Source organism: Vicia villosa, linkage group LG2 (genome assembly GCF_029867415.1).
Source record: "Vicia villosa cultivar HV-30 ecotype Madison, WI linkage group LG2, Vvil1.0, whole genome shotgun sequence".
In the NCBI taxonomy this organism is placed as follows: domain Eukaryota; kingdom Viridiplantae; phylum Streptophyta; class Magnoliopsida; order Fabales; family Fabaceae; genus Vicia; species Vicia villosa.
In genome coordinates this window covers 210,952,858-211,024,946 of record NC_081181.1, presented here as the reverse complement: position 1 = coordinate 211,024,946, position 72,089 = coordinate 210,952,858, and the positions used below count along the sequence as shown (strand labels likewise).

Here is a 72,089-nt window from a genome sequence, read left to right as displayed (position 1 = left end):
GACCCGAGTGAGACGGTACTCCAGCGGTACCACATGATCCTCCCAATGCTCCCATATGGCAGTGAGCTGCACTCGGGTCACAGTGTCGGGAGCAGCCTCAAAGGGTGACCTGGGTATCCGCTGCACGAATCCGAACTGACGCATGCACCGCTCAGGGAGATATCGAACCATGATGCCGGTCCCGCATGCCAACCAGCCTGAATATAGAGCAATGCCGTCAAAGGGGACAATCTGAGCGTAGTCGACGAACGGCCTCCAGGTGACGTCGTCGTGCATCGTGCGGTCCAAGTACAGACGATATGGTCCCACCGCATCGTTCCCCCTCTGGAGAGCGTATCTGGCGGCCCTGGGCATGGCGTCCACGTACGCAGGATCGATGTGAAAGCCGTGGATGCGGGAGAAGTAGGAGATGATCCAGCTCTGAAACAGAAACAAGATAATGTATTAAAATTAAATACGAAACATATATAAATAAATAAATATGATAATGTATTAAAATAAAACGTACCGTAAGCAGTGTGCAGGATCCGACCAACTGCCTCGTCCTCCAGTTGGAGGCCTCATTCAGCTTCTGGTAGAGATATGCCAGAGTAGCTGACCCCTAGTTCCACTGGTGAACGGTATCCAGGTCCATGAAATAGCGGAGGTAGGCCACGTCGACGTACCTGGCACTCTTGTCCACAAAGCATGCAGCACCTACCACATGCATGTACCAGCACCGGAGAGCGCAGCCGCGGTGGTACTCCCTGAATAGGTCGTTATGCTCCTGCTCGGCCTCGGCCGCCGCGTCCAGGTGGAACTCAAAATAGATGCTCAGTGTAGTGAACCGGACATGAGGCCCACAAGTCGTGACGCACTCAAAGTGAGCAACCTCGTGCGGCAGGCCCAAATAGTGCATCATCCACTCAATGGCCTCGACCCTCTGGATCCTGGAGTGGTCCAACAGCGGCCCCCTAATAGGCAGGTGGAGAAGACACTGGACGTCATGCAAGGTGATCGTCAACTCCCCCACCGGCAAGTGGAAAGAAGACGTCTCCTTGTGCCAGCGCTCCACAAATGCCCCCTGCATGCCGGTGCTGATGGTGGTGTACCCGGTCATGCAGAGCCCGCAAAGCCCTGAACCTCGCACATGGTCGTTAAACCACTGAGCTGCTGGTTTAAACAGACCGAAAATCTTCCTGGAGTGGTTCACCATTTTCAATGGCTCTCTCTCCTGTTACAAAAAAAAAACAAATAAGCGATAAATAAACGGTAAAATTATAAAAAATGGTGACAAATAAACGGCTAAGTTAAAAAAAATACCTCTCCCTCCCAGATCCGCCGAGCGACGTGATCCTGGTAGTGAATCAGCAGGGAAGTGTCAAAAGGCCCTCCCGGATAGCTATCCACCTCCTGCTCCTCCTGCTCCTCCTCCCCGACTGGAGGGTCAACATCCGGTATGACCTCCTCCTCATCCTCATCCTCATCCTCCTCCTCTCGCTGGCGGGAAGAAGATACCCGAGCCAGCCTACTCCTAGAGCCTGAAGCAGATGAACTCTCCACCAAGTCCTGTGGAACGTGCACACGGCGTCCCCGGCCCCGCCCGCGTGTCGACGTCAGCTGCGCCGCCGCCCGCTCGCGTCTAGCCGACGCAGTCTGGGACTCCCTGCCCTGTCTGATGCGTGCTGACTGGTTGCCTGACATGTTCCTGTAAACAATCGAAATCGATTAATATGCGAGACAAATGAAAAAACAAAAAAAAATGCACTTCTGATACAGTTCGGAAGTTCATTTCCGAAACTGGGATGGAGGTGTTTTCGGAAATAAACTTCCGAAACACCCCTGCGCAGAGCTTTTCTGCAACCTACAATGGCAGACCCCAAAATCAAACTTTAAACCTATGTCTACACATTCTAAACATCCTAAATACCAGTACCAACCTAACCTAATACATATTTTCCTATTTGTAAACACCCTAATATCAATTTTAAGCATAGATCTAAAACTCATAATGCTTACCGATTGAAGAGGTTGGAGTGCTTTTTAATGTAGTATAGGAAGCTTGTTGGAGCCTTTGATGTTGCCTTGGAAGTCTTTTAACAAAATTTCGCCTTTGGTGTTGTTTGATGTTGGATTATGGTAAATGAATGGGGGAGGGGGAGTGTTCTGCTTAATCTGCAGAACGCGCATTGTTTCGGAAGTTCATTTCCGAAATGGTGTTTTCGGAAATGAACTTCCGGAATAAGACAATTTTTTAAAAAAAAAGGCGCTTTCGGAGATGAACTTCCGAAAACACCTTTGTCATGCAGTTCGGAAGTTTATTTCTGAAGTCAGGGGTAGTTTGGGTTTTTCACCAGAGGTTAACTAGAAGGTTGGGAGGTTGGCAAAGAAATTTTCTAAAACTAACTACACTAAACTAGTCTAATGAATAAGAAAAAAAAAACACAATGAACTAAATTACCAAAATAAAAGGAATTGCAACATTTATAATTTTTCTTTTGTAAATTAGGTAATAAAACTAAATAAAAATCTAATAAAAGAAAAGGCTTTTTTTCTTTAATAGTAACAAAATTAAATAATTTAATTCAATAATTAACCCTAATAATCTACATCAATTCAATTTTAGTTACTAACGAAACTAACTAAAAGAAAAAATCTAATGACTAACAAAACTAACTAAAAGAGAAAAAAATTTGGTGACTAATACATAATAAATAATAATAAGAAAAAAATAAAACTAAACCTAACAGGCCAAAAGAGGCGCCTAGCCTCCTCATTCTGCAGTAAACAAATTTTAAAATATTGACCTATCTAAAACCCCAATTAATTAACTCTAATTAAAAGTAAATTTTTAGTAACCGACGATAAATAGTTGGATATTGGTCTCTTTTGTACAATTAATTGAAAATTTTAATATATTTTAAAATAAAATAATTTAAAAGGTGATAAAGCAAAAAAATAATTTTATTTGATTGGATAAAGATACCAGAGAAAAGCTTGCATGTATACGAACATAAATTATTAGTGTTAGGAACAACCAATAAGAAAAGAGAAAATTTTAAATTTATTTAAAATTTAACTTTTTTTTAATTGGATTCATGGGGTGTTTGTGACTGAGTAGGAGAGAGAAAAAAATATTTTTGTTTTTTTAATTAATAAAAATTTGTGATTGGTTGTTTGTAAAGCCACTTGTTATGTTTGTGTTAATGCAAGTATTTTTCAAGATACCAATACCCAACAATAAATTCAAGGATGCTTGAATGTTTACCTTAAAATAATAATAATAAAAAAGTTAACAACATAATGCATATAGGGGTTCCTCCTCTCATCACGTTGGAATTTCTTTATTTTGACCTTTTCCAATTTAATTCGACCAATCACATAGTGTCACATTTTCTATTTTAATTAAAAATAATAAAAAGAAAAAAATTACAAACAAATATGGGCGGCTGTTTATTGGTGCATTTGGAAACAAAGAAGTGATATTGTCTTTAACAATGTAGTGGGAGATGTGGAAGAAATAGTGCATAATGTGAAGATGTTTACTTGGTGGTGGATGGCTAGTAAAGAGAAAATTGGATGTACCTTTTATGACTGGTATAATTTCCCTTTAGTTAGTTTGTATGCAATTGTAATAAGTAGTAACTTTGTGAATTGCCTGGGCATTTTGTAATGTTGTGATGAGCACCATTGGTGCTCTATGTTATAATATATCATTGCTTATTAAAAAAAAACACGAAGAGAGAGACACTGATACGCTCCTCTTAACACCTCCATCTCTCTTCTCTCATGGCATTTACAGTTTTTTCAATGAAAAAACAAAGCAGAACTTGAGAGTTTGAAGAAAAGTTAATAGCAACAGTTTGATTTAGGGTGCAATTCTTTAATTTGTTGTTACTTTATGTCACAGTCACAGGTTGGAGAATTGTGAAAAAAAACAAAAACAGTTTCATCAACTATACAGTGATTAGTGTTTTTAGGATTTTGTTATTGGTTTTGTGGCCATTGTTTTTGTTGGATTTGTAAGTGGTTCCATTATTGGTGATGTTGTTGTTTGTAGAGTGAGAGGCTATGTAAAATGAAGGGTTTGGTTTTTTTTATGTTGGTGAGAAAAAGTTTAATGGCAAGCTATATGAGATATATGCAATGGTGTGAAAGAGAGAATGTTGAGGGTTGACTTGATTTTGTGTATGTACAAAAAGTGTGCCAGTGCAAATTGTTACTTCAGGATTTTACATTGCTTATCCACCAAAAAATGCACAAAATAATAAATTAAAATTAAAAAAAAATTTGACTAAAAAATGTATAAAATGGTGAATTACATGAAAACAATCTTAAAAAATCTTTAAAAATTGCCTAAAATAAAAAACTAAAATTAAATTTAATCAATACAATTTTTTATATTGTGATTTATGTCAACGGTAAGATTCGAATCCAAGACATTGTGTTCATACTACCCATATTTTTACCAATTGTGTCATTCCCAAAGGTTCACCAAGCACAGATAATACTCAAGGAATGTGTTCCCCTTAAGTTTTATTGCAAGAGAAGACTGGTATATCTTCTTGGATACTGGCTGTTCCAGACACATGACTGGAGTAAATGAGTTATGGTGAACTCTATGTATCACTCTATCTTCCATGTCAATTTGGCAATGATACAAAAGTGGAGAGAATTGAGAAACTGGATGGAACAAGATTTCCTAGTCTTGATGAGGTTCTTCTTGCTAAAAGAACTAATGACTAGTTTAAGTCAACTGTTTGACCAAGGTATAAAGACAAGTTTTACTAATGAAGATTTTCTAGTCACTAATGAGATAAATGAAAACTGATAAGGAAGCTAAGTCCAATGACATTTATTATCCGTGTGGTACCTCAAGAAACCACTCGCTCATCCACATGCTTAATGATCAAAGCAAGATGAGATGTCATACCAAAATTGATATTATCAGACTGTTAACAAAGTTCTAGAACTTTCTATCATGGGACCAATAAGGTCCATATAAAGTGTAAGACTTGCCAAACAAAGGCCTATCTATAAGGCTATTGATGATTTTTTTTTTCTAAGATGATCTGGATGATCTATAACAAGGGAAAATAAAAAATCTTCATCATCTCCTTCAAAGATACCAGAGAGATTTACTCTACAGATAGAAAAAAATTTGTATACTCCAGAACCAAATTTAATAGTACAATCATGGAGAAAGGGAATGATGTCTAAACAGATGTTGGAACATCATCTCAGCAGATTGGCACTTTAAAAGACAAACTATGTGATGCTTTCCAAATGCGAAACCTAAAACTCTATCCTAACTTGTTATTTATTTATTCATAAGTAATGTCTGTTAGTACCATGGTTTTAGGATTGACAATAATTTTTCTAAAGCATGGTTCTTGTAAGATGTCCTAACATCTTGATCAAACAGATACAACAAGGGAATGGGCTTATATTGAAAAATCAAATGTTGTGACAGATGTTGTGATATGTTGAACCAGAACATCAATACAAGCTATTTTAAATCTTGAAAGATTTGATTTGATTTAATGATATTTCTTTTAGATATATCTCAATAATTTTCGCAGGTCAAGAATATATAATCTGGAACAAGTGATCAAATCTTCAGCTATACATACGTTTCTAAAATTGGATATTGAGATAATTTGGGAAACTTAATATTGTGTTGCAAGATTTAAGGAGATCTTCTGCATAATTTGTGCATCCCTTAGCTTGTGGATCAAGTAATATTTGGGTGAAGATTTCGAAGCCCATGGACTGTTGAGTAGTATTTAAAGAGAGACCTAGACCTAATGTAACCAACTCTTTTCACAATTGTAAAATTAGGGGAAGGTTAGAAGCCTCAGGTTTTGAGAGTCTCTCGTGTCTAAAGTCACCCATGTATCTTTTGATATCATGTGGTAGATTGATTATTACTTGACTGTTTGTCAATTTATTGTTCTCACTCTTGAAGCTTGTGATCCGTTGTTGCGCACGGATAAGAAACGAGTAATTTAGAAAATATAGTTAACGGTAACGACAACTTGAGTATCGTATCAAGAAGATTCTTGTGTTTTTATTAACAAATCAAAATTGAATTGAAGGGTTATGGTTTAAGGTTCGATTTAGCAAAAGAGTAAATAAGTGATTATCAAAATAAGCTGAAAAGTCAGTTTGTTGATTCGATTCCTATCTATCATCGACTATCGTGATTCCAATCTCCTAAGCGGATTATCTATTCCTATTCGATTACAAACTCATTGAAAAGAGTTATGAGTATCGTGTGATGTATGATCCTACTATCCGAATTAAGCAAACGGTATTAAGTTTCAGGAATTAAGCAAACATGATTTGATCGGACACGATAACAAATTAAGCAAACGCTAACGTGACTGTGGTTAGGATCATGCAAACAATCGAATTAAATCAATATACTGTAGGCAATTTGAATTAAGCATGCAAGAACATAGAATAATATTGAAAGGAATAAAAAAACTGAATTAAAATTATAATAACGTCAAGGTCGGAACCTGAATACAACAAATTGTCAGGATCGATTAGTTCTCCATGGACTTCGTACAGAAGACAAAGAAATTTTGATCGTGAATAATGTTGTGTTCCGAACAGTACACGACTGTCATAGGTATACGTGAAAACAATAAATTCAGGTCATAACCCTACTAGGTCAAAAACATGAAAACCCGGCCCAAAAAATCGGTCAAAAACTAAATGTTTCTAATGACTGAAACTTCAACAAATTTTCCGAGGCATCTACAGTCTGAATCAGTTTCTGGCTTCAACATGAAAGTTGTAGCTCTTTCTCTTATATTTCCAATGACTATTAGAACGTCTCAATTCGATTCCCATAGCTCCAGTTATGAATTTTTTTATTGAAAGCTCAAATGCTGAAAATAACATACGAAAATCAAATAAAGCTAGAAACAAACTTAAATATGTGAACACACTAAAGTGGTGAAACTAATGAAATAAACTAAGGAAATGGCTAAGTATAACAGGAGAAGAGTGTGCCTGAAGATCCACTAATCAAATTTCCCCACACTTAAACTTTTGCACTCCGAGCAAAATTAAAAAAAAACGAAAAAACTTCAAAACAAAAACAAAACAGAGCATGCAATCTCAAAGGTTCTCTGGATACATAGTGCAAGCTAACTTCTAATTCTAAGCTTCAAGAGTATGATATTAGTGAGAAATTCTTTTGTGACATTCAAGTAGATATGAAAAATAGATTACCTAAAAGTACATCACAAGCATCAAGAGTCTCACAAGATAAACTGTTTCCATTCAACTCTCAAGTGTTTAGGTTAACTGTTTACACCCAAAGAAAACATGAAAGTTAGTGCTACCATAAGCTTGAAAAGAGTGTTCTTAGAGAGATATTTTCCTACCTCCAGAGCTGCATCAATCAGAAAAGAGATACGTGGCATTAGACAGGACAATGAGTCATTAGATGAGTATTGAGAAAGATTCAAGAAACTAGTGTCCAATTGTCCTCAACATCAAGGATCAAAGAGTTATGGGGCTCCCTCACTGCTGTTGGGTGGGCTGTTGTTGTACCTGTTCCGATTGTTGCCTTGATTGTAAAGGTTTGCTGCATAAGCTTGAGGCAACTCAGTGATCGATTCATCTTGCAAACTGGGACAAAGACCTTTCGGTTGTTCATGAGAAGTACAAATACCACACAAGTTTGTTGTTGAGTCTTACTTACAGCCAACAGTTCACAACCACTACTCTAGTGGGGTGGGAATTGCTCATGTTTGCAAGTTGAATGATTAAACCTATATGCTGCAAAGGACCAAGACAAAGGTTATTATAAACAGAAGTAGGCATAACATTAATGTCCGCTCCTAAATCAAGCAGGATTGCCATCATTTTAGACAGACCGTTCTTGAAAACGGTAAAAATAAAAATTGATGTTGACGATGGAATCATGTCCATGGAATTTGGTGACATTATCACAAAATTTAACATTTTTGATGCCATGAAACAACTCCCTGAAAATCTGAAATATGCTTATTTAGAGAGTGCAGAATGTTATGCTGTCTCTGGTGTAATTCTTCGGGCAAATTTTGAGCACGCCGGGCGAGCCTGGCTGACCAAAAAAACGTGAAAAAGTTGTTGTGTTGAGCCGCCGGGCGAGCCGTTTATCCGCTGGGCGAAGCGGTCTGGACACAAACACGTTTTAAGGGCCAAAAACACAATTTTTAGGTTATGGTTTGGGTATTTTTTGCTCCCACTCCATCACCAAACATTTTTTAGATAGGTTAGCTTAGAAAAAAACTATGGAGCTTGCATTTGGATGATCAGAGGTGGATTGATCATCAATCGGTTCATTTCTCTTCTTCTTTGTGCATTTCTCTTTGGTTGGGTTTTGTATATGATTTTACTTTGAACTCATGTATATTTGTTAATCACAGTGTTGTACAAAGTTTGCTTTACAAATCATTATTGATGTCTTCCTTAATCTTTTTTATTTATGTTTGGATTTGGGTTGTTATAGACATATACAACACAAATCTTGATTAGGGATGGATATCTATTAGTTCTAGACTCTAGAGATAGTTTTTGGAGCTAATATTCGCCGTGGGTATCGAAGCTTAATGCCTCTGTGTAGTTTGTGTTGGTTGAGAGATCATCGACGCGAGCAATACGGTTGTCTACTATGTTGTTGAGGTTGGCTGAGAGATTGTAGCTGAGATGATATAGTAGTTCTCTCTACTTTGGGTTAGAAATGACTTAGGGTGTGAGCGATGCTTGATGATATTGATGAGTATTGTAGGTTGAGTATAACTGATCGATAAGTTTAAGTTTGTGAGAAGTAGATTATATGCAATGCCTGATAAGTCTCTTCTCTCTGAAAAATGTATTATTTTTGTGTTGATATTTAATTTTCTGTTTTAATGCTTTACCAATTCAATCGTAACTCATAATAGCAGAAACTGTTGAACGACAGTTCAATGCACTAGTCCCTGTCCCTGTGGAGACGATAATTTCCCAGATAAATACTTCAAAAACTTTTGTTGCTTTTCGCTTTACTGCTTCAACACACCTTTAACAAAATTGGTCGATGAGAAGGACTTTTTGTTTTGCATCACGACCATGAGAGATTTGAAATTCTAGTATTCATATCTCAGATGTCCTAAGAGATGTCAAGATACTGATCTCTAAAAAACACAAAATGACAAGGAAAATATAAATAAAATAATACTGAAAAGTAAATGAACACACATAATTGTTCACCTAATTCGGTGTACAAACTCTAGTGGCTACCAAGGTAGGGATAAGTCCACTATAATATTATCAATATTCAAAGTCCTATGTAAACAACCTCCAGTTTACTGTCTTCTCACTTAACCACTACCTGTACTATACTTCTACCTAAGACTCACCTAGGTATGAAACCCTTGTCAATCCCCCTCAATCGCAACCGTGATTATCAGTTCAAAACTTAATAAGACACACTTCAAGAATACACAATCACCCAATGCTTCAAAGCTTATGAATGATTAACTGAACTTACAACTCAAAAGAGACAGTCCTATTATTCTATCAAGATGATATTAGAGAGGCTCACAATTGACAAGAATGCACAAAACCTAAACAATGAACAATTAACACACTCTCAGTTCCACGCTTCAATTAGGTTTGTTTCTTTCTATTTAAAACAATCTTCTGGACTTGATTGAGCTTCAAAAACACAGCAGGGCACTGCTGAAAAAACCCCAAGATCTTCTCCACATCTATAGGGCTTCAATCATTAGTTGTTTCCTAAATAATCTCTATATTTAGAAATTAAGAATACATCATGAAAACAGATAAAATCTTCTACCCATAAATCGAGCGCAACATAGGATTGCATAATATTCTACATCTGTAACAAACTAACATATTCCAAAAGTCCATTTGTTTACAGACGCGATGTCGTATGATCCTGCATAGAAAATCTCGCTCGACATATTTCTTCAATTGATAGAACATCTTGTTTGACAAGAAGTTAAAAACCACATAACAAGAAGTTATTATATGCTAGATATATTATATAAGTTTTATTTGTCGTATATATGGATGGCAAAAAACTCATATCCATGTGTAATCGCGGTAAAATCTGTCACGGGTACAGGTTTGATAGCTTAATGGGTATCCATTGATAAAATAAATGGATATTTAGTTATCTATTTCCTTACGGACACGAATACGAATTTGACGTATCCGTACCCACGGATATCCGTATCCAATTATAATTAGCAAAATTACTTAAATATTAATTTGTTTAAGCTAAAATTATTATTATTATATTATTAGAATTATTTAGTTGAATATGTAATTATTATTATTTTGTTGAATTTATTTATTTTATAAAAGAAGAAAAAAAATGAATGTGATTCATTTTTGTTTAAATAAGTTTTTGGTTCCTCTAAATATCTCAAACTTCATTTTTAGTCTCTCAAAAAATTTCTTTCTGTAAATGATTTTCATAAAGTTTCCCGCCTACATTTTTGGTCCTTCATATCTAACACCGTTAACAGAAGCTAACGTGGCACGTCACGTGGCAATGCTAGGGTAGCAAGATGCTGACGTGGCGGATATATCTTTTTAGAAGAAAATTGAAATTCAAAAGAAAAGCTCATTAAGGTTGCTTTGTATACCCTCTTTACTAACCTGGTCTATCTTCACACACCATATCAAGTCTTATTTTATACCTCTTTTCTACAAAGGAAAAGTTGACAATTTTCAAATAGGAAGATAAATGGATCAAAAAGAGAACAATTGGATATAAAGTTCAGAAAACAGTTTTTTTTCTAGAATTAACGTCTTCATTAGTAATCAACACTTGCAAGAACCCAAAGGCAGAAGGGTGGAAAGAATTATGCATGTTACATGTACTTCCATCGGTTAATTTAATATAACTTTTACAATATAACTTTTAATTTTTTTCGTTCTCTTTCCTTATGAAACAACAAACAGAATTAGGAGGGAGACAGTTAACATTGACTATAACTTTAGGAAAGAGAAGAAGACCATTTTGATTTCCATAGCAGTTGTGACCCCCCTTGTGAATAATGTATTTGATTGCTTTGATTTTCTAGAGCCTCACCGACATGACCATACTTGCCCGCCAGATGCCCTATTGAGTATTTTTTAAAACCAACCCCCCTTGTGAATAATGTATTTGATTGCTTTAATTTTCTAGAGCCTCACCGACATGACCATATTTGCCCGCCAGATGCCCTATTGAGTATTTTTTAAAACCAAAATACTGCATTCTTTTGATTATCAACATGCATTCTTTTAAAACCAAAATTCCTGACATACAATTGTTACAGATTAGCTACGATTCTAGCTACCGATTAACTACGAAATTTTATGAATTCAAATGAGATATTGACCTTGACTACGTGACATGACATGTCAGCATCTTGCCACCCTGGCATTGCCACGTGACGTGCCACGTCAGCTTCTGTTAACAGCGTTAGACATAAGGGATCAAAAGTGTGAACGAAAAACTTTATGAGGACCATTATTTGAAGAAATTTTTTTGAGGAACTAAAAACGAAGTTTGAGATATTTTTCTGTGGAATTCTAGGAGGGTGGAAGTTGTGAGCAGTTTCAGGGGGGAAGGCTACATAGGAATTAAAGTTATTCATGAGGAAAAGGTGTTATACATTTGTAATGTGTATGCCCCGTGTTGTTTGAGGTTGAAGAGAGAGCTTTGGGTCAGACTGGTGGCTTTAAAAAACAAACATAAGGATGGCGACAAGCTGATAGCGGGCGACTTCAATTCGGTTAAAAATAGTAGGGAGAGAAGAGGAAGGACAGGAGGGGGTAATTTGCAAGAGTGGGAAGAATTTTCTGGATTTATCACTAAAATTGGTCTAGTGGACGTTCCGTGTAAGGGCAAGATATACAGTTGGTTTAGCGGAGACGGGAGGTCAAAAAGCCGATTGGATCGTTTTCTGGTTTCGGATAATATAGTGAATTGGTGGGGGGGTGGGACAGCGTATAGGTGATAGAGATATATCGGATCACTGTCCGGTGTGGCTTATGTCAGATAAGAAAGATTGGAGTCCGAAGCCTTTCAAATTCAATAACGAATGGTTTTCGAACAAAGATTTCTTGGGTTTTGTTGAAAAAGAATGGAGGGAGATGGAAGTACATGGTCGTGGAGATTTTGTTTTGAAGGAAAATTTGAGACTTCTTAAACCTAGACTTAAATGGTGGAACTTGAATGTTTTTGGTGTTATAGACTTGTCTATGGAGGAAGAGGTCAAGGAGCTGAATGAGTTAGATGAGATTAACTCGGAAGGGGAAGAGGATAAGTTTGCAAGGAGGTGCGCGAATAGGAAGTTTTGGACGAACTTAAGAATTAGGGAGAATATGCTAATTCAAAAATCTAGAATGAAGTGGCTTAATGATGGGGATTGCAATAGTAAGTTTTTTCATGCGGTTATGAAGAGAGGTATGTCTCGTAACTTTCTTGGGTCTCTTCCAAGTTCTAGGGGAGAGCTTTGTTCGGTGGAAGAAGTGAGAGAGGAGGTTTTTGACCATTTTGCGAATAAATTCAAGGAGAGGGATGTGTTTCGGCCGGAGTTAGTTGGAGACCATTTTAAAGTTTTAACCGATGAAAGTAGATTTGCTTTAACTGCCATTTTTTAGGAAAAGGAGATTAAAGAGGCCGTTTGGGATTGCGACAGTGCTAAGAGTCCGGGACCGGACGGGTATTCCATTCTTTTCTTCAAGAAATGTTGGAACTTTATCAAAAATGAAGTGGTGGCGTGTTTTAGGGACTTTCATTCGGGAGCAGTTCTTTCCAAGTCGGTTTCTTCCTCTTTCTTAGCTTTAATTCCTAAATCGGACAACCCGTTATGTTTGGACGATTATCGTCCTATTTGCTTGATCGGTTGTATTCATAAAATCATTTCTAAAGCTTTAGCGGGGAGATTAAAGAAGGTCATAGGAAGCGTTATATCTAAGAATCAAAGCGCTTTTGTTCACGGGAGACAATTAGTGGATGGAGTTTTAGTCGCGAACGAGGTAGTTGATTTTTCTGTAAAAGAGAAGAAGGGTTGCTTACTTTTCAAAGTAGACTTTGAAAAGGCTTATGACAAAGTCAATTGGAATTTTCTTCGTAATATGTTGGTTAGGATGGGTTTTGGTGAGAAGTGGATTCGGTGGATGAATGCGTTGGTGTTTTGTAGTAATATGTCGGTGATGGTGAATGGAAGTCCAACTAAGGAGTTCAAGGTAGAGAAAGGATTAAGACAAGGTGATCTGATTTCTCCGTTCTTGTTTGTGATTGTTACCGAAGCTTTGAGAGCTTTGGTGAATATTGCGGTTTTAAATGGAGACTATGCGGGTGTTTCTTTGAATGGTAGGAGCTTCATAGATGTATTACAATTCGCGGATGACACTTTACTTTTTGGGGATGGTTCTTGGTCTCATATATGGGCCATAAAGTCGGTTCTTAGAGCTTTCGAGATGGTGTCGGGTTTGGGAATTAATTTTCATAAAAGCAAGCTTATCGGTATTAACATATCTTCTAATTTCATGGATGTGGCGACTAGTTTTCTTGGGTGCAGGAGGGAGGATAAGGAGTTTATTTTTTTAGGCTTGCCTATCGGTTGTAATCCTAGAAGACAATCCACTTGGAATCCGTTATTGAACAAAATTAGAAAGAGATTGGCTAGTTGGAAAGGGAAACTCCTTAGTTTTGGGGGAAGACTCACTCTTGTCAAGGCGGTTCTTAGTAGTCTCGCAATTTTCATGTTGTCCTTCTATAAGGCTCCTAAGAAACTTGTTAGAGATATTTGCAAACTCCAAAGCAATTTCCTTTGGGGAGGATCGGAAAGTAAGAGGTGTGTTCATTGGACGAGGTGGGAGGTTGTATGCCTTCCGATGGAGAAGGGAGGGTTGGGTGTAAAACATATCGAGGAATTTAATTTGGCTCTTCTTTGCAAATGGAAGTGGAGGATTATCAATCGGCCGGATTCTCTTTGGTACGGGGTGTTGAAAGCGAGATATGGAGATGTTCGCCTTTGTATGTTACATGGTGGAGAAAATATCAAGGGTAATAAACATGGGTCGGCTTGGTGGGGGGACTTGTTGTCTTTGGAGTCTATCTATCCGTTGGATTTCTTCAATGGTAACTGCATTTGTGAGGTGGGAAATGGATTGGCTTCTTCCTTTTGGCTCTCTAATTGGACGGGTCGGGGAGCGCTTAAGGAGCTTTTCCCGCTTCTGTATTCTGAATCTTTTTTGCAGGTGGTAACTGTAGCTCTCATGGGTGGTTTTAAAGATGGAGCTTGGGAGTGGGGGGACTTTGGGATTCATTCGCTGAAGCGTCAGAATGGAGTTTTGCGGTATCAGCCGGCTGTGGTGGCGGGTCAGAACTCTACCGCGCAGCATTCTGGGACTGTAAATAACTCGTTGCTTGTTGGTGGTGCAGTACCTGTTCAGCGGTTCAGTCCTGAGGCGGATAGCTTCGCCATGGTTGATTGGAGCGACTCGGTTCAGCATACGTCTAATGCTTGTGAGGTGCAGGATTTGGGGAGGAAGTTGTATGCAATTGTCTCTGAGTTTTCATGCAATATTAATAAGAAGGATAGATACAGTTGGCAAGCGGATTCGGAAGGTTTTTTTTATGTAAAAAGCTGCTACAATGTTATTAACGCTAGGAATTTACCATTTGGCCCGGAAGGTGAATTTGATAAAGCGTTTGGCTTAGTTTGGAAGATGGATGTGCCGATGAAGATTCGGGCTTTTGGTTGGAGAGGCTTTTTGGATAGGATTCCGACTAAAGGGGCTCTTGTTAAAAGAGGTATTATTTCTAGTGACATCTCTTCTTCTTCTTGTGTTTTCTGTAAGAATTGTGTCGAATCGGCGGAACATTTGTTCATGTTTTGTCACATAGCGGAGTTAGTGTGGAGGGACATAGCGGATTGGTTTGGTTTTGTCATTCTAAAGGCTAGGAAATTAAAGGAAAGCTTTCTTGATTGGTATTATTTTGGTAGGAAGGTTAAAGTTCGAAAGGGTAAGGAGAATGTGGTTTGGTTGGCGGTTATTTGGACTTTGTGGACGGTTAGGAATGGAATTGTTTTTCGTGGAGACTCGTGGAGTATTTACGACATAGTATGGGGGATTAAAGATTGGTTTGGCGGTGGGCGTATGTGGGAAATTACATTCTTCTCAATTGCAATTTTTACGAGTTTAGTAGGAACCCTCTTTTCTATTTGTCGTAAAGTGGCTGGGTTGTTTATGTGTGTTTCTGTTTTTGTGTTTCTGTAAAGTAGCTGTGCTATTTTTGTGTCTTGGGTTGTCTGCTTGGTTTCTGTATTGTGACTGGTAGTGAGAACTTTGGTTCTCCTCATTAATATATATATCTCTTGCTTTTAAAAAAAAATACATCTATGTCTATCGTTCAAATTAAGATACATATATACCAATTTTATTATTACAATTCACAAAGCCCAAACTAAAAAATTTGAGGCCCCTATAATTTTGAGGCCCTGGGCTGTGGGCCTGCTTGCCCTTACCCAGGGCCGACCCTGGTAAGGCCATGAAACAGAGACAAATATTGGATCTTAAAAGTAGATTAACCATATAGGTAATCTATACACTTTGCCGTTCATTGTCCCAATGATTAAGCTTCCCGTGAGGATGAGGAGGAGGTGGGAGTTGAGGAGGAGGAGATACCCAATGTTCACCCTGAGCACATCGAGGATGATGCGGAGGAGGGCTACACGGGAGAGCCTACATACACATTTGTGTTGATTTACTACCATGACCACGTCGCTCGACGTGTTTGGGAGGAAGAGGTCTTTTTTAATTACACTTAATAATTTAACCGTTTTTATTTAGGTTTTTATTCCACTTTCTCCTAACGGTCTAACTAACAATGTTTTTTGTTTTTGTTGTGACAGGAACGGGCGACCATAAAATTCGTGAACCATGTGCGGAAAATATTTGATCTGTTTAAACCATGGGTCAGTGGTTTAATAACGCTGTAGCTGGAAGCGGACTTGGCGGGTTATGCATGACCATATATAGTACCATCAGCCACGGCAGGGGGATTTTTTCGAACGGTGGCATATGGAGATGTCTTTTTGCCACTTTCAGGTTGGAGAGTTGACGATCACTTTACACGATGTGGCTTGTCTGCTCCACCTGCCGATCAGAGAGAGGTTACTGGACCATTCTCGGATACACAGGGTTGAGGCCATAGAGTGGATGGTGGACTATCTGGGTATGGACTGATCGGTAAAATAGAAAGTGTACTATTTTGCCTCTTGTAATAATACGGAAAATTCCCCGAATGTCGATCTCAGGGACTGCGTAGGAATAATGAGTTCAATGCAAGGTTCAATTAAACAAAAACTTCAATGGGGTTTTGTTTGGTAATTATAACTTAACGTAAAATAGAATAAGCAGTAAATGAAATTGACTTTGTAACAAATATGAGTAACATGCTAGGGATAGTGGATGATTGGCAATGTAACAACTCTGAAATTTCTACCGCAACAACTTATTTTAAATAATCAATTACCGGTTCTTAAGGTTGTTTGATCCTAAGTCCTTAGTGAAAAAACCTTTGATCTTTCATCCTAAACCCTAAGTCCTTAGAGGTTTACAATGAAATCAAGCAATTAAGTTATCAAGAATATCCGGTTACTATAAGGTATTCCTAGTCCTAGGTAATATCTAATATAGCATATTCTCATGAAAGCATTATCAATGGTGGTCCGCCTAAATGATAATCATAGATCAATTCCAATTTGTCCGAAAGGAAAAGCATTAGAAACATCAAGAGAATAAATCAACAATTAAAAACATGATTGTTATTGCAATTGCAAACTCAGAGTCATTACAAAGTTAAATCAGAGCCACCACCCTAGCATTGGGGGGTTTAGCTACTCATAGAATTCAAAGAAAACATAATAATGAATAAAGACATTACAAGAAATTGGAGGAGATTGAATCTTCAATTGCTTCCGTTCATGAAGATCTTCTTCTCTCCCAAGAAATTGGAGCATATTTCGGAGATGCATCTCCGAAACTAGTTAAAGGATATTTTCAGAGATGCATCTCTGAAATATGCTCTAAATATGAAAGAAAAAAATATGTTTTCAAAGATGCATCTCCGAAATAAAAATGTATTTTGGAGTTTTGAGCAGGGATCCTCACCCTTGGAAATCCCTAGTGTCTATAAAGAAATTGTCAACCTAAATATATATAAATATTACCCTCTCATACTAACTATACTATATTTTCGGAAAAAGAAGGATAATAGGACTCGTACGTTTTACATGCGATGATGAGCAGATATTGTTGAATTGAAGTAGAATACTATTTTCTTTTGTTGGAAAATGGTTTAGTCCGGTTCGGGGGAGAACTCCAAAAAAAAAAAAAAAAATTTTGAATTTTCAAAATTAAAGTACTTGAAGCCAAGTTATTAAAAGCCTAGCACTGTGGAGTCACACGCAGCTTGAATTGCATATATGTGAAACTGCGAAAGAATTAATAAGCCGCAAAAACAATACACAAATAATTGATTATTAATTAGTACTCATTAAAAGACAGTCTTGTCGATTATGAAGCAACCAAGAAAAAAAAGAGGGGAACCTTAGTCCAATAAGAATTTGTTTTATTGTCTTTTTCAGTTTAAATTATTTTAATTGTTTTTCAGTCACACATTAAAAAATATCTTTATTAAATTTTTATATTGGGCTCATCTATTCAAAAACAGTCTATTGTCTATTATGAAAGCAGCCAAAAATTTATTTTAGATTTTTTAAATTGTTTTTTCAAACAAATATTAAAAATATCTTTACTAAATTTTTATATTCGGCTCAGGAAAATACTTAGATGAACACAGCTATAACACCTGAATTTACACACAACCTATCATATTTTTTTATTAATTAGATAATAAAACTAAAATTATCTCTCTCCTCCATTATCACAACCACCCTCTTGGCAATTAAATTTTAAATAAATTTAAATTCTCTCTCGTCTTATTGGTTGTTCCTAAATATATGGATTTAGGTTCGTGTCCATGCAAGAATTGCTCGCTGGGTCATCTATGCAAAGACAGTCTATTGACTATTATGAAAGCAACCAAGAAAAACAATAGGGGAATCTCGATACAAGAAGCATTTGTTTTATTGTCTTTTTTATTTTAAAATTTTTAATTGTTTTTTTAAAACAAATATCAAAAAATATCTCGATTAAATTTTTATGTTCGGCTACATATATACAAAACCAAATTATTTATTCATATTTTTGGTATAAATCGAGTATTATTTTTCATAATTGCAAAGACTTGTTAGTGCACAAGGTGATGAGAGAAAGCAAAAGAAGTATTATATTTTCGGTAAATAACTGTAACAAAAATTGTGAAATGATTAAGTTTAAATGACAACTATTACTAGTGTATTTATACACAGAAAACTGGGGTTGCCACGTAGGCCCTAACAAAAGTAAACTTAATAAATAAGCAAACAAAATGAACTAGAACTCCAGAAACTGAACATAATAAGTTTTTGCTTTTGAGCAACACTGCTTCTAAATAATCACCTCAGAAGCTTCTGACTCTATCAACAGCTTCTGAGTATGAAATATTTTCAACACCATCCCTTAATTCATATTCAGCTAACCAAAACTACAACACCAATTTCATCCCTCAAATGGATAAAGTGTTCAGTCTTAACATCCTTCATCAGAACATCTGAAAGTTTCTTCTGGTTGCTACAGTGTGCAACTCCATTCAGAAAAGCAGATTTCTCCTTGAAAACCCATCTGACGCTGATGGTTTTCTTCTCCTTTGGAAGCTCAGTTAACTCCCAAGTCTTGTTTCTTTCTATAGCCTCAAGTTTTTCTGTCATGGCATTCAACCATACTTTCTTCTTAAGAGCTTCTTCAATACACACTTGTTTGAATATTCTTCTGATTCTACAACTGTATCTCCTTCTAAACATTCTTCAGAAGTACGACTACCACAAGAAGCTACACCTTTGTTAACTTTTGGACCTCGTCCAAAACCACTACCTTCAGAAGTACCGCCTTCCAAAGTTGGATTGCCTTAAGAAGTTTTTCCTTTAAGAGTTCCACGTTTCGAATCATGACCACCGTCAGAGGCTAGACTACCTTCAGAAGCTCTGCCTTCAAAAGTTCCACCTTCAATGTCATGATTATCACTAGAAACATGATCATCTCCAAAAGCTTGTCCTTTAGAACCTACGTCTTCAAAGTTTTCCCTTCCATAAACATGATCACCACCAGATTCTGAACCATCTTCAAAATCTGGATAAGAATCAGATTTACCATTTGACTCAAATTCAGAGTCTCTAGAGGATTCTTCAGCTTCTGACTCAGACTCACCTTCGAAACTTTCAAGTTCTGACTCATCTTCAGAAACTTCAGGTTTTGATTTATCTTCAGAAGCAAAATCTTCTTCATATTCTTACTCATCTTCTGATTCTCCTTCAGACTCATAATCACCTTCGGATTCTGACTTGTCTTTAGCTTCAGAGTCATCTTCTAACTTTGACTCATCTTCAGAATCTTCAAAGTCATCTTCTAATTTTAACTCATATAAAAACTCTCCTTCAGAATATTCAGAGTTATCTTCTTTCCCTTAAGAATTAGAAAACGACAATCTCACAGGTTCCTCATCAGATTCATAAGCCATTAATAGCACATGTTCATCATCAGAATCTCCTCTGGCTATTTTAGCTTCTTCTTTGTTTGACCAACATTCTTTAGCAAAGTGGTCAAACCTATTACAATAGTAACACTGAACCATTCTCTTGTCATACTTCTCCTTTCCCTTATGATGTTTCTCCTTATCAGAATAGAAGACTTCTGACTTCTGAGACCTACCATATCTTTTCTGCTTCTGGTCCTTCTAGAAAAAAGAAGCTTTCAGAGCTTGCTTAACCTCCCTCTCAGAGGTTTTTCCAGTCAGACGTAACTCTTGCGCCTCTAGATTGCTTTGCAACTCTTCTATTCTCATGGTGTCCAGATCTTCAAAATGTTCAATTCCTACAACAATGTAATCAAATTGAGGAGTAAGAGACCTCAATACCTTCTCTATAATTGTTTCTTCATAAATGGTTTTTCCATAAGCTTTCATCTCATTAGTGATCAGAATCACTCTGAAGAGGTACTCATAAACCTTCTCATTGTTCTTCATGTTGAGTTTCTCATACTCCTTTCATAGGTACTGAAGCTTCACCTTCTTCACTGATGCGTCACCACTATAACTCCTAACTAGTGTGTCCCATGCAGTCTTCGCTGTCGTTGAATCAACGATTTTCACAAACACGCTCTTATCTACACACTGATGGATGAAGAACAACGCTTTCTGATCTTTCTTCCTTGTTTTTCTCTTTGTTCCTCCGTCGCATCCGCTGCAATCGGAACAGAACCTTCAGCAACATGCTCAAGAACATCTTAAGCACCAAACAACACACGCATTTGAATCATCCACCTATTCCAGTTCTTTCCATCAAGCACCAGAATTTTTGTATTCAAATTACTTCCACTCATTTTAACCTTGTGCAAGTCACTCAGATCTCACCAAACACAATGTTTCTCAATCGTGCAAAATCAGAAAATATGATTATGTTCCAATTTTGTTCAATATTCAACACGAATACAAGAACCGAAATCAATCACACAACGCCTCGCCGTTTCACTCGTGTTTCCCCGAGGATCTGAACCGAAGCTCTAGATACCAATTATTAGTGCACAAGGTGATGAGAGACTGCAAAAGGAATATTATATTCTCTGTAAACTACGACTACCAAAGCTGTGAAATGATTAGGTTTAAATGACAACTACTACTAGTGTATTTATACAAATAAAACTAGGGTTGCCACGTAGGCCCTAACAAAAGGAAACTTAATAGCTAAGTAAACAAAATAAACTAGAACTCCAGAATCTGAACATACTTCTGGGACAGTCACCTCATAAGTTTCTGCTTCTAAGCAACACTGCTTCTAAGTAATCACCTCAGAAGCTTCTGACTCTAACAACAGCTTCTGAATATGAATTACTTCCAATAAAACTAACTTTCAAAATAGAGAGGATAATAATAGACGACAAAATTCTTATTCAAAAACCATCTCAGTATGATAAGCATTTGTTTTATAGTCTTTCTTATTTTAAAAAATTTCAACTATTTTCTAAAACAACTGTTCAAAACCATCTCTATTAAATTAAAAAATAAGGCTGATCCAACACATCTTGAAAGTTAAACCAAAAATTTAAATTAAATATTTTAATATATATGAGGCAGGATCCGTTGATACCGGGTGTAAGTTTAAAAGACTTACACCAAATCTCAACCGTTAAAATAATTGATCAAACGGTTATATTAAATGAAATTAAAAAATAAAAAAAATATGGCATATTCTTTCTCCTAAAAAATAGGCTATTTATAAGACTGTTTGATCGAATGCTATTAACGGTTAAGATTTGGTGTAAATCTTTTAGACTTACACCTAATGTCAATGGATTATGCCTCATATATATAGTCAAGATCAAATGACATCAAGGTGTCAAATTTAGTAACATGACACATTCGATAACTCTTCACTCCATGCTCGAATAAAATTTCACACCTATAAAATTTCACATCAATTAAAAATCATTTGACATCAATTAAAAATCATTTGACATCAATTAAAAATCATTTGATATGTTAAAGAGAATGATAAAAATTAACAGTTTTCATGAAGTTTTGTAAGACGTTAGTTTTTATTATCATGCATGATATTCACTTTTTTGCTCTTTCATATGTAAATGTTTAACGATGTAACCTCTTCCCCCATTAAGGACTTTGTTGATCTTCGTAAGCGGTGGGCGTATATCCACAATCTGTTTAAAGGTCATGCTATTTGATTTATTGAGATGTGCTAATGACTAATTTTCTATATATTATGATGTGAATACTACTTTTGACTTAAACATATTGTGTTTGATGTAAATATTAATTTTGGCTTTTGATGCACAATGTTAGCTGTTTTTTATGCTCTTTATGCATGGTTAACTAAAATACGAGTTGTTGTAAATTCTCTGATAAGGTTATAATAGTTACAGGATAAAAAATGGGAAGAATTTAAAAAGCAGAAAATTGCATATTTAAAATAGAGGAAGTTTTAACAGAGGTTATAAAACCTAACCGGGATTGTATATTGAACGGTGACCAGAATAATATAAATTACAAAATGTTGATGCTGAAAATCGAACCTGAGACCTTTAGTTATATCACAACGATTGGGTTAACGAACTGTTGTGATATGGAATGCACTTTCTAGAATGCAACAACAATTCCATGACCGTGATTGTAAGTACTGCATATATAACCACACGCTACATGACAACGTCTGGTCCCACGTGATTTAATATTTTTTTCCAACCGTTGTTAAATGGATTTTTCGTAGTAGTGTCATGAATTACAATATGCATGCAATTCAAAAAACATTGGATCGTTTAAGTTGTTTTTCAAGAATAATTTAATTTTTCAGATTATTTTCTTAAAAATCTATTTGAATTGTTGTATATGATTAATGAGGGGCAAGGAAAAATAAGCGATCCTATATTTTATAATAAACTCTTATATATACCACAACGATTATGATATATATCTGTGGTAAAATGTAATTTTTTCACCGTTTTGATTTTGGTTGCACTTGGATATCGAACTCACGACCCTACATTTTTGACAACGGTTGTTTAAGTTAATCATTGTGATAGATAGATAGCGCTACATAGTTTCTCACAACGGCCACGCAACATAGTACATACATTCACACATTATCTCATAACGATTGGTCAATCGTTATGATAAGACTTCTCCCACCGTTGTGGTATCACTTTTCTAAATAGTAGTGACTCCCATGAAATTGTCTTCATGATCTCTAACACCAATACTCTGTCTGGCCAGATCCGGTTGCACCATATTCTACCAAGAATTATTAAGGAAAATCAGATCCTGCTGAAGAACATGAAAAAAATTTAATAGAAGAGCAAAGTGAATATAGGGAATATATAATCATTTAAATCAATAATTTATGAAAATCTATAAGAAGAACAAAAAGACAAAGTAATAAAACAATTATACTCGGTTAGTTAGATAGGAAAATATATATATATATATATATATATATATATATATATATATATATATATATATATATATATATATATATATATATATATATATATATATATATATATATATATATATATATATATATATATATATATATGAGAAAAGTTGTCTTGAAGCTCTTTTTAGCATACATTTGTAATAACTGGAAGTGGAAATTGATGGAAATAGGTGTAAAGTGCATGGATAAAACAAATCTAACATGTATGTATGTTACTTTTTCATCAAACAGATATGAATTCGGTTTTAGTATTTAGCGGCAGATTCGATCCATATAGACGTGGACGCAAAAGTTGACAAACTGAGTGCCGAAATTGAGTGAAGACGCGTACAGGTGTGTATGCCTGGCCTTGCTTCTGTAAACTGTTCATTAAATCATATTATGATTATTATATATACATAAACACTTCACTTAACTTTCTCATCACAATCATATCAGAGTTGTTTTCCAATGGATCGCTATCAACAAGCCGGTCAACCTTCTTTTTCAACCAAAGTGGAAAGAAAGGTTGTTGAGAAAAATAGAAGAAATAAGATGAAGATTCTCTTTTCACACCTCAACTCTCTTTGCCCTAACTATAATTCCAAGGTGCTTCATCTCTTCTTGAAAATATTATTCCTAATGTGTTATACTAGTGTTGGATAATACTATATAATTTGGTGTTATTTTTCATTTCATGCAGGAAGCTTTACCATTACCTGATCAACTAGACGATGCTATAAACTACATTAAGAGTTTAGAGACAAATTTGAAGCTGGGGAAGGAGAAGAAAGAAAGATTAATGAGAAACAAGAGATCGCGTAGTGGCTGCTTGAATTCTTCTGGAGGAAATGGAAGCATAAAATCACCAAAAATAGAGATTCATGAAAATGGTTCTTCTCTACAAGTTATTGTAACATGTGGGGTTGATGAACAGTTTATTTTCTATGAAATTATAAGAATACTGCATGAAGAATACGTGGAGGTTATCTCTGCAAATTCTTCATTGGTTGGAGATTCGGTTATTCATGTTGTGCATGCAGAGGTATATATACACATTGATCTATTCTTTAATCTTAGATAAACTTATGACTGATTTGTTTTATTATTTTTGTGTAGAATCCACAATCTTTGTTTCAATTTGGAGCGACCAAAGTAGGCGAGAGATTGAAAAGGTATGTGAATGGATCTGTGGGAGAGGTGCAAATAGTACTGCCTCAATTATGGGATTTTGAAGTTGGAACTGAGAGTTGGGATCTAAATTCTATAGTAAACAAGTGTTTACGAAATTCTTAATGAAGAAGAAGAGATACAGCAAATGCAGTGCAGATACAACAAAACCTTTGAATATATCTTAAAAAAATTGAATTGAAATCGTTTTGAATATATGTATCATGGATGTTGAAAGTTGGCAAGAACTATCTATATTTGCCCTAATTTTTTTATTAGGTGTTTTATTTATCAGTTTAAGTGTCTTCATGTGTATGTTGTAGAGGTACATTGATTTAGTACTTCATGATATCAGTTATATATATCTTCTTTTTTTGCTTGGATTTTTAAATTAAATTAGTACTAATTCTGAATTCTAAAAAAAATCAATGGCTCTTTTATTCTTTGAAAGGCAATCAATCACTCTCGATTTGGATTGATTTATATAATCTTAATTATTTATATAAATATTTATAAGATTATATGATTTATATAATCACATAAAACTCATAATTTGTATGATTTATAAAACTTATAATTTATGTTTACATGTTCTTTAAGATACTTTATAAAAAGAAGGGTTAAATATGTTTTTCGATTCTAAAAAAAAAATAACATTCAATTTTAATCCTTCAAAAATTTTCCTTCAATGAATGGTTCTTTTAAAGTTTTTATGCATGCAGTTTTAGTCCATATTATTTTCTAAAATTTTAATTAAAAACTCTTTAATTATCCTTTAATTTTTAAATTTTTGAACAATTTTTTTTATACATGTTTAAAATACTGTAAAATATTTATTTATCAAACTTTAGAATTTTTTAAACTGAGAAAAATTAAACATGAATTTTTCAAATTTCAAAAAATAATAATAAAAGTTATAAAAATCTTGACTTAAAATTAAATTTTGAGTTTTTCTTTCAAGAAACTTTTTAAAATGTTTTAAATATGTATGTAAAATAATCATTCAAAAATACACATTGATTTAACAGTAGACACTAAAACAATGTGCATAATAATTTCGTAGCGACCAAAATATATCATTTTCTTTTATAAGACCAAAAACAAAATTAGATATTTTATAGTAACCGAAAATATATTTAACTCTAAGAATAATTTATAAATTTTTTTTTAAAAATATTGTATTTCATTTTTTATTATAAAAATAAATTATATAAAATATTTATAATGATCAATATTTATGATTTAAGTTACAAATTAAATTGTCTACCCATGTAACTACATTTTGATGATTGAAAATTGACAAATTCATTCTTGAAATTGAGAAAAAAGAAAAGACCATTTAATCTCTTAAACTAAAGACTGATATTCAATTTTATTAATCATTTTTCAATTTTTCACAATAATTTTAAAGATAATATGTTTAAAGAAAACTTGTGATCAAAAGAATGACCACAAGAAGATATTACCAGCTTGCATGATTAATTTAAAAAAACTGGTTCATGAGAAGAGCATTTTTCATACATCACCACCATGCGAGATTATTGGAGAAAAAAGAGAGGGGGTGACGTGAGTGAGGGCAAATATCAAAACTAACATGGAGAGAGAGTATGGCAAGAAGTTAAGAACAGTAGAACAAGAAGGCTGTCGGGTTACTGGGGTAAATAAAGTCAGAAGATTGACATTGCAACAGAAGACTTTGAAAGGAAGAAGCAGCACCTTTCAACCTATTTTTTCAATGTAAAACCGGATAACTTCTATGACTTTAAGGATGATTTTGTCAAATGTTGATTGTTTGTGAATAGTGAAATAAGGAAAAGTAAAATAACAAAAAATAAAATGTACTTTAGTGTTAAGAATTGAAAAAACTTATTGAGGTTATATTTCATTGATCTTTTCTCATGTATGATCGTGATCAGTAATATGTAATTATAATCACATGTTAATATTACTGTTTATCGCTCTCATCGCAGCTCATGTCTGATTCAACGGCGTGAGATCGATCGTATCATCTAATAAATGATCTATCAACCTATTAACCAATACGATAATCATTAAGCTTCAATTGTTCATACAAATATTAGATCTAAATCTACCTTTAGTGTTTAGTTTATCCAGTAGATGAAAAGTTTAGGTCTAGTAATGACCATTACCTTTTGAATATCAAGTCACACCGTGAAAACATGTTTTAGGTAGGTAATCCAAAACAAAGCATTACGAACAAATAATTTATCAATATTAAAGCATAATAAGAATTACATAGAACACAATTATCACAATCGCTACATGAGCATTAGGACGACTTACATCTAACTCCAATAAAAGAGATATTAACTACACTTACTCATTGTAGCTTTACAGTTAAGCCCTGGATGAAAGACGTTGAAAAACATATGTTGTTGATTTCTCTGACAGTGCTTCCACCCTTAATCTTTCTCTATTTTTCGTCTCCTATTGTGTTTTTGGTATATGAAATTTTGTTTTCCCTCTAAAAAGATGTCAAACATAATGTGCCAGATAATGTGTATGATAAGAAGGATGCAATAACAATTAAAATGTAGATTGTGAGATATTGGATCGAACTCTAGTATTGTCGAAGGGTAGCTTCTTGGTTCGACAGTTCGACAGAGTTAAGCATTAAGTCGAAGGATTGTTCACATGCTGGTGTCGAAGTGTGCATGTTGTAGTCGAAGATGGGTCTAGCATGCAGATGTCGAAGATGCTAGGGTTGTTAGCATGTTAAATTAGGTTTTAGTGTTTAAACCCTAATTTGTTAAGTTAGCTTGTTTATTAAGTTGGCTTGTGTAATGGGCCTTGCTGAAAAAGCCCATTAGTTAGTATGTTAGGTTTTATTATAAATAGCATACTAGTCTCTCATCATTGCTAAGCTGCAAATCCTAATTTAGGGTGAGAGAGGTTATTTGTTATTCTTGTAAACTTGTAATCTTGTTTTAAGAGAAAGTAAAAGAATAGCAGTTATAACCAATTCTTGTGTTCCTCTTCTTCCTTGTCCTTTATTCTTCCTTGTTTTATACTTTGTTCTTGGCATTGAATTCACAACAAATTGGTGCGGTGATCGTGGAGAAGATGCCTTCAACAAAGTATGAGATTGAAAAGTTCACCGGAGTGAATGATTTCGGCCTGTGGCGCTTGAAGATGAAAGCCCTACTGGTTCAGCAGGGTTGTTTGGAAGCGTTGAAGGGAGAGGCAGCCATGAATGCAGAATTGACGGCAGCGGAGAAGACAAATATGATCGAGAAAGCACACAGCGCAATTTTGTTGAGCCTTGGTGATAAGGTTCTCCGGCAGGTATCAAAGGAGACGACGGCATCAGGGTTATGGGTGAAACTTGAAAGTTTGTATATGACCAAATCGCTGGTAAATCGACTCTACCTGAAGCAAGCTTTGTATTCATTCAAGATGATTGAAGACAAAGTATTGGCTGAGCAGTTGGATATGTTCAACAAGCTGATTCTTGATCTTGAAAATATTGATGTGAAGATCGATGATGAAGATCAAGCGCTGTTACTATTGTGTTCTTTGCCTCGATCACATGCTCACTTCAAAGAAACTCTCTTGTATGGAAGGGAGTCCCTGACGTTTGAAGAAGTTCAATCAGCCTTGTACTCTAAGGACTTGAATGAACGAAAGGAGCATAAACCTTCGACTGTTGGCGAAGGTTTGGCCGTTAAAGGAAAACTCTTACGAAAGGATGGTAAGTTCGACAAGAAGAAAGGCAAAAGCCAGTCGAAGACTTACAGTGGCGAAGCATCTGGCATTCGATGCTACCATTGTAAGAAGGAGGGTCACACAAGAAAGGTGTGTCCTGAACGCTTGAAATATCATGGAGGTAAGGATAATGGCAACGCTGCCATTGTTCAAGATGATTTCGAATCATCTGATGTTCTTGTGGTTTCAAGCAGTGACTCTAAGAAGGAGTGGATTATGGATTCAGGTTGCACTTGGCACATGACTCCAAACAAAGACTTGTTCGAGGAATTATGTGATCAAGATGGTGGATCAGTATTGCTGGGAAACAACAAGGCTTGCAAGATTGCAGGTGTTGGATCTGTGAGATTCAAGCTCCATGATGAGTCAATAAGGTTGTTGACTGAAGTCAGATATGTTCCTGATTTGAAGAGAAATCTGCTTTCTCTTGGTGAATTCGACAAGAAAGGATATGTTTTCCAAGGAGAGAAAAGTATCCTAAGAGTCATGAAGGGTTCGAAGGAAGTCTTGAGAGGCGTGAAGAAACAAGGCTTGTATACCCTTGAGGCTGAAGTTGTAAGTGGTTCGACAAATGTTGCATCCACGAAACCTTTGTCGAAAACAGAAATCTGGCACATGAGATTGGGCCATGTCAGTGAAAGGGGTCTGGTCGAATTAGGGAAACAAAATCTGCTTGGTGGAGACAAAGTCGAAAAGCTGAAGTTTTGTGAACCCTGTGTACTTGGAAAATCTTGCAGAGTGAAGTTCAACAAAGGCAAACAAAGAACACATGGATCCCTTGATTACATCCACGCTGATCTTTGGGGGCCTGCAAGGTGTCCATCACATTCAGGAGCAAGGTATTTTCTATCCATAGTAGATGATTATTCCAGAAAATTATGGGTATTCATCCAGAAGACTAAGGATGAAACTTTTGAGAATTTCAAAAGTTGGAAGACTCTGGTTGAAAATCAGACTGGCAGAAAGGTCAAGAGGTTGAGAACCGACAATGGCCTTGAATTTTGCAATGAGGCATTCGACAGTTTTTGTGCTGCCTCTGGTATTGCAAGGCATAGAACTACTGCAGGTACTCCACAGCAAAATGGTTTGGCTGAAAGGTTTAATCGAACTATTTTGGAGAGAGTCAGATGCATGTTGACTAGTGCGGGGTTAACAAAGGTGTTCTGGGCTGAGGCTGTTGCGACAGCAACATATCTGATAAACAGATGTCCTTCGACAGCGTTAGATATGAAGACACCTGAAGAAGTTTGGTCGGGACATCCACCAGATCTCGACAAACTGAGAGTATTTGGCTGCATAGCCTATGCTCACATTAGGCAAGACAAGGTCGAACCTAGAGCTCTGAAATGCATGTTCATGGGATACCCAGAAGGAGTCAAAGCTTATAGGCTATGGTGCCTAGAGCCAGGTCACAGGAGGTGTATCACCAGTCGAGATGTTGTTTTCAATGAAGCTGAAATGGCTTTTAAGAAAACTGATGATGTTGGTCGAAGTACAGAAACATCTGACGAAGAGCTGGAACAGGTAGAGATTCCTGTTGAGGTGGAGCATGTTGATGCTGAATTGCATGTCCCTGATGAAGTCGAAGAAGAAGCAGAAGATGCTGAGGAAGTTGAGGAAACTGACGATGACTACCTATTGTCGAGAGATAGGTCGAGAAGAGTCATCAAACCACCTCAGAGACTTGGGTATGCAGATCTTATAGCTTATGCCTTAATCTCTGCAAGTGAGGTTCTAGACGAAGAACCTAGAGACTATAAGGAAGTTATGAGGAGTCGAAATAAGACTGAATGGCTGAAGGCCATGGATGATGAGATGAAATCTCTTCATGATAATCATACTTGGGAACTGATCAAGAAACCTGTTGGGGCAAGGTTAGTCAGCTGTAAATGGATTTTCAAAGTTAAGGAAGGAATTGAAGGAGTGACGTCGAAAAGATACAAGGCAAGGTTAGTTGCAAGGGGTTTCACTCAGAAAGAAGGTGTCGACTTCAATGATGTGTTTTCTCCTGTTGTGAAGCATAGGTCCATTCGAATGTTGCTTGCCATGGTGGCACAGTTCGATCTTGAACTGGAACAGATGGATGTGAAGACTGCGTTCTTGTATGGTGATCTAGATGAAACGATCCTGATGAGGCAACCTGAAGGGTATGTCGAAAAGGGGAAGGAAGATTATGTGTGCAAGTTAAAGAGATCTTTGTATGGGCTGAAACAATCTCCTCGACAGTGGAATAGGAGATTCGACAAGTTCATGGCACGCATAAGTTTCATTAGAAGTCAGTTCGACCACTGCGTTTACTTCAGATTTCGACCTGGTAATTCATTTGTTATTTTGTTGCTTTATGTGGATGATATTCTCATAGCAAGCAACAATGTTGAAGATGTGATGAGGGTGAAGGCTGAACTCAATAAGGAGTTCGATATGAAGGATCTGGGAGCTGCTTCCAGGATTCTTGGAATTGACATTCGAAGAGATAGAAAGAAGTCGAAGTTATGTCTATCTCAAGAGGCATATCTACGGAAGATTCTTGAAAAGTTTGGTATGTCGAATTCGAAGCCAGTTGTGACTCCAACAAACCCTCAATTCAAGCTGAGTATTGATCAGTGTCCCAGTACTGATGTCGAAAGAGCCTATATGAATAGCATTCCGTATGCTAATATAGTTGGTTCTTTGATGTATGCTATGGTTTGTACTAGACCCGACATAGCTTACGCAGTCAGTCTTGTAAGCAGGTACATGGCGAATCCTGGAAAGGCTCACTGGCAAGCATTGAAGTGGATTTTAAGGTACATAAATGGGTCTCTGAATAGAGTCCTAATTTATGGTGGAGCCTTGGGTGAAGATAGTAAAGCAGCAATAGAAGGATATGTCGACTCTGATTATGCAGGTTGTATGGATTCTAGAAAGTCTATTTCTGGATATGTTTTCACTATGTTTGGCACAGCAATTAGTTGGAAAGCAACTCTTCAGAAGGTTGTTGCTCTATCAACCACTGAAGCGGAATATATTGCTCTCACTGAAGCTGTGAAAGAAGCATTGTGGCTTGAAGGTTTTGCGAAGGAGCTGAAACTTCAAGGTCGAGGTATCACTGTTAAATGTGATAGTCAAAGTGCAATACACCTGTCGAAGAATTCAACCTATCATGAGCGAACTAAGCACATTGATGTGAGACTGCATTTCGTCAGAGGAGTAATCGAGCGTGGAGAAGTCCAAGTGCTGAAGGTTTCGACTGAAGACAATGCTGCTGATATGATCACCAAGACATTGCCGAGTTGCAAGTTTTTCCACTGTATGCAGTTGATAAAGCTGCATGAAGAAAGCTAGTTTGTTCCTTGACGTTGTAGAGTTAGGTCCAAGGTGGAGATTTGTGAGATATTGGATCGAACTCTAGTATTGTCGAAGGGTAGCTTCTTGGTTCGACAGTTCGACAGAGTTAAGCATTAAGTCGAAGGATTGTTCACATGCTGGTGTCGAAGTGTGCATGTTGTAGTCGAAGATGGGTCTAGCATGCAGATGTCGAAGATGCTAGGGTTGTTAGCATGTTAAATTAGGTTTTAGTGTTTAAACCCTAATTTGTTAAGTTAGCTTGTTTATTAAGTTGGCTTGTGTAATGGGCCTTGCTGAAAAAGCCCATTAGTTAGTATGTTAGGTTTTATTATAAATAGCATACTAGTCTCTCATCATTGCTAAGCTGCAAATCCTAATTTAGGGTGAGAGAGGTTATTTGTTATTCTTGTAAACTTGTAATCTTGTTTTAAGAGAAAGTAAAAGAATAGCAGTTATAACCAATTCTTGTGTTCCTCTTCTTCCTTGTCCTTTATTCTTCCTTGTTTTATACTTTGTTCTTGGCATTGAATTCACAACATAGATAAAGTAAATTGAAATGGTTCGAGCCTTATTTCATTGAAAATTGTCTTCGGATTTGCAAGGGGACCAAAATCCTCAAAAAAACTAAAATAAAGGGACTAAAATTCAAGATTTTAAAATTGGGGATCAAAATTTAAAAAAAAAAATGATAATAGGGGACCAAAATTGCAATTAAGCCAATAAATAAATAAAACATTTGAAGAAAGTATTTTTAAATATGTATATCAAAAACATCTTTAAAAGGTAAAAAATATATACGGAGTAGGATCAAATGACACCAAAGTGTCAAAGTTTAATTTGACACCAAATCTCAACCGTTAAAATAATTGATCAAACGGTGATAGTAAATAGCCTATTTTTTAGGAGAAAAATATGCTAAATATTTATTTATTATTATTTTATTACATTTCCTATCACCGTTTGATCAATTATTTTAACAGTTGAGATTTGGTGTCAAATTAAACTTTGACACCGTGTCAATTGATCATATATATATATATATATATATATATATATATATATATATATATATATATATATATATATATATATGCAATAAAAAATTCCCTTTGAATTAACATACTTCAACAGAACCCGCCTGAAACCGATCCGTGTCCACCTTAGAAGAGGATAAGTAGTTGAGATATCTGGTGATTCTTTTCCAACTATTTCGAAAAGAACGGTTTGCATTTTCCCAACATGTAAACAACATTTCGGCCGGACTAAAATGCTGGAAAATCGCTTTTTAGTAGCCCCACCCCACTGTTGATTATGTTGCTCATGGTATGCCTATTGGGTGATCAAAAAGTGAGAATAAAACGTCATATCTGGGCCCTTTTAATAGTTGACTAAATGGTTTGTTTTTGAAGATTCAGGTTTTTCTATCTACACTAGCTGTACCACGTCATCAAGGAACCAGGAAGTTTACATTTGTCACCCCCTCACTTTACACATGTAATTTCATATTATCTATAGTATTCCCTCTCATCATTTATATTTCTTAATTTTTATAGCTTTTTAAAAAGTATTCCTAAAATGCAACTAAAAAAAATTGATAGTTATAATTAAAATTTTAATAAAAATACGTGAAATTTTGGTTGGAATTTATTTTATATTAAAAAAATTTGTGTGAGTTGTTTTTCCAAAATTTACATTGTCCAGACTTAAGAGTCTTATTTCTTCAGAGTCTGTTTTATTCAAATTTTGCTTTGTTGAGAGTCAGAGTCTATTTTCATAATCTGCACACTTAATAAAATGATTAGTGTAAAAAATTGTTATCATATTTAGTTATCATCAAAATTTAAGGATTGTAAATACATAACCAAACTGTTTTCAATCCTAATTGTTTTGCAGAGAATTTAAAGTAGAAGGTGGTATATGGATCACCTATCTCTTTTGGGGATAATCTGTAAGCGAGGCATGTCCCTCTTACAGTGACATTTCATAGGCTTTCTTCCATTTTGAATCGAAAAAGGGTGAAAGTAGATGAAATTTTCTTTTAGGAGGATGAGAATTTGGTTTCAAATTTGCGTTGGAGGAGGCTAATGTTTGATTATGAATGCGGTTGATTGCAGATCTTCTCCTGGCCATTTAAAGCACTCCTTGTCCTTGGATAGAGATTGTTGGTTATGGTGTCCAGAGGAGGAAGTTGTTTACTATGTTAGATCTGCGTACAAAACACTCTTTGAGGTGTACTCTAGTTCTATTACCCCCGCCCCTCTCTAGGAGTTTGGATCAGATTTTGCTTAGTAATTGAAATAGTTTCGAAAATCTTAAAACGGCTTTATTTTTCAAATACCTCAATGGGCATTTCCCTCGTTTGAAAATGACAGCTAGGCATGTCTGCGGTTTACTCATGTATTTTTTCTATTTGGCTGGAGAACCTATTCTCTATTTGACTCAAGAGCGGTTCGAATGTTTGTGATATGAATTCTTGTTGTTCTGTTTTTTCTAGTAGTTTTGGAGGATGGTGTTCTGGTGAAGGTGATTTTCATTTTTCTAGATTTAGGTTGGTTCTTATTGATGGAGTTTGTACTTTTTTTTCCCTTGTTTCTCTTTGCTTTTAGGTGTTATTCACTTTTTCTTTAGTTTTGTCTTCTTGGACACTCCTTGTGCTTTTCTTGTGATTTATTTATATATTCATATGTTTCTTTAGAAAAAACATGTGAATTGTGCTGGCATAATCTAAACTAAGAGACCAACTATAGATAGGTTGCAAAATCAACATTCGTAGTGTCAAAAGTCTAGCCTGTTTAAGACTTTCAGTTTCTTTAAATAATCTGTAAAGGTATAAGAGATGAAAGAAATTCTATATGTTGACAATTTTGGCGTGGGGTACAAGCAAGAAAATAAGTCCATAAAATCAATGATCCTTCATCAATCACCAAAGGTAAGCATCTTTTATGTGAGTAATATTGTTTTTGTTGACTATAGAATTCAACAATATATGTTGGTTTGACATCTAAGAAAAATAAATCAAACAAAAATGTTTTGCACACGTTCATTATGATTCATTTTTCTTACTAATTATGGCATTTGTTATGTCAACTTCAGAAGACTATTACATTACATTCAAATTCTGTTGATGACAATTCAAAGCATGTTTCAAAACATAGTCAACAATACTACTTTGTCAAGCTTTGGCCAACAGATCCCGATTCAATGTGTAAACTCAAAATTGACGATACCTACAAATTTAGAAGATAATTTCTATACTTTTTATAATTAATACTTTAAAGAGAATAAATGAGATGAAAAATTATATATAAATTTGTAAGTAAGGATCACTGATAATAAAAGATTTTGATTAAAAAAGATGAATGAATTTTTAATTTAAATAATTTTTTTATTTTAAACATTTAATAAAAATAAAATATATTCAGTGTTTTTAAATCTTGATTACATAGTTATTTCTTGTGACATATATTTAGTGTTTTGTTTAGTTTTTAGATTTTTAATCGTGGTTTTTCTAATAAATATATTATACTTTTTTAATGAACTATATAACAAAAAAAATTACTTGTAATAAAGCAAGTTTAAAGTAATTTTTTTGTAAAAAAATCTTATCAAAATTAGAATCCATTAGGTATGATTATTTGATTTTGTGTAACTTTATAGTCGGTAAAAACTTTGTTCAAATTTATCATTTTTTGGAGATCTATAAATTTAATATTTTAAAATGAGTGTTTTTATTTACATAAATATATTATTTAACTTCTGATTGGAGAAATATAAAATAAAATAAGAATTTATGAAACTTATATGATTTTATTAATAATATTTTTAGTAATTGATACATGTTTTACTTTTTAATTTCACAAGAAATTAACCATGATTATGGTATTAAATTATATAATTGATAATCTTTTACTTTATTTTTATTAGAATATACAATATATGCAGGAATTAAATTATATAATTTTATCAATATTTAAAAAAAATATACCCAATTATATTTTATAAATAACTTCAAAAATATTAAAAATAAATAGTAATTGCAAAAAAACATTTTTAATTGTATCATACATATAAATTACTCCCTCCGTCTCACAATAGGTGTCCTCTTTTCAATTTTTATTTGTTTCAAATTATTTGTTCATTTAGAATATCAATGTAATATTTATTATTTCTTTCCACTAACTTATCCTTATTTATTGTATTTTAATTCATTTAAGTACTCCACTACCTATTATTAATAAGGTTATTTTAGTAAATGAGACTCATTTTATCATTGAAATCAACATAATTAATCAATTTTTTAAAAAGTGTGAAAATCTCAAAGAGAACACCTATTGTGAGACGGAGCGAGTATTAAATATGAATGAAACGTAGGTAAGAAAATTTTCATATTTAAAGGTTAATTAAAATAAATTTTTGTTATGATTAAAGAAGTTAAATTTGATTTAATGCATATTTGTGAAATGAACTAAGAAATGAATGTAATGTGATAATAAATATTTAATGCAAAACTATTTTAGAATTTTAGGTATTTTGAATTTTAATAATAAGATTAAAATACAAAATCTTTAAATGACAAGGTTGGTTTTGCAACAAATAAAAAATACATGGGTAAATCAGAACTCGCCTATATGGCAGGGGACAAAATACCTATTAACCCAAAAAAATATTACAGGAGGGTAATCCAAAAAATATATATCGCAAAGAAAAAGCGAAAATCGCCTACATTACAGGGGTAAAGTGGTAAGTTAGACGTCTAATGTTTGATTCTAGAAATGATTCTATCAATCAATGGCTTGCACTGATGGATAGTTATCTTCCTGCATGATAACGACACACCCAAATATTTGAATGGGAGCTTTCCTATAGTGAACCCAGTCATGGAAGCTATTGTATCTAGTTTAACCTCTTTCACACCTTTAAAGTAAAACTTACATTTCGTAGGGTGAGCTATCAAACCTGTTGCTTCAGAAAAATATTCTAAATTCATCCATCAATATTCTCACAGACATTTCATCACCTCGAGAAAACAATATGAGGTCGTCCGCAAAGCTAATATTAGTTATCTACAGTCTCTCACGTTAATGATGGAAGTTGAAATTGTGATTATCCTTGAGTTTTCTAAGGCATCTGTGAAGATACTCCATAATCAGCACAAAGAGCATGGGGAAATAGGATCCTCTTGCCTGAGGCCACGTCTCACCTTCAACAAATCAATTGTTGTCCATTGATAGCATACTTGTAAGTAAAAGAACTCACACAAACCATAATCATACATATAAACTGATCAGGGAAATTCATTTCACACATTATACTTTCCAAGACCGACCACTCTATAAAATTGTACGCTTTTTTAATGTCTATTTGGATGACATAACGGGGGGATAGATGCTTCTTGCTATATCCTCTCATCAAATCATGCGCAAGTATAATGTTGTCATGGATTACTCTACCAGAGATGAACGCAGATTGGCTATCATCAATAATCTCATTAATGACCTTACTCAACCTTGTTGTCAAAAAATTTTAGATCACCTTGTATATTGTACTGCAGCAAGTTATAGGTCCTGTGTCCTTAATCAACTTTGCCTCTGATGGCTTGGGGATTAAAGTATCAAGTGCACAATTAGCAGCTGCAAATAGTATATTATGAACAAAGAAGTCTTTCACTGCCTCTATTACATATTTTTTTATTAATCTTCTATGTGCTTTTGAAGAACTTGGAAATATACCTATTCATTTCAGGCGCTTTAGTTTCACCTATGCTCTTGATAGCTTTCCAAATTTTGTTCTCAGTCACAGGGAAAGTAAGAATCTTTATAAGTCTCTTTGAGTTAGGGGCCTTTTCTTAATGTCCACATGTCTAAAATCCTTCCTCCTAGTCCTAACCAGGTTCTTATAGAACACCAAAATTTTCTTTTCAATATCTTTGAAATCCCTTAATTTGTTACCGTTATTGTCCTCCAAATTGTAGAGGCCCTTTTGTTTATTTTTTCCTCAAACAGTTGCGTGGAAGAAAGCATTATTGCCATTCCCGAGCTGCAGTCAATTAATTTCCGATATTTGCATCAATATCTTTTCCTCTTCTTTAGTAGCCTCAATTATATTATCAGACCATTTTTCACTTTTGTGTTATACTCCTTGTTAAAAAAATCCCGAGTCAATTTAGTTTGAGCTGGAGCCAGTTGCTATCTATACTTGTTAATGTTGTGGATGCCAACATTCACTCTTCTATTCAGGCCTCTTAAATATAGTTGCAACTTTTTAAGTTTCCTCCATAATACATACATGGGTTTGCATTTATCATTATAGTATTGTTCATGCAATGTTGCAAAATTCTAAGCCTTCATCATGAAGTTTTTCACCGCATTCATAGTCAGCTCTCCACCAATCACATACATTATGAGGGCATTCTTGTTGTTGATGAATGTTGTTAAGGTTTGTTTAGAAGAAGAGTTTATTATATCTTATGTGGTTTGAGTATTTTTTTTTCAACTCCTTACCAAATATATAACTTTGCGGATTTAATATGAGATATTAAGTTATATTAAATAAAAAATTAGACTTATAATGTTATATAAGATTTCTTCAGTCCAATGTTCGCATTTCGGTTAGAACTTGGTTTAATGCTTCTAGTTCTTCAACCACGCCGTCCTCCACCTCTAATTTTGTTTGCAAAGTAAATAACATTTTTCAAAATGAACTAGAGGTGAAGGAAGAGGAGGTAGAAGAACTTGGAGCATTGAAACAAAATCTAACCATTAAAGACGAAATGCGGACAACGAGCTGAAGAAATCTTGTATAATATTAATTTGTGTAATTTGTTATTCTAATATAACTTAATTTGTCATATTATTATTTTCTAGATCAAATTATTGTCATATTATTATTTTCTAGATCAAATTGAAAGGTTATAAGTTTAGTTAAGCACTGAAGAAATAAGCATTCCACATAATTTATATTAAACTTAGGTGTATATATCACAACGATTGTTTAGTACAACCGTTATTAAATGTTAACATTAATTCTTTTACTACGGTTGTTTAATGTAACTATTGTAATAGATAGTGCGCTATCTAGTTTATAATTACGGTCACACGGCTGTGGCGAATATCGTCATACTTACAATCACCCTCATTTCATTACAATTGTTCAACTGTGATAAAAAAAAATTCAACTGTGGTGATATTATGGTTTTGGTTTTAAAATATTTTGTGTAGTATTTGAATCCTTTGATGCTACATGGGAACAAAAATGACTAAGGAGAAAAGAATTCTCAAGGATATAGATTTGATACAAAAAGATGTTGATCCATTCAATTCACTATATGCGCATAAGAAAACGGTAATTTAATAAATTCATTCTTTTTCTTTGTTTGGAATTTTGTATTACTTATATAGTTCTTGTTGGAATGTTAAAAGCTTAGAACATATAAGATGGATTTATCATTTGAATAATGGGCAGAAGCTTCTAAAAGAAATTGAAATATTTCAAATTCAATCAATGAAAAGAGTTTCTGGTAATGCTAATATGAACGGAAATATTTGAAGAAAATTATGAAAGACCAAATCAAGGTAACTAATAGTTGGCTTTGTGACTTTATCACCGAGTTTACGAAATATAAATTGTGTAAGGTTCTACTTGACTATTTGATAAATTAAACAGGTGTGCTATATTTACACCAAGATTGCTACACCGTATAATTTCAATTTCAATTCAAGTGTGACTCAGAAATCAATACATATAATATAATAAATTAAAAAGAAAAGTATACTGCGTGGTATAGAATACGGTGTCGATGTCATAATTTGGTGTACCTATATCATTTCTGAAAATTAAAAGGGAATGGATAAAATCTGAGACCAGAAATAAAGATAAGGGTTAATACTACTTTACCCCCTGCCATATAGGCGAAATTCGGTTTACCCCCTTCTAAAAAAAACTTATTGGACAAACCTTGCAAAATAAAGATTCCATCAAATTTGATCCTGATCAATTTTTTTGACAAAGATTCTTAGAATCTTGCCTACATGGCATTTTTGGTAGTGCTGACTGTACAACACATAAGCAATGTGGCACAGTCAGCACTGCCACGTGGAATTTTATTTTTTTTAAAATTTTTTTAATGATTTTTTTTGTTGATTTTTTTAAAATTTTTTTATTATTATTATTTTTTAAAAAAAACTAATATTTTTTTGTTGATTTTTTTTTAAAAAAAAGTTTATTATTTTTTTAAAAAAATATTTGGCAGTATCTGCGGATTTACATACGAATTTGACAATACCCGCGGATTTAAAAATACCTGCGGATTCACCTACGGATTTGACAATACCTGCGGATTTACCTGCAAATTTGACAATACCTGCGGATTTACCTTTAAAAATACCTGCAAATTTGACAATATCTGCGGATTTACCTACAAATTTGACAATACCTGGGGATTTACCTTTAAAAATACCTGCGGATTTACCTACGGATTTAAAAATACCTGCGTATTTACCTACGGATTTGACAATATCTGCGGATTTACATACGGATTTACCTACAAATTTAAAATTACCTACGAATATACCTTTAAAAATACATGCGAATTTACCTGCGAATTTGACAATACTTGCGGATTTACCTACGAATTTACCTACGGATTTGACAATACCTGCGGATTTACCTACGGATTTGAAAATAACTGCGAATTTAAATATAATAAAAATAAATTTTAAATAATAATTAAAAAAATTGGAAAAAAAATATTAAATTTTAAAAATTGGAAAAATATTAATTTTTTTTAAAAAAAAAAATCAACAAAAAAATCAATAAAATTTTTTTATTTTTAAAAATCAATTAAAAAATTTTAAAAAAATTAAAGTCCACGTGGCAGTGCTGACTGTGCCACATTGCTAAATTTGATGGAATCTTTATTTTGTAAGGTTTGTCCAATAAATTTTTTTTTTAGAGGGGGGTAAACGGAGTCTCGCCTATATGGCAGGGGGATAAAGTAGTATTAACCCTAAAGATAATTATATCGAAACCAGAGCGCGAGGCGCTGATGCAAATTAATTTTAATATATATTTTGTGTTGGGTTTTAATTTTTTAAATATTTTTTTATAACCATAGAATGTATTTATAATATAATAAATTTTTTTGAATTTCTTTTAACAAACACAATCGATTTTTTTAGAACAACGATTGAAATTATCACGTATAAAAATAAAAAGGAATGACCAATTGATCAATTGATAGAGTACTCTTCTGTTTATTTGTTCACAGCATTTTGTTTCTATGTTTGAGTTTTAAAATTAATAAAGATTATTGTTTTTTTTAATAGACAATGGAATAATAATATAACAGAATACAAGAGGTATCTACTATCTACCCATTACTATAATGTTGCCCAAACTTCCTATTTTACCCTTCCATCCAAAAAATTTACACTGCAAAAAGGCTATCTATGTAATTAACAAAAGAAATATTCAACTATGCCAATTGTATTTTTCTCATTGGCCAATTCAAAAAAGTTATGTACTAACATTTGGATTATAGTGGAAAAGTCGTTTCCCTCCCAGAGTGTTGAGACCCCACTCCTCTGTATTCTCACCACCCATTTTCTCTCTTCTCTCCCTTTTCCCTCATAAACCCTAGCACAGCCGCCGCTTTCACCACCTTCTTCATGTTCTTTCTTCAACAATATTAGACGCTTCTTTCAGACCCATCTCTCGCTTTCTCTATCTCTCTCTCCCCCGTTTTCTCTCTTCCATTTCTTCAATTTCAGACTCATCTCTCGATTTCTCACTCTCCCTTTTTTCTCTGTTCATTCTATATCTTTTCCTTCCATTTTCGATTTCTTTTTGCAGTTGCCGCTTTGAAACCACACTTTCGATTTCATCTTCTTCATCAACATATGTTAATGTTTCTATATGTTACCGTTTCTATATTTTTAAGTTTATGTTAATGTTTAAAGATCTAAAATATTAATTTGTGTGAATCTTACAGATTTAAATCTTGGAAAATAAGACAAAGAGAGAGCGGGTGAAGAAGAAAGAGAGTTAACAGGTTTAGGTACTGGCTTTTTTATTTATTTCATTTTTTCTGTTTTAGCCAAGCTTCTTATTTTATGCTTTTATGTTTATCCTCCATATAATAATATTTAGAAAATCATTTACCAACAAATGATGCTTTGAAAGCTATAGGCTTTAGTTGTTTGTCATTGGAGTTATTGGCTCTATATAGTTTTCAGCGATTTACTGATAAGTGAGCTAATTTCTTATGATTGCTTTGTTTTTTTAGGATTTTCATTTGATTGTGGTGGTTGACTTTGCAATCTTTGGGTTGTATATGAGCGCATCATTAGTTTACATTTAACATTTTTCTGTGGTTTAGTTAGTTATATTCTTCCTTTTATAAATGTTCTGTTTAGGGGTTTGCGTGCTATTGGGAAAGGATGCTAGAAGTTAAAGAATTTGACTTTGAGTGAATGTTATTTCCTAAGTGACAAGGGCTTGGAAGCAATTGATATTGGGTGCAAGAAACTCACTCATCTCAAAGTCAATGGATGCCACAATATTGGAACCTTGGGACTTGAATCTGTTGGGAAATCATGCGAGTATGTTTTGTGGTTCTATGTTTGTATCAGCTTGTGGTATTGACATAATATTTGATGACACAATTTATTAAATGTTAAAATTTTCTATCAATGAGGATAATCTAAGCTCTTTGTTATACAGACATCTCTCAGAGTTAGCATTGCTTTACTGCCAAAGAACTGGTGATCTTGGGCTTCTTCAGGTTGGAAGGGGATGTCAATTCTTGCAAGCTCTTCACTTGGTAGATTGCTCAAGCATTGGAGATAAAGCCATCTATGTTCGTGTTTGATTTTCTATATGAAAATGTCATTTTGTATGTGTAGCTTCTTTTCTCTTTTGTTTGTGCTGTGAATCATTTTGAAATTTAGAGAAGTGGTTTTTGGTTGAACTCATTATTTCTTAAAATAGAGTACTATTCTTGTCCTCTTGTAGCATATAATGAGCTTTTTCTCAAGCATGTGCAGTTTATACTTTTATATATTATATACATCAACCATGGTGTTTTCTGGTATATGATTTTTGAGCTTTCTCATGCTCACATAATTTTAGTCTAAATAATTGATTACTTTTTGTTTTATAAATACGACTCTTTGAATGTTGATCTATTGTTATTTGAAATGCTGCTTATGCGATATATGACTTGAAATGAGTTGCAAAATTTTGTGTGTAGTTTACCTTTGTGTGCAAAATCTACTGTTTGCATTCTTTCCTGCACCAGCTGCCATATAAAGGATGTTTATCACCAATAAATGCATCTCAAACCTGTTACATTTCAATTATGTCCAAGAAACTAACAATTAAAATTTGACTTTTAGCTGATGTGTTTAGTTTCAAATTTTGTGTGTAAATTAAATTAAAAAATAGTTACACATTTTAATTGACTTTTTAAATTGAATGATAATTTAATTTATTTTATAGTGTTGATATTGAATTGTAAACTATCAAGTTTCATTGGCGTGTATTTCATGTCATGATTTAGATACTACTCTACTCTAAATCTCCTCATAGCTGGCCTCATCTGTTATCCAAGAAAATTCTGTTTTGAATGATAATGTCATGTTTGATTACCAAACTTTGAAATTTTAGCTAAATATTATAAATGCTTGAAGTTTGAATTTACGAAATTAACATTAGAGGTTTGTTTTCTCTATATTACTTGAATTCTACCTGCATTTGAAAACATAAATAATATTAAGTTAATTGAAATTCAAACATAACACATGAAAAAAACCAAGAACATTCCTATAATGGCTAACAAAATATGAAATATCATTACGAAGTGCCACGGAGAATACCTATTGAATCAGTTCCCAAACCTCCATTTGTACTTTGTACTTTTATATTCAATAGTTAAATATAAAATTAATGGTTGATTTGTAAAAATTAATATAACCCTTAGGAAGTAAAGATATTTGTATTTCACACAAAACTAAACCATTTCTTATTTTAGTTAATTTTATAATATAAAAATAGTTATGGTTTTTAAAACTTGAACATAGAGTTACATATGGGTGTTCAAATTAACCGGTTACATATTGACCAAATTCTCTAAATTGTTCTTTCCTCAAAAATAATTTACACGATAAAATAGACATTTTGGTAACTAACAAAATAACTCTTCACATTTTTATCTTTTGCACAAAGTGTTCTATTTCATTGGTCCACCAACTTTCTACAACATAATACACTACCTCATTTTTTCTCTCCTTATTAAGTACAATTTCAATTGAAATTGAGATTAATTGAAATACACTTTCAGTGTAAAACAACTTTACACCGTCAACCAATTAGAATGAGTGATTTTGACACGTAAATATGAAATTAAGACTAAAAATAAATAAATTATAATTAAATCATTTTAATAACTAAAAATAAATAAATAAATAAATTATATTTTTTCTTCTTTGTGTATGATTATTTAACATAATTAAATCTATATGATTACTGTTCATTTTAAAATAAGTAAATCATTTCAAATTTTGCATTTATATCTAAATTTTTACATTTGTATTTGATATTATCTAAGTGTTATTACATTAAGACTCATTCATGTGTTATCACATTAACAAATATTTTGTTGTTATTTTTTTTTTATTTCATGATTATTATTTGAAGATTCTAAATTACTACATATTTTTGTAGTTATTTACACAATATCATAATTAAATTACCCATCCTCAAAATATATGTGGTTGAAATTATCCATCCACAATATCATAATTAATTTCCATTTTATATATACAATTTTGTCAAATTTTTTTACTTCACATTTTTTTCGTATCATTCAAAAAATATTACACCATAAATAATGCACCCGTGCGGCAGCACGGGTCTCTGACTAGTTCGTCCGATTACAAATCAACAATGATCACACCAAATTTAACGGACTTTTGAAACAACGTAAAAATCCTTACATCTTTTGTTTTTTGATCCTAAAGAATGCCACTACCTTGATAACTCTAAGACTTTCTCTACTACACCACCCACCCTGAACCCTTTGTTATTAAAAGACTTTCTCTACTACACCACCCACGCTGCCAAACAAAACAACAATATCCTTCTCCGCTTTGCCTTGCCATTCAAAGAATCTTCAAACTTCAACAGATGTGAAACCACCGAAATTTCCGCAAACCCTCCAGCCCCAGCCATGAAAAAACCTTATCCCGTACCAACTTGGAGAACGGGCAATTTAACAACAAATGGTCCAGAGATTCAATCACATTTAAACAGAACACACAATTACCTTCCCCTCCGCCGTGAAAGACGCCTATGTGCATCAGCTACTCCACCGTTGCCACTCTATTCTTGATACATCACCATCCATGTACTAAAAGCTTCCCAGCAAATTCTTCTTGAAACCTCCATAAAGCACCCCAAATCTTGTATGATTGCATTTGGATGACGCGTTATGTTGAACAAAAGTGAAAAAGAATACTGCAGACTATCACTACCACACCAGTTATTTTTCCAAAACATCTCCCTCCTACCCGCTCCCAACCTACACAAAATACCCTTCGCAAACCAATCCACCAAAACCTCCGACGGAGAACCAAGACTCTTAATGTCCCTCCACCATAACGAATTTCTACGAGCTATCGAATATTCCTTCCCATTGTAAACAGATGCCCCCAATGGGCCATATCGATGCACCAAAAAAGGTCTCCAAATAGCTTCTTTGTCGACAAGAAAACGCCACTTCCATTTGTTCAGAAGAGATACATTGAACATCTCTATACTTCTAACGCCCAGTTGTGAGGAATGAAATGAAACTAGGAATTTAAGGTTTTATGTGAATTTTTAATTTTGTTGACATTGTAGGGTTTTGTGGAAAAAGTTTATGAAAAGGTTAGAAACAAGAGCTTGATGTATTGTGAGGGGGAAGAGAAGCAATGGAGTTGTGGAAAATCCAGTATTGTGAATTTGCGAAAAGTGAGCTCATTAGTTTGATGTAAGACTGTAAGACTGCACTCTAGTGGGTTTTTCTCATTCTTGCCTTTCTCACTCTCTTGTAAAGGTTGTGTTGTAACTATAAGACTGCACTCTACTGGGTTTTTCTAGTTTATTTGCATTAATTCTTGTGTGTGTGTGTGTGTTCTACATTCTTTTTAACTCTAACAATGATTTCTTTTATGTAAAATGAGATGTGGATAATCAGCCAAATGCATGTTATGTAGTTTGATGTTAGTTCATCAAGTAATCATGCCATAGAACTTCAAGGCTAATTGTACTTTCCAAGGTCCTCTAACAACAAAATTCTATGAACTGGTAAATCTCATGCGGACTCTTATAAATTATGTTGTTGGGAAAATAACAAACATAGAGAAAAAGAGGAACAAAATAACAACACAGGAGATTAACGTGGAAACTCCAAAACCAGAGAAAAAATCACGACCGTTGTCAATAGACAACCAAAGAATAACACTATGTGAAAATTGTTACAACACATAATATACCCTTAAATACCCCTTCCCCCCACTACACCCACACCCTCAAAAAAAATATTTAACTATATCTCACAACACTCTAATACAAGAGCATAAGAGAACAAAGAAATTTAAATACAAGTTTAAAGTGCTTTTGACCGGTGCATCTTGTAACGAAGAATTTGAATTCTTTATATAGCCTTGGTCTCCCTCTTCCTTCACAAAACTAAGTGATGTGGGACTTCTTCAACATATATATTTTCAACCAAACCCAACAATCTCCACCTTGATTAAAAATAATATGTAAGCTTTCATTGTCTTTATCGACAATCATACTCCACCCTGAAGAGTATCAACATGTATATTTTTAATCAATCTTAACAATCTCCACCTTGATTAAAAATAATACATTAACTTTCATTGTGTTCACTGACAATCATACTCCACCATAAAGAGTATAGTAACTTGAAGCTACACCACTCCAAGAATTTTCACATTGTCTTCACCGACAATCATAGTTTTAAAAACTATCATACTCTCTCATGAAAAATATATTTCACTTGAAACTAAACCACTCCAAGAATTTCACATTGTCATCATCGACAATCATATACTTTATCATGAAGAATAAATTTCACTTGAAGCTAAATCACTCCAAGAATTTTCACATGCCGAAAATCAGGTTGAAAATTTATGGTGTAACTTCCTTGTTGGCAGGAAGCTCGTCAACCACCGACATAATCTTGCACCTTGTGTAATCTTGATTTTATCAACACATCTTCAACTTGAACTTTCCACAAGTCAAAAAATAATCCTTCCATCAATTTTCTCTAACCCAAACTGCACAGCGGAACTTGTGACTGCAGCTCAACAACTCTTTCACAATTCTACCCTTCTTTTCTGATGTGGAAGATTAGACAAAACTGCAACCACATAGCATACTAAGAACTCCTATCCCTGGATCTGATACCAGTTATTGGGAAAATAACAAACATAGAGAAAAAGAGGAACAAAATAACAACACAGGAGATTAACGTGGAAACTCCAAAACCAGTGAAAAAACCACGACCGTTGTCAATAGACAACCAGAGAATAACGTTATATGAAAATTGTTACAACACATAATATACCCTTAAATACCCCTGGCCCCTAGTACACCCACACCCTCAAAAAAAATATTTAACTACATCTCACAACACTCTAATACAAGAGCATAAGAGAACAAAGAAAGTCAAATACAAGCTTAAAGTGCTTTTGACTGGTGCATCTTGTAACGAAGAACTTGAATTCTTTATATAGCCTTGGACTCCCTCTTCCTTCACAAAACTAAGCGATGTGGGACCTCTTCAACATATATATTTCCAACCAAACCCAAAAATCTCCACCTTGATTAAAAATAATATGTAAGTTTTCATTGTCTTTACCGACAATCATACTCCACCATGAAGAGTATCAACATGTATATTTTTAATCAATCTTAACAATCTCTACCTTGACTACAAATAATACATTAACTTTCATTGTGTTCACCGACAATCATACTCCACCATAAAGAGTATAGTCACTTGAAGCTACACCACTCCAAGAATTTTCACATTGTCTTCACCGACAATCATAGTTTTAAAACATTTCATACTCTCTCATGAAAAATATATTTCACTTGGAACTAAACCACTCCAAAAATTTCACATTGTCATCATTGACAATCATATACTTTATCATGAAGAATAAATTTCACTTGAAGCTAAATCACTCCAAGAATTTTCACATGCCGAAAATCAGGTTGAAAATTTATGGTGTAACTTCCTTGTTGGCAGGAAGCTCGTCAATCACCGACATAATCTTGCACCTTGTGTAATCTTGATTTTATCAACACATCTTTGACTTGAACTTTCTACATGTCAAAAAATAATTCTTCCATCAATTTTTTCTAACCCAAACTGCATAGCGGAACTTGTGACTGCAGCTCGACAACTCTTTCACAATTCTACCTTTCTTTTCTGATGTGGAAGATCAGACAAATCTGCAACCACATAGCATACTAAGAACTCTTATCTCCGGCTCTGGTACCAATTGTTGGGAAAATAACAAACATAGAGAAAAAGAGGAACAAAATAACAACACAAGAGATTAACGTGGAAACTCCAAAATCAGAGAAAAAATCACGACCGTTGTCAATAGACAACTAGAGAATAACACTATGTGAAAATTGTTACAACATATAATATACCCTCAAATACCCCAGGCCCCAGTACACCAACACCCTCAAAAACAAATATGTAACTACATCTCACAACACTCAAATACAATAGCATAAGAGAACAAAAAAATTCAAATACAAGCTTAAAGTGCTTTTGACTGGTGCATCTTATAACGAAGAACTTGAATCCTTTATATAGCCTTGGACTCTCTCTTCCTTCATAAAACTAAGCGATGTGGAACTTCTTCAACATATATATTTTCAACCAAACACAACATACGTAGGTTTCATTCCTTATGTTAAGATTAATATTGGGCAAGATTAAGATGTTGAGAAAGTTTCAAACTTTTTTTTTGTTTTTAAATGGGTTTTTGTGAAGCAAAAAATGTAGTTCTTGCTAAAGTCAATAATTTTGTTGGACAAGTTTTATTAAAGAAGATATTGATGAATAATGAAGATATTGATGAAGATGTACTTTGTTGGACATGTTTTAATTGATTGTTGTAATTGAAAGTGAAAGAAAATTATTAATTTGTTTCATGAACATGTTTGAATTTTTTTTTAGAATTTGATGAAGATATTAATGAAGATGAATGAAGAAGAAGGGGAAAAAGATAAAGACAGGTTAAAATTATTAAGTGTTGAATTGATGATGTACCAGTATAGTTAATAGACGATCATGATCCAAAGGTGCAGAATTCATCAGAAATATCAAATGGTTAAAATTAAAAAATAAAATAAAGTTTATGGTGGAGACTAGCAATAGTGTCTCACCTAATACATTTAAAGATAAAAGTTAAAGGAAGAGACTAAGGGCCCGTTTGTTTTGACTTTTTTTTAAAATGATTTTTATAGTATTACATAATTTTGTGTAAAAAAATTTTACAAAGAAATTTTTTATAAAAGTTTCAAATGAAAATTTGGTTAGAATAGTTATTCTTAAAATGTGATTTTAGGTATTTCATCTATTTATGAAAAAAATTGGATATTAAAATTTCAAAAAACCACTTAATTTTGAAGCTATTTCAAATAGGTTTTCATAAAAATCATTTTTGAAAAAAATTGTGATTTTGACTAGGATTTGGTCTTCAATAATGTATATTTATGTTATAGGATGTCAAAATTAGTGTTTCATTTTTAAAAAATCGAATAGAAAAAACTTGTAATATTTTAAAAAATGGTTTTGTAAAATCTAGTTTCAAAAATACAAAGAAAAAATTCATTTTTTTTAAGCTGAAACAAAGAGACCCTAAATTGATTAATAAAATTATTTTTAAGAGACTAAAATATAACGTTTATTAGATAAGAGACCAAAATAACATATTAAATTAAGTTAAAGGATCAAAAGATACATTAAACTTAAAAATATTTATTCATTTCTGATTTTTAGAAAAACTATTGTCTCTTTCAATAGGAAATTTGAATTTGGTTCATGGATACTTCATTTGGTTTCCCAATACTGTAGGGGTAAAATCACAATTTGGAGAATAGCAAACAATGTAGAAAACATGTAAGAATGAGTGAGCTAGAGAGAATGAGGAGTAAAAATGGTGTGTTATTTCATGAATCAACTCAATAGAATATTAACACATCACGTAATGTAACAATACATAACCAATTTAATAAGAGAATTTCTTCACCCACCTCCCAACCTTCTTGGCCACCTCCGGTGAATTTACCATAATACCCCTTGTTTCGGAAGTTCATTTCCGAAACGGTACTTTTTTTTTGGAAAAAAGGTGTTTTCGGAAATGAACTTCCGAAAACGTGTTTTTTTTAATATAAAATATTGATTTCGGAGATGCATCTCCGAAATAAAGTCACTTTTCAGAAAATGTGGTGTTTCGGAAGTTCATCTCCGAGCGCACCCCCCTTGGAGGAATTCGGAAATGCACTTCCGAAAATAGGTCTGGACAGAAGAAAATGAACAATTCGCTTTATTTAATCGGGTGAAAATTACAACGATAATATTATATAAAATTAAAGTTACATATTGCTAAACACGGGTAGGTGGGGATGAGAGAGTGGTGGGGAGAAAAAAAGGCTTCCAAATTTCAAAAGGTTTATTTATTATTTTAATAAAAATACGTACAACTGAAAGTAACAAATGACGGAGGAGGTGTAACCGGAGCCGAAACATATGACGGAGTAGGTGGATGTCCGGAGGAAGAAGACCCGGAGGTACGTCCACCGCGAGACAAAGGAGCCAATCAATGTAAGCTATAATTTATCATTATCATCAGGGGACGTCATTACAAAAAATTGGAAAAAAAATCTTATTATTTTTAATCTTGATTTTTTAGAAATGACCTCCCCAGATGATAATCATAAACTATAGCTTACATTGATTGGCTACTTTGTCTCGTGGTGGACGTGTCTCCAGTTCTACTTCCTCCAGACATCCACCTCATCCGTCATATGTTCCGACCCCGGTTACCACTTCCAAAAACTAACATGATAAATCCAATACAAATACACTGTGCGATACAATCCGAAATCAGAACAAAACAAAACAAAAACATGTTATTCTGCCCGACGAGCGTTACAAAATACACATCAAACAAAAAAAAACACGTTATTCTTCCCGACGAGCGAACTCCTCCGAATGAAGATAATTATACCAATCTTCATCCCACTCATTATCAGAACCATCAGCGTTGATCACGCCTGAAGGCTGAGCCTGCGCGTCCGAGCCATGGACTCCCAGGGGACGAGAAGCAGAACCAGTCAAAAGCTTCTTCTTCTCCTTCACCTCCTTCACCTCCTTCACCTCTTTCACCTCCTTCTTTGAAGAACTCTTTCTTCCCTTAGCGCCCTCTTTAGAAGACGCAGTCCTGCGTGCTTGTTGGTTGTCTGACATGTTCCTGTAAACAGTTGAAATTGATTAATATGCGAGACAAAATAAAAAACAAAAAAATTTGAACTTCTGATATATTTCGGAAGTTCATTTCCGAAAACTGGGATGGAGGTGTTTTCGGAAATGAACTTCCGAAACACCCCTGCGATGCAATTTTCTGCAACTTCCATGCCAGACCCCTAAATCAACCTTCAAACCAAATCAGAATGCTTCTAAACAACCTAAATACTACTAACAACCTAGCCATATATCATTTATGTAATTAAAACCCTAAATAACATGCATTTGAATAATAGATCTAAAAATTTCAAAACTTACAAAGTGTTAGGATTGAGGGCTTTTGAATGTTGTTTAGCAGTGTGATTGGAGCCTTGATGCAGCTTTGGAATTCCGTTTGCACAAATTTTCGCCTCTGCCACTTTTTGTTTTGATTTAGGGTAAATGATTGGGGGAGGGGGAGTGTTTTGATAAATCTGCAGAAATCGCAGTATTTCGGAAGTGAACTTCCGAAATAATTGTTTCGGAAATGAACTTCCGAAGTAAGTCATTTTTTTTAAAAAAACACGCTTTCGGAAATGAACTTCCAAAGCAGGGGTAGTTTTGGTTTTTCGCAGGAGGTGACCACCCATAGGGAGGTGGGTAGAGAAATTTTCTTTAATAAACTTAATAAAATTAATTTTTCGAGGAGGTAATCAGCTACACAATTCTAATAATTGATTACAAAAACATATTACTTGTAGTAATCAATTACACACTTCTGGTAATGAGTTATGAAGACTCACTACTAGTTATAGTAACCGATTATTACTTGAATTATCAATTTTCTCAATAAATATACTTCATTTTTTACGAATTCTTCTCAAATTTTGATAACTAATTCATAAAAGTACCCTAAACCGATACGCGTGAATTTCATGTTTTTCAAAGACTACCGGCAAATTATGTCACTATGGTGTTAAAAACCACATTCTATTCATTTTTCATATTGACAAGTCATAATAATAAACATTAGTGATTCTCTTCATCCTTAAGATTAAGACGGTGGTTGTTCAATAAAAACAAGAGAAATTTAATATGAATTGAGTTTCATTTATATCGTCCATATTACTTTTAAAATGGATGTAATTTGAGATGATTTTTAAGTATCGGTGCACACAGTAGATGATCACTATTCATACCATATTTTTGTTAGGTCTATAATATATGGAAATTTCTTAACAGACCTCCTAATCTTCTTGGCCACCCCTGGCGAAATTTCCAGAATGCCCCTATATTTCATAAATGCATCTCCGAAATCACTTTTTTTCTGAAAAAAAAAGGTGATTTCGGAAGTGCACTTCCGAAAACACGGAAAAAAGGTGTTTTCGGAGATGCATTTCCGAAAACACCCCTTTTTTGAATTTTCGGAGATGCATTTCTGAAAACACCCCTTTTTGAGAAAGGGGTATGTTCGGAGATGCATATCCGAAATATTCCAAGACCAAATTGGTCTTGGAATGTTTCGGATATACACTTCCGAAAGAATTCAATAATTATTAAAAAATTAAAATCAAAGTGAATCAATACAATTAATAGGTATAAAATCAAGGTGAATCAATAAAATGAAGGTGAATCAATAAAATTAAGGTGAATCAAAATTTCCTAAACAATTTTAAAGTTAAAAATTATTTTACTAACTTATATAAATCAAAAACATTTTAATTTCATAATTAAATTTTGATTATTTAGAATAAAATATAAAATTTATTCTTTAAATAAAATTAAGACAAATTTTTTTTTTTAATTTTTTTAAACTAAATAAAAATTTATAACTCATTTTTAATTATGAATCAGAATAGAAATATATAAATATATAATAATAATTATTAATTTTATAAGTGAAATATATAAATATATAATAATTATTATATAAATATATAATAATATAATAATTATTATAAATTAAAACACTATTTTTTTAATTATTATATAAATATATAAATATGTTTATAATTAATATATAATAATTATTATATAAATATATAAATATATAATAATTTTTATAAATATATAATAATTATTATAATTATTATATAAATATATAAATATATAAATTAAAACACTCATTTTTTAAATTTTTTTTGTAAATATATAATAATTTTTATAAATATATAAATAAAAAATTATAACTCATTTTGTAATTGAAATTATTTTAATTTTTTTAATTAAAATTATTTTAAATTTTAAAATATGAATTAGAATAGAAATATATAATTATTATTATTCATAATTCATAAATTATATCAAAATATATAATTATTATTATTCATTACTCATAAATTATATCAAATTTATGATATATGAATTAATTAATATCATAAAATTAATTTTTGGGATTTTTTTAGATTTTTTTTGTTGTTTCGGAGATGCATCTCCGAATTTGTCAAAATCCCAAAAAAATTGGGATTTTTTTGAAATGCACCTCCGAAAAAAATATTTCGGAAATGCATTTCCGAAGCGGGGTAAAATTAGGTTTTCGCAGGGGGTGACCCCATAGGGAGTTGGGTAAAGAAAAATTCATAATATATTCCTTCAAATTTTACATTGAATTGTAGGAAGAAAATATAATTTGAGTATTATATAAATATAGAGAGTTAGTTTGATTTTATATAACAAAAAAATGTAGTCTTTTGGATGTATTGAAAATTTAGATTGTTGTGTGTTTAAAGATAGTTTTCTATATTTCTATTCAAAATTAATTTGTTGAGAGTTTTTTCTATTTTTCCGTTCAAAAACAGTTTGTTGAGAGAATTTTCAATTTTTCCATCAAAATATTGCAGTTGAGAGAGCGTTTACAATTTTTCCGTCAAAATATTGTAATTGATATAGGGTTTGCAATTTTTCCTTTCAAAAATGGCAGTTTGGAGGGTTTGCGATTTTCTCCTAAAAATTTGCAATTGTATGAGAGGGTTTGTAATTTTGTCTTTGTAAAAATTACAAGTTGAATAATAATTTTTTGAGTGTTTTTTTTAATTTTTTGCTTCTTTTCTACTTTTGTGGATATGCTTCCGCGTGCGTAGAAATTTATTTTTTTGTTATTTTCTCAACAACTGATATCAGATCTAAGGTTCCGATCAAGTGAGGAAGGGATAGTAACAAAAATTTTGATCAAGCTAAAAAAAAGTAACAAAAATCATAATCAAGGGAGAAAGAAGACAAAAAGATTGAAGAGTAATAACTTCAAATAAAATTTGTGTATATGACAAAATGAATGACAAAAGTGTCATGGCAATAGTTTGTCAAAACTATCACGAATATAGATTTATTTTGTATATAATAATTGTACTAAAATTGCAAAAAAAAAAATGTCACGTGTTGATGATAGTGCTTAAATACTATCAAGAGTAATAAAATAATCATAGACATGACTATTTTAAATAGTAAATATTCAAAGTTTATTAAAGTTTGGAAAATCTTACCATTCTTTGACCAAGGATATGTTGTCTTTGAATATAATTGAAGACGAAGACATCATCGAGAATATGGAACAAGCTCATGTATAATTAATCATCAATAGTGGAAACTCAACTCACACTTGATTGACATTAAGTCTTGAGTTCAACGATAAAAGTACATTATTAGAGTGATTGAAGTACTTTACAATAGACACATCCTAGTGGATAAAAGTATTTAGACCATATGAATAAATGTGGTAGAATAAAGTTTTTCTCTTAATAGACCTATAACATATGTTTGCTTGAATATATATTTATGGGTGTAGTTCTGATGTAGTCTACCTATATGAGAATGAAGTGATGTCGCTTCATGGAGTTCAAGGGCTTGACTCTTAAATTCTCATGAAAAATATATGAGATACAATGCCTTATTAAATGTATCATATTAATAATTTGATCAATGGTACCGAGATTTCAAGTCTGAGTTATGCATGTTTGTTCTAATGAATAATTGGTTCAAAGCTTGTCTACCAATTTATTTGGGAATGAGTAAAAATTTAACTTACTAAGTAATGATTCAAATCCTAAGATACATTTATTTGAAACTATAAAATTTCTTGAATAACGAATTTAGATATATTTTAAAAGTGTTGGCGGATTGTTGGCGAATTTCCAAAATATCTTGAATAGAAATTTATATATGCTTTGACAAAGAAGTCATAAAGGATAAAAATTGCATAATGGTTGAAATAGTTAGTGGTAGTATTGATGCCTTGGATTTGAATCTTGGTTGGAGAATTTTTATGTCTTTTATCGTTATGAATATATTAATGTTCATGATGATGGTGTAAGCCCTAGAGGCCAATACTTTTGAAACTTGTATCAAACTATTTATTAACAATAAAAGGAATTTCTTTATTATGATTGTTTTTCAAAAATAATAAAGTCCCTAGAATAGTTAGTCCGTTTAATCAAATGTTAAGTGTGACTTAATCATGAGACCTCATTAAACATAAGGACAGTATTCTGAAATTATTTGTAGTCGATCTTTATTGTGAAGTGAGATAACACTAAAGCATTAAGACTGTTATGTAAATAGACTCGGGACCACATATCATGGATCATGGTGTGAAGTCAAGACTCTCCATCCAATGTCTTTTGATGAAGACAAAGTGAAAATCAAATAATCTGTCAAAAAGTATGGAAAAAGCTTCAAGAACAATGTATCAATTCAAGTATCCAAATCTTATCATGAGCAAAAGCTAGCACCAAATTATTCAACATTAGAGTTGAAGACTAAGTGTGGATCTTGATTGATAGAGGTACAAGCATGCAATTATATTGATAATTTTAGTGCTCAAATTATTCTCCAAAATATCACTTGCATGCATTGGCCATTTGTGTTTAAAATTACTTTCAAATATAATTTTTAATCATATTTGAACCATGTTAATTCACTTTTAAATATAATTTTTTATCAAGTTTGAACCATGTTAAATTACTTTCAAATATAATATATTGACTTGAATAAATCAATTAGATGTTGCATTAAGTTGGTTCAAATAATTAGAAAAATTTACAACTGTTCAATTTTTTCAAACACGCTGTTTTTGGTAAATTGTGGCATTTTTACCTGCCATAAACAGCACAAAAACCGCCAAAATTTACAACGTTCAGAAATAGTATTTTTTAAATTTGAAATTTGAAAAATGCTGCGAACTTGTTAAGTCAAGTGACCATTTTAACTGACTTTAGAAGTGCTGTACAGAATTTAAAATTATATTTATTCATGAACCATTGTTATTTTAAACTATTGCAAACCTTCATGAAAATGTCTCAAAATTTACCATGTTTCATAGAGGTGTTGTGCACTTATAAATATATAAAATTTCAAATTACAAATCACCTCTTTCATCTACAATTAAAACAAATTAAATTAATTTCATCTTTCAAAATTATATCAATTTTTAGTGAAACTTTCTACACTTAATTTTCATTGAAAATTATCATAAGTTTCATATCATTTCATTGAACACTTGTACACCATTGAGAAAATTGTCTTGTTTGAAAGAGAAGATCAATCCTAATGATTGATATATGTTCATCAACATTTTTACTCAAATATATTTTGTTATTATTGACTTGCTATCCAGGATTGTTGGAAGCAAGGGTTGTTGATTAGTGAGAGGATTGTTCTCATAATCAAGTTAGTAAATCCAAGAGAATTGTTCTTGGTGGTTGAATTCTTGTTGTCCAGGATTGTGGGAAACAAGTGAGTCATTAAGGGAGGATTGTTCTCTTAGTGTACTTAGTGAAAATCCAAGAGGGTTGTTCTTGGTGTTTGGTTTGTCTTGTGTAAGTTACAAACTATAGTAAAATCTCTTTCATGTTGAAAGGGTACTGGAGTACTCTCGAATTGTGAGGGAAACCAGTATACATCATTGTGTTCTTTACTTTTCCGATTTTATCGCTTTCATCACAAGTCTGAACCAGAAAAAGAAAGAAACACATTTCCAAACTCATGCACTAAAACCATAAAAATAAGAACAAGTATTCTAAAATTGGATAAATTTTCAAAGTCCTAATTCACCCCCCTCTTAGGCGCACTCTTATACTTACAATTGACATCAGATCAGGTTATAGGTAACCTGTTCCTAAAAGATCCAGATGGCTTCCGCAAATCAAAATAAGTTTTTAGATATGGTGGTAGTAACAACAAGCCTCCGTTATTTTGTGGAGAATACTTTGATTTGTGGAAAATTCGGATGAAGGCTCACTTAGAAGCACAAGGAGAAGAAGTATGGGAAGCAGTCCAAAATGGTCCCTTTGATCCTACAACTGTTGTTGATGGTGTTGAATCAACAAAGCTTAAAGTTTCATGGAATGACGATGATAAGAAAAAGGTCCTCTATGATAAAAAGGCAATCAATCTTATTCAAGGTGCACTTAGCATGGACGATTTTTTTCGTGTCTCTGCATGTACAACAGCAAAAGAAATATGGGATACTCTTGTAGAAACTCATGAAGGAACTGTTGAAGTTAAGAGATCTCGATTAAATACTTTAAGTCAGGAATACGAGTTATTTTGAATGCAACCCAGAGAATATATTCTCGACTTACAAAAGAGATTTGTGCACTTAGTAAATCATTTAAGTGCACTTCTACCGAGGAACAAAATCTCAAAGTGCTTAGATCTTTAACAAGAGAATGACAACCGAAAGTAACAGCGATATCCGAGAAGAAGAATCTATCTAGAATGACTTCCGCAACATTGTTCGGAAAACTTCAAGAATATGAAACGGAACTCGAAAGACTTAAACTCATGAAATTCAAGTAAAAGATTCAAAAGGCATTGCCTTAAAGACGGGAGTCAAACATCACGATAGCAATCAAGAAGAATCCACTAGTGAAGAAGATGATGATTTTATCAAGAAATTTGAAAAGTTTCTAAGAAAAGAAAGGAAAAAGGATATCATTAAAGGGGAAGAACCAACAAGGAAGGTTAAATGTTTTGAATGTGGAGAAAAAGGACATGTCAAAAGTGAATGCCCTACACTTGAAAAGAAGAATAAATAATTCAAGAGAAATAAGGGTAAAAAGTCAAAAAAAGAATATATAGCATGGAAAGATAATGAAGTAAGTTCATCTTTCGATTCCAAAAGCAAAGAATGTACAAATCTAACATTGATGGCTTCACACCATTTCGATGATGAAGACGATAAGGTTAGTAATGAATTTTCTCTTTATGATAATGATGCACAAGGTGCCATAAATGAACTCTTGAATGAACGCAAAATTCAATACAAAACAATAGCATCTCAAAAGAAACAAATTTCGTCTCTAGAAGAAAAAGTCGAGACAATGGAAAAAGAATTTAGGGATGAAAAACAAAAGATAATTAGTGATCAAAAACAGAATCTTGTATGTAATAATTGTGAATCATTTTCCTTTCAAATTGTCCAATTAAAGAGAGTCCTTAAAAGATATGAAAAAGGACAAATTGGTTTAGAGGGTGTTCTTAGTCAACAAAGATATTCTAATTATAAAAGTGGGCTTGGTTATTCAAAATTCTCAAAACCAAATTCTAACAAAACTATTTTTATTAAGGCTAGTGACCAAACATCCCAAGAGAAAGTTAACAAGCCTAAAGTGGTTCATCACCATCCTAAGAAAAGATTTCCTAAAAAGAAACCCTATGTTCCTAGATATAGAAGTAATTTTGTTCATACATGCTTTTATTGTGGTATAATTGACCATACACCTAATGCTTGCTATGTTAGAAACTTTAGTGTAGCAAGTGGACATTATGTGTGGGTTAAGAAAGGAACTAACTATGATGGACCCAAATCAAATTGGGTACCAAATCAAACTTAATTTTTTTTGTAGGTTTGCTTATGGATCACTATAAATCTATGATATTTTGATAAGTGGTGATTCTAAGCATTTGATGAGAGACATAAAATAATTTTCATATCTAGTTGTAAAAGACCAAGGGTTATTTCACATTTAGGGAATACCTTAAAGTAAGAATTCTTGGCATTAGCAAAGTTGAAGTACTAACTTTCACATCCCATTAAAGAAGTACTTTATGTTGAAAAACTAAAGCAAAATCTTCTAAGCAAAAGTCAACTTTGTGATAAAGGCTTCAAAATCATATTCACCAAAGATGAATGTTTGATGAAGTCACTCATAAGGTAAAACTCATAGGTATACATTGCTTTTATTTTTATAAACTTCTCTATATTTTTAAAAGTCTTTTCCCATCCTTTTTGCTAATGACAAAGAGGGATAATATATATATATATATATATATATATATATATATATATATATATATATATATATATATATATATATATATATATATATATTTGTGTGTGTGTGTGTGCTTGTCTCTAACTATTGCAGCCCAAAAGAAAGATGCATTCTATATGAATCAAGGGAGAGCCTTGATCAAGGAGAAGTTATGAAACATAGGGGGAGCATTCACATACCAGATTCTCATTCACATAAGAGATTCAAACGTTCCAACTTTCAATTGTTTGTCATCATCAAAAAAGGGGGAGAATGTGAAGTCAAGACTCTCCATCCAATGTATTTTGATGAAGACAAAGTGAAAGTAAAATAATCATGTCAAAAAGTATGAAAAAGCTTCAAGAACAATGTATCAATTCAAGTGTCCAAATCTAATCATGAGCAAAAGCTAGCACCAAATTATTCAAAATTAAAGTTGAAGACTAAGTATGGATCTTGATTGATAGAGGTACAAGCATGCAATTATATTGATAATTTTAGTGCTCAAATTATTCTCCAAAATATCACTTGCATGCATTGGTCATTTGTGTTTAAAATTACTTTCAAATATAATTTTTTTAATCATATTTGAACCATGTTAAATCACTTTTAAATATAATTTTTTTTATCATGTTTGAACTATGTTAAATCACTTTCAAATATAATATATTGACTTGAACAAATCAGTTAGATGTTGCATTAAGTTGGTTCAAATAATTAGACAAATTTACCATTGTTCAATGTTTTCAAACATACGGTTTTTGGTAAATTGTGGCATTTTTACCTGCCATAACAGCACAAAAACCGCCACAATTTACAATGTTCTGAAACGGTATTTTTTTAATTTGAAATTTAAAAAATGATGCGAACTTGTTAAGTCAACTGACCGTTTTAACGGACTTAAGAAGTGTTGTACAGAATTTAAAATAATGTTTATTCATGAACCATTGTTATTTTAAACTATTGCAAACCTTCATGAAAATGTCTCAAAATTTACCATGTTTCATAGAGGTGTTGTGCACTTATAAATATATTAAATTTCAAATTACAAATCACCACTTTCATCTACAATTAAAACAAATTAAATTATTTTCATCTTTCAAAATTACAAGTGTTTTCATATCAATTTTTAGACAAACTTTCTACACTTAATTTTCATTGAAAATTATCATAAGTTTCATATCATTCATTGAACACTTGTACACCATTGAGAAATTTGTCTTGCTTGAAAGAGAGGATCAATCCTAGTGATTGATATATGTTCATCAATATTTCTACTCAAATATATTTTGTTATTATTGACTTGCTATCCAGGATTGTTGGAAGCAAGGGTTGTTGATTAGTGAGAGGATTGTTCTCATAGTCAAGTTAGTAAATCCAAGAGGATTGTTCTTGGTGTTTGAAATCTTGTTGTCCAGGATTGTTGGAAACAAGTGAGTCATTAAGGGAGGATTGTTCTCTTAGTGTACTTAGTGAAAATCCAAGAGGGTTGTTCTTGGTGTTTGGTTTGTCTTGTGTAAGTCACAAACTATAGTAAAATCTCTTTCATGTTGACATAGGTATGAATATTTTTGTAAATGATACCTAAATAAAAATATTTTTTGTATTATTATTTACGAAAAATGTTATTTATGATCCAAATATTTTTTATTCAAAAATGGTATACGGGAAAAAAATCTACTATTGATGTAAATATTTTTATATACGAAATTTACTATTGATCTAAATATTTTTGTAAATGATACCTAAACAAAAATGAAGTCTGTATACGGGAAAAAATCTATTATTGACCTAAATATTTTTATATACGAGAAATGGTATTTATGATCAAATATTTTTGATCCAAAAATGGTAAACGGGGAAAAATATATTATTGATCTAAATATTTTAATATACGAAAATTCAATATTGATCCAAATATTTTTGTAAATGATACCTAAACAAAAATAATATTTGTATACGGAAAAAAAATCTATTATTTACGAAAAATGTTATTTATGACCCAGATTTTTGTATTCAAAAATGATATACGGAAAAAATTTATTATTGATATAAATATTTTTATATACGAAATTTACTATTGATCCAAATATTTTTGTAAATGATACCTAAACAAAAATGAAGTATGTATACGGAAAAAAATCTATTATTGATCTTAATATTTTTATATACGAGAAATGGTATTTGAGATTAAATATTTTTAATCCAAAAATGGTATACAGGAAAAAATCTATTATTGATCTAAATATTTTCATATACGAAATAATCAATTATTTATCTAATTTTTTTAACATTTTTATTTAAAATAAATGATGTATCCAAATTCACGTAACCGAACAGAACCCGTGCGTATGCACGAGTTTGTTACTAGTTTTCATTGAAAATTATCATAAGTTTCATATCATTCATTGAACATTTGTACACCATTGAGAAAATTGTCTTGCTTGAAAGAGAAGATCAATCCTAGTGATTGATATATGTTCATCAACATTTCTACTCAAATATATTTTGTTATTATTGACTTGCTATTCAGGATTGTTGGAAGTAAGGGTTGTTAATTAGTGAGAGGATTGTTCTCATAATCAAGTTAGTAAATCCAAGAGGATTGTTCTTGGTGTTTGAAATATTGTTGTCCAGGATTGTTGGAAACAAGTGAGTCATTAAGGGAGGATTGTTCTCTTAGTGTACTTATAGTGAAAATCCAAGAGGATTGTTCTTGGTGTTTGGTTTGTCTTATGTAAGTCACAAACTATAGTAAAATCTCTTTCATGTTGAAAGGGGACTAGAGTACTCTCGGATTGTGAGGGGAACCAGTATACATCATTGTGTTCTTTACTTTTCCGCTTTTATAGTTTCATCACAAGTCTGAACTAGAAAAGAAAGAAACACATTTCCAAACTCATGCACCAAAACCATAAAAATAAGAACAAGTATTCTAAAATTGGATAAATTTTCAAAGCCTTAATTCAACCCCCCCCCCCCCTCTTAGGCGCACTCTTATACTTACACATGGATAAGGAGTTAACAAGTCTTGACATAGATATGAATATTAGGAGTAATATTTATATTGGATTGACTCGTAATGAAAATACTACATAGAATGTTATGCAAATTGTCATAAGTTATTCTCGTGGTGATAAGTGGTGTATACCACCCTTCGACCTAAAACCACTATGGACCCTAGATGTAGAGTCGAGTACTTTATTGCTGATCAAAGATTGTCCGTTATTGGATGACAATAAAGACAATTGATGGATACTCTACAAAGCATGTTGAGGGACATGAGTGATCTAGATGAAATTTGTCCATCCTATGTAACATGATAAATGTCTTAGGACCCAATATTGAGCTGGACAAAGGTGACACGGTCTATGTCTTGTGTTCAATATAGACATAAGGGAAAAAGGATAATTGTGCACACAAGTATTATCACGATAAGGTTTTGTCAAATCACATGACATTTTCATGACTTGGGTAGTAGTGATGTGTTGCTAGATATCGCTTACTGTTTATTATGTTAAATGTGATTTAATATAATTGTCAACGTCGTGAGAACCTACAAGGTCGCACACATTAGGACAGATTGATGAGAGATAGAGTAAATAAGGAACGCCGTAAGGTACGGTGCACTTAAGAGAATTATAGAACATCGTAAGGTACGGTGCACTTAAGTAGATTACGGAATATGGTAAGGTACCACGAGCTTAAGTGATATGCAATACACCATAAGGTATGGTGCGCGTGCACTTAAGAGGGCTTTTGGCTTGCAGCCCACACAAGTGGTTCTATAAATATAACCATTGTGCAGAAGCATTCAGTCTTAATAAAAATTCGGTTTGTGAAATCATAATTGTATTGTCTTTCACTTTCTCATTCAAAGTTAGAAGCTAGCACTGAGACTGAAGAGAATTATGTTTGTGTGGGCTGAGTAGAGGCGTTGTTCTTCATCAACGCTTGTAATCACTCTTTTGATTCTGCATCAAAGATTTTAATCGCCACAAGAGATAACCATTTATATCACAGATCATGCCTATTCGTAAGGATCACTAAAGGAAAAAATTTATTTTCCGCTGTGCATTGTATCGCAATTTTCTTTCACCTGAATGGTCATCTTAAAACAATGAAACATTGTTTCTCCTCAATTAATTGGTAAAAGTTTTTCTATAAATAGTATCTTTAATCTAAATACCAGGTACTAGTGTCTTTATAAATAGAAATACTTGTTAGGCATAACACGAAAATAATATATTTCAGAGGCAAAAATTTTATCTAAATCATTCTTTTACTTTTTTAGTGCACGAGAATAAATGAAAGAACTTTATTTTGTAAAATATCATTAATCATATGTTCAATGTGAATGTGTGATTCATGTTAAGATTTTCAAAATATCCTGAAGGAGATTCGCCAAATTATCCATTTAAATTCAATTTGTCTAAATTAGTGGAGTGAATCGAACCTAAAACTTAGTGTAAACACATGCTTTGAAAAACAATTGCGCAACTTTTATCATACTATTTTCATCTTCTTCTTATTCATATTTTACAAGAGACCTCCAACACAAAATTTAACATATTTGACCCAATATAAATACTTTTCCTTCATAATGACCCATCATATATCCCAGTCTATTTCTTAACCAAGGTCTTCATACTCCTTTTTAACTATATGCTTCTTCAACGTTGTTGAAACCTTTAAATTTTGTAATGGTTGATTATTATTATAAATCTTCTGTCTGTTTAATGAAGGTTTGATAAATCTGCCCGGTCACAAATGGAACATTCAAGACCATGCACTAAAAAGGACACCTTAATAACAATCACCTATAATAGTCCTTCTCCTACAATGACATGTGTGGGCTGGCATGTAGTACTTTTCAAACAAGAAAAATACTTTTAACAACCCTCCCTCTTCCTTAAACCAATTTCAATTTAATAAAAGTTTCCCTCATCATCAATGCCTCAACCTAACCTCCTTATCACTCTTCTTCAATCTGTAACCATGATTCTATGTTGTGTTTCCACTACTGAATTTGTCTATAATACAAACTTCAACTCTACAAACATCAACTTATATGGAAATGCAACCATTAACAGATCCATTCTCACTCTCACTAATGAAAGTTTCTTCTCAATAGGTCGCGCTTTTTACCCGAAAAAAATACCTACCAAACTTCCCAACTCTTCCATTCTTCTACCTTTTGCTACCTCCTTCATTTTCTCTGTTGCCCCCGTTAAAAACTATATTGCAGGACATGCCCTTGCCTTCATATTCACATCTTCAAGAGGTCTAAATGGCACAACATCAGCCGAGTATTATGGTCTTTTCAATCTCACCAATGAAGGTAATCCTAATAACCATGTTGTTGGTATTGAATTTGATATAGTTAAAAACGAAGAAGAATTCAACGATATAAATGACAATCATGTTGGCGTTGACATAAATTCGCTTAGATCCTTAACTTCACATGAGGCTGGCTACTGGGGTGGAAAAGATGACAATGAATTTAAGGTGTTGAAGATAAAGAGTGGAGAAAATTATCAAGTATGGATTGAATTTTTGCATTCTCGTATAAACGTTACTATGGCTCGTGCAGGACAAAAGAGGCCTAATGTTCCTCTCATCAGTGTGAAGGTTAACCTTTCTGGGGTTCTTATGGATGAAACGTACGTTGGATTCTCTGCAGCCACAGGAAGATTAATCGACAGTAGTAGGATTCTTGCTTGGAGCTTTAGCAATACAAATTTTTCAATTGGTGATGCTTTAGTGACAGAAAACTTGCCTTCATTTGTCCCTTATAAGGGATGGTTTTCTCGAGCAAAAGTTATAGCTGTAGGAGTCACCAGTGTTGTCTGTGTGTTGATCATCGGTTGCGGTTGTGTAGTGTTTTTCATCCTATATAGGAAGGAAAAGGGAGCTACAGAAATTGAAGAGTGGGAACTAGAATATTGGCCACATAGGATTAGTTTCCAAGAGGTTCATGCAGCCACAAGAAGGTTCTCTGAAGAAAATGTGATTGCTGTAGGAGGGAATGGAAAGGTATATAAAGGGATTTTGCAAGGAGTTGAAGCTGCGGTGAAGAGAATCCCTCAAGAAAGAGAAGGTGGAATGAGAGAGTTTTTAGCAGAGGTTTCAAGCATAGGAAGAATGAAACATAGAAATTTAGTAGGGTTGAGAGGTTGGTGCAAAGAAGAAAAGGGAAGCTTGATTCTAGTTTATGACTTCATGAAAAATGGAAGTTTAGACAAATGGATCTTTGAGTGTGAAGAAGGAAAGATGCTAACTTGGGAAGAAAGGATTCAAGTTTTGAAAAATGTAGCTGAAGGGATTCTATACCTGCATGAAGGTTGGGAAGTTAAGGTCTTGCATAGAGATATCAAAGCAAGTAATGTTCTACTTGACAAGGACATGAATGCTAGGTTGGGAGATTTTGGATTGGCTCTTATGCATGAGCATCATGGACAAGTGGCCAGCACAACAAAAGTGCTAGGGACATTAGGATACATTGCTCCGGAAGTGATTCGAACGGGAAGAGCGTCGACTATGTCTGATGTGTTCGGCTTTGGTGTATTGTTGTTAGAAGTAATTTGCGGACGAAGACCTATTGAAGTGCAAAAGCCAGGACTAATTGAATGGGTGAGGTCTCTGTTGATGGTTAACCAATTGCACAATGCTGTTGATGAAAGGTTGAAGGACAAAGGAGGATACCATATTGAGGAAGCTGAAAGATTGCTTCATTTGGGTTTGCAGTGTTCAAATTCAGACCCTAGTGTTAGACCAACAATGAGGCAGGTTGTGAAAATTCTGGAGGGAGAAATGACCAACATTGAGTGTGATGAAGAAAATATGGAGATGAGTTTGCTTGGAAAATTAAAATCAGCTGGGATGTGGTCTAAAACAATTAGTGCAGTTCCATATAGAGATCACCTTACTTTTGGAGAAGTTAAAAGTTATAACTCAAAGGCATCTACAAGTGGCTCAAGTGTTATTCAAGCATCAGATTCGGATATAATTTGGGAAGGCAGATAATAATAATAATATAAGTTTTTATGTAGAGTTAAATTTATTTTTAGTTCCATTCTAAAAGCTTAATTAATTTTGTTCATTAGAGTTTAATTTTATCTAACATGTAGTGTATAGTGAAAAAAAAAATATTCTAGCCAGGTCTTTGCTCATAATTTGTAGTTTTTGTACACTGCCATAACGTGGAAGTTGTTGTTTTATGGAACTTTTCAATAACCGTGTGCTTATGAAACGTCCAAAGAAGGATGCATGCCGTGCCGTGCATGTCAAGGTATCTTGGGGGAGGATTTTTCAGCGTTCTGTTAGAGCTATTCTTCTGATAGCAACACCACTTTCTTTGTTTGTGATGCATGCAATGCGACAAAACTTTTCTTCACAAGTCACTTTTCAACCGCTTCATGGATTAGGATCAGAATTATACCCCTGCAGTTACTATCCAATAAGTTAATGTTATTTTTATTTCTACTGCAATGTGGTAGCATATTATCATTTAGTGTAAATTCATGTGGTATAATGGTATGCAATTGCAGTTTTTTAACACCTAACTCATTAGAACAATTTTCTCCCTTTTTATTTGGAGAAGGTCTAAATATGATCAGTTTATTTGTCTCACTTATTTAAGTGAAAGTGAAGAGGATTAATTTAGAATTGTGAGAGATAAAGAAAAAAGAAGGCTTCGAAAGAGAGAAAAGAGTAGAGAACCCTATTCCCGTTTTTCTGCAACCAGTTTCACTAAGTCGGAGATTCCGAATTCATTAACTGTTGGATCGAGCTCAAATTTGAAGGGAAGGTTCGCAACACCTCTATCTACTTTTAAACCGTTTCGGATCTTTAAAACGGAGTCTAAGACGAGAGATATCTTCTTCGCACTGAAGCTGTAGATTTGGGTAATTTTTCAGCTTCTTTATTCTTTTTTGTAAGCTAGTTTGCTTTTCGGGTTTGCTATTGTTAATACTAGTTTGTGAATCACTTTAAGACTCTCTTGTACTTTTATTTGATTATAGTGAAGATATTTCTTTATCTTGGACGACTCGTGTTTTTATTCTCATATTAAAAGGGTTTCTACGCTAAAATGTCAATGTTCTTTTGTGTCTTTATTAGTACAATTTGTTGTTATATATTTGTTGTTGAATCTCAAGGTTCTTACAAGTTTGAGGGTTTTATATCTGCTGCATAGTGTTTTGTTATTATGTGTTAATTTTTCATAAGAATGGCATCAGAGCTCTTGGTTAAGGGTTATTTTACTTATTTGAATAATGTGGAGTTAAATATAAATATGAAGATGGTGTTGTTGAATGATTCTAACTACCATTTGTGAAAGGAAAAAATGAAATACTTACTATTTTTGAAGAAATTGCATTTACTGATGACTAGTTTCGCAAAGTCGAATTCTGTGTTTGATGAAGAATGGAAGTTTGAACATCTACAGGTATGTGATTTTATTCGACAATATGTAGAAGATAATGTTTATAATCATATTATTAATAAGACACATGTAAAAACTTTGTGGAAGAGGATAGAGTCCTTGTATGCCACTAAATCTGGGAAGGATAAATTGCTCATGTTGAATAGCTCCATAAGTTTAAAGTATAAGGAGGGGACTTATATATCATATCACTTGAGTGAATTTGAAGGGCTCATTGATCATATGCCAGGAATGGATATTAAATTTAATATTAATTTTTGGGACTATTTCTATCTTTACCAGAGTCTTGGGAGACGTTTCAGGTTTCTATCACAAGTTCTGCTTCTAGAGGTGTTGTTTCTTTGGAAGCGACTAAGGGTTATATTCTTAACGAGGAGATGACAAGGAATGCATGGGGTTCTTCATCTCAATCTGAGGTACTTGTCACTGAAAATTGGAGAGAAGTCACAAAAAGGAACTAAATGGTGGTAGAGAGAATAACAGAAGCAAGTTCAACCACGATACAAGAATATGGAGTGTCGTTATTGTCACAAAATAAGAGACATACATAAGTATTGTTATTATTGGAAAAGGAATAACAAAGGCAGGTAAACAAAGAGATCATGAAGATCATGATGGTGATCGTGTTACTACTGCTACTAGTGATGATCGTGTTATTCTCTGTTATCATGAGTCTGTTAATCTTGTATCAGACGAGAGCATGTGGATAGTTGACAGTGGTGCTACATTGTATGTTATACCAAGGATGGATTTCTTCACCTCTTATACTTTTAGTGACTCTGGAGTGTTGAAGATATGTAATAATGGTGTATCTAAGGTAATTGGTGTTGGTGATGTTTGCTTGAAAACCAACATGGGAATGCAAGTGTTTCTTAAAGGTGTGAAACATGCTCCAAGTGTTTGTTTTACTTTGATCTATGTGCATATGCTTTAAGGTTATGGTTATGACAATCACTTTGCTTCTGGAAAGTCAAAACTCAACAAAGGTAACTATGTATGGGTAGAGAAGAGAAACTTTCTAAGCTATATTGGACAAAAGCTTTTGTTTCTAGGGAGAATGTGAATGCTATCAACCTGGAATCATCTTTGAGGCACCGAAAACTTAGTCATATCAGTAAAAATGGACTAAACACTTTGGCCAAAAAGGATAATTTCCCATAATTAAAGAATTGAGATTTGAATAAGTATTCTCATTGCATGGCTGGTAAACAGACTACAGTGTCTTTCAAGAGACATCTTCCCTCAAGAAAGTCAAAGTTGCTTCAATTGCTATATTCTGATGTTTTGTGGTCCATTAAAGGTAAAATTCTTTAGCAGTGCACTGTATTTTATTACCTTTATTGATGAGTATTCCCAGAAACTATGGGTTTATGCCTTGAAGCAGAGAAAAGACCAAGTTTTGGAGAAGTTTAAAGAATTACATGCTTTGGTTGGGAGAGAGACAGGCGAGAAGCTTAAATGTGTCTGTTCTAGCAATGGTGGTAAGTATTATGGGTCATTTGATGCCTATTGCAGGCAACATGGTATTGTACATGAAAAGACTCCTCCTAAAACTCATCAATTGAATGGTTTAGCAGAGAGGATGAATCAATCACTAATTGAGAGAGTAAGGTGCATGTTGTCTGAAGGTAAGTTACCCAATCATTATTGGGGTGAGGCATTATACACATGGTGCATGTCCTTAATCTCACTCCTACTATTGCTTTGAACAGTGAAGTTCTAGACAAAATTTGGTTTAGAAAGAATGTCCAGTATGATTTTTTGAGAGTCTTTGGTTGTAAGGCTTTTGTGCATACTCCAAAGGATGAAAGATCCATGTTGGATGCAAAGTCAAAGCATTGTATCTACATCGACTATGGGCAAGATGAGTTTGGTTACAGATTGTATATCTTATAGGTAAAAAGCTTATCAAAATCCGTGATGTGGTGTTCATGGAAGACTGTTGAAAGTATATTGGAGTACTTTTAGATTATATTGTTTCCACAGGGATTATTGCGATACCACCGCCGTTCTATAGTCTATGTTGTCTTGATTTAAGGTTACTTTGGGTTTGATTTAAGATCATTCCACAATTTATTAGCAAGGAGTAAAATTAAGAAAGTTCTAAGTTTAAGAGAGTGTATCAAGATTCGATTTCACCGACCTAACTTTGTATGTCAACCTATAAATAAATATATATATATATATCTATATGAACTTGTTAACGATCAATATAATTATGTATCGACGTCTACACCGTCCGTGTCCGCAACGATATAGCTAGATTTACCGTATTGTTTAACCGCCGATTTCTCCACCGCTTAAACAATACAAATAACGTTTTATAAACCGATAATACGTAAATATCAAACGCTAAATCCATGTCTGCAATTTATAGTTTGATAGATGATAAAATTAGGTCAAGGTATAAACATTGATGTCTCAAACATTTATACCAAAGAAAAAACTTTAATAAACAAACTAAACCATCTATATTGATCATTACTTGTTCATACACATGTATTCACAAGAAAAACATACAAAAGTAAAGGAAGATTACATCTATTCTTGATACAAAAGAGATTTAGCTATCCATTGACATGATAGCTTGCTCAATAAGGTAAGGATGAAGAATAACAAGCATCTACGGCGATTAATCGACGATCAAAGCTTCGATTCTTCACTTCTCAGTTTGCTGCAGTAGAAAATGGTGTAATGAGCTCTGAAAAAGATCAATCTCCCCCAAAATATCTGACTTGCTCTTTATATAGCAATTCTGTTTTCTGTCTAGGGCGCGTCGCGCCCTCAAGCGCGCATCGCGCCATGTCACTTGCACATCAAACCGCCCAAGCGCGCAACGCGCGCTTTTCTCTGCTGGAAGCTTCACAAAATATCTGAACCCAGGGCGCGACGCGCCCTATTACCGCGCGACGCGCGCTAAGCTCTGCCCACCAGACTTCTATCTTGGCCAAAACAAGCTCAAAGCTTCCAAAATTTGCCAAGACCTACAAAATCATAACTAAAACACATATTAACATAAAATAAAAGTTAAAATTATAAACTCCAAATAGTAATATAAAACTAAAGAGAATTATACGAATACTCGATAAAATCGATCGAAAGGTGCCACAAATTAAACTAGATATTAACACAATTTGGCACCTAACAAAGACCAAACTATTGAATGCATTGATAAGATGAAGAAAACTACACCCAAGAAAGATATCAGTTTGTCTAATGTTGATCCAGTTTGATTACCTATTCATTATCTGGATATTATTGGTGGTGATGATCAAAATGGTGAGCCCAATAATTATGTTGATGATCAAAAACTTAGAGATGAGGTGAATATTCCAACTAATGATGATGAAGGGAGAATGATATGTTATAGGATGAGAATCTTGGTGAAGCTCCAGAATCATATCAAGTTCAACTTAGGAGGTCTAACAGGTAGAGACAACCTTCTACAAGGTATAATTCTGTGACCTTGAGTGATGAGGGTGAACCTGAGTGTTTTCAAGAGGCCATGGAAAGTGATGAAAATCCAAAATGGTTAGATACAAGGCATGATGAGATGAAATCATTGTATATAATCACACTTATGATTTAGTGAAGTTGCCTAGAGGCAAAAGGACTTTGAAAAATAGGTGAAGTTATAGAGTTAAACATGAGAGTATAAGCCTCCAAGGTATAGAGAAATATTATTGGTGAAAGGTTTCCTTCAAATAAAGGGTGTTGACTTTAATGATATTTTCTCACCTGTTGTAAATATGTCATCAATCACAACCGTGTTGAGTTTGGCTTCTACTCTTGATTTTGAGTTTGAGAAAATGAAAGTGAAAACGGTTCTCCTTCAAGGTAATTTGGAGGAAGAGATCTACATGAAACATCTCGATGGTTTAATAAAGATCATGTGTGTAGATTGAGAAAGATTTTATATGGGTTAAAGTAAGCTCCAAGGCAGTGGTGCAAGAAGTTTGAGTCTATTATGTGTGATCAAGGATACTAGAAGACTACTTTAGATCAAGATTATGACAAATCAACTTTCAAAACCATTTTTAATTCTCTGTGTGCTACCTATGAAGGATGTAACACCCTTCTAATACCCCGCATAAATAATAAATAATAATCAGAGTAAACATGAAAAAGGGCATTACAACTTCCAAATAATTAAATAATAATACTCATGTCATGCCATAAAAGAGAACGTCAACCAAATTTATTCAGATCATCATGTTTAACACAGCGGAATTATCTTTAACATCTGAATAACAACCAGCCAAGTCACAGACTTGAAACATCAACATAAAAATCCATCCAAATAAAAAGAGTTTAACAAGTAACTTTAAACGACGCCCCCAGTGTTACACGACCAGAGCATGACACGGACCCAACTGACTCTAACGAACTACTTGACGAGCTAATCCTCACCAAGTACGAGAGCTAATCCTCACCAAGTACGAGAGCTACTCCTCAATCTGAAAAATAACAACAGTAAGGGTGAGTCTCATTCA

The 72,089-nt window shown here is 33.4% G+C and overlaps 3 protein-coding genes and 1 long non-coding RNA gene across 4 annotated transcripts in view; 3 read left to right on the top strand and 1 right to left on the bottom strand.

Moving 5' to 3' along the window:
* The window catches only part of LOC131648135 (uncharacterized), a 1,088-nt gene extending 417 nt beyond the window's left edge, over positions 1–671 (bottom strand). Inside the window, exons 1-2 of the mRNA XM_058917917.1 lie at positions 509–671; positions 1–420 (exon numbers count right to left, since the gene is read on the bottom strand). The exon at positions 1–420 is cut by the window's left edge and continues 417 nt beyond it. Coding sequence (XP_058773900.1) covers positions 1–354 — 354 coding nt within the window. The 5' untranslated portion in view covers positions 355–420; positions 509–671. The remainder of the gene's footprint in view (positions 421–508) is intronic.
* A 22,941-nt stretch (positions 672–23,612) lies between these two features.
* Positions 23,613–24,460, top strand: LOC131648134 (transcription factor bHLH162-like). The gene is made up of 3 exons (XM_058917916.1): positions 23,613–23,750; positions 23,845–24,186; positions 24,261–24,460. The coding sequence occupies exons 1-3, from the start codon at positions 23,613–23,615 to the stop codon at positions 24,435–24,437; spliced, it is 657 nt and encodes a 218-aa protein (XP_058773899.1). The 3' UTR covers positions 24,438–24,460.
* Positions 24,461–41,235: 16,775 nt separating this feature from the next.
* On the top strand, positions 41,236–42,242 carry LOC131648133 (uncharacterized). The gene is made up of 3 exons (XR_009298049.1): positions 41,236–41,412; positions 41,777–41,962; positions 42,084–42,242. It is a non-coding gene; the product is annotated as an uncharacterized LOC131648133 (long non-coding RNA).
* Positions 42,243–64,005: 21,763 nt separating this feature from the next.
* On the top strand, positions 64,006–66,868 carry LOC131653770 (probable L-type lectin-domain containing receptor kinase VII.2). Its single transcript, XM_058924048.1, has one exon. The coding sequence runs from the start codon at positions 64,104–64,106 to the stop codon at positions 66,174–66,176; it is 2,073 nt and encodes a 690-aa protein (XP_058780031.1). The 5' UTR covers positions 64,006–64,103; the 3' UTR covers positions 66,177–66,868.
* Positions 66,869–72,089: the final 5,221 nt, after the last annotated feature.

Coding starts and splice junctions, on each gene's coding strand:
- LOC131648134 (XM_058917916.1), top strand. CDS start 23,613: ATGGATCGCTATCAACAAGCCGGTCAACCTTCTTTTTCAACCAAAGTG. Junction 23,751..23,844: donor GCCCTAACTATAATTCCAAG/GTGCTTCATCTC, acceptor CATTTCATGCAG/GAAGCTTTACCATTACCTGA. Junction 24,187..24,260: donor TTCATGTTGTGCATGCAGAG/GTATATATACAC, acceptor ATTTTTGTGTAG/AATCCACAATCTTTGTTTCA.
- LOC131653770 (XM_058924048.1), top strand. CDS start 64,104: ATGCCTCAACCTAACCTCCTTATCACTCTTCTTCAATCTGTAACCATG.